General features: G+C 43.7%; 1 protein-coding gene across 1 annotated transcript; it reads left to right on the forward strand.

Moving 5' to 3' along the window:
- Positions 1 to 13,948: 13,948 nt before the first annotated feature.
- LOC148148624 (putative G protein-coupled receptor 139) lies at positions 13,949 to 46,360 on the forward strand. Its single transcript, XM_087992346.1, has 4 exons — positions 13,949 to 14,132; positions 38,740 to 38,804; positions 39,214 to 39,403; positions 45,462 to 46,360. Exons 1-4 carry the CDS (start codon positions 13,949 to 13,951, stop codon positions 46,358 to 46,360), a joined length of 1,338 nt encoding a protein of 445 aa, XP_087848472.1.
- The last annotated feature ends 25,729 nt before the right edge of the window (positions 46,361 to 72,089 follow it).

Below are 72,089 nucleotides of genomic sequence, written 5' to 3' on the forward strand. Positions count from 1 at the left end.
GCCATTTTAATTTTTAAACAGAGTTTCAGCTTCCCTAACATCTGCTTGCAGTGACCCTGTGATTCTCTGGTGATGTCCTTTGTTTATCATGTGGAGGAGCCGGGTTTGGACTGGCGTGGACATTGTTCAGCCATTTCTCTGGTCATTATACATGACAGAAAATACCCAGAACCTGTTTCTGTGACTATTTTGCCTCTCAGCCTCATCTGGACTCTCGGTGAATGAATGACTTTTATTCCAAACAAAACATTACTGAGGAATAAATCACCTCCTTCCACAGGAAATTTCTTAGCTAACTGCTTTACCACTGGTCCAGTTAACAAGTCACACTCCAACTGGACTTTAAACAGAGAAAGTGGGGTATACTCTCCATCCATCCTACTTACCAACAGACTGGCTTTAGTAACCTCTCTGTGGTGAAAAGTAAATGCTTCTCCATCAGGAAAGTTTGTGTCACTCCTGCTTGGTTTCGTATAGTTATGCTGCCTTTGAAGAAAATTGAGTTATTTTCTTAGAGAAAAAAAGACATTAATTCCTCTCGTTTACTGTATGCAATCCTTCTGCATTCACAGGAGTGTGTCCATCAGATTGTCCTTTGTCATTAATGTTACAATCTGATCCGTGGTATTTATTTTATTCAATTCCTTTTCAGCCTCATTCTTATGAATTCCAATGTCCCCCATGGGTTTCCTTCTCAGTTTCCTACATTCTGAGCAATAGTGCCTCGTTTTGGAACAACGGGAACACCTTGGCTCCCAATTTTCACCTTCACCCTCAATAATTTGGCTTCTGATCTGTGGAGGGGATCTTGGGGCATTTCCAGCTCTCTGTTCCTTACCTTGGCCATTGCCTTCATTTTCCTGTGCTATTTTTTAGCTGTTTTGAAGTTGTGAGTGTGACTGAGGAAAGGTTTAATTTTAGTGGGCGGCTCAGTGGTTAGCACTGCTGCCTCACAGCGCCAGAGACCCGGGTTCAATTCCCGCCTCAGGCGCCTGACTGTGTGGAGTTTGTACCTTCTCCCCGTGTCTGTGTGGGTTTCCTCCGGGTGCTCCGGTTTCCACCCACAGTCCAAAAGATGTGCAGGTCAGGTGAATTGGCCATGTTAAATTGCCCGTAGTGTTAGGTAAGGGGTAAATGTAGGGGTATGGGTGGGTTATGCTTCGGCGGGTCGGTGTGGACTTGTTGGGCCGAAGGGCCTGTTTCCACACTGTAAGTAATCTAATCCAATCTAATTTATATATTAGCTCCGAATCATTGGCCCTTACTGCTCCCGGGTGATCAGTTACAAGCCTTTGGTCCTCAACGTGGGATGGTTGTGAGTCCTTAAGTTGTTCAAACGCTCGGATGCATCTGTCAAATTTGCTTTGCTCCATTCTTTTGCATTCAATATAGGTTTGTCCAGGCTGCATCCAGTAGATTTCCTGTTAAAGTAGGACTGGCAGCTCAATATTCCGGGGTACAGATGTTACCAGAAGGATGGAAGGGGAGGCAAGAGTGGAGTGGGAGTTGTGTATTTGACTGGGGAGAATATCACGGCTGTACTCAGGAGGAGGACAGTCTTGGTAGATCCTAAACAAAGATAAACATTTCTGTGCTCGACTTCAAATTGTTCAAATTATTCAGATTCTCTGCCTGAAGTCTCTCGTTTGATGGTATCATTTTAACCTGATAGACATATTCTCTCACATTGCCTCTCTCTGCAGGTCTAATTCACCTTTACTCATTCCACTCTTTCCAACACCATTTCCCTTTCCTTATCTTTCCCTGCTCTTTTCTTTATTCTGTTCTGTTGCTCATCTCTGTATTTTTCTGCGCTGTCCTTTCCATGTTCTGCCATCGCTAGTTATCCCATTGTCTTCTCTCACTGAAGCTGCTCTGACTGTTACTGAGTATCACCTGATTTGATATTTCACTCCCTGGAGGACCCAGCCTTTCTTGTATTTCCTCTCAACCCAAGTGCTGTGCCAGTATTTCAATTATCGCTGCATTCCTCACTCTGCCAGGCAATGCCACCTCGAGGTCACCCACCAAGTCAAGCAACATGGTCTTTGTAATTTCCCTGAAAACTGTGAGGGACAACTCTGCCACCTGCAGGAAATTCTTTGCCTTTAAAAGTGCCAGCTCTGTAATTTAATACAGAACCTGATGGTTCCCATCACCGACACATAAACCATTCCCAAACCCTCATTGATTCGATTTCAAATCAATCTCACACGAGTGCCTAAATATTGTTGTAGCTCACTAAGATAACACACTGTTGACAAAGCCCCATTATTCCTGCACATATTGTCCAAATTATGCATTTTAATTGGTGTCCTAAATTCCCTAAAATCACATTCCTTTCAGACCCTGATTGTTAGAAACTTGGTTTCAGCCACTGAACATGAATTACAGCTTGTTTCAGGTAACACTGGAGTCTCAGGTAAACAAAGAGGAACAGTCAGCATATAACTTTACTACAGTGTAGCTCACACTCCAGTAAGACGACAAGATGGAGGTGGAGTGGGACGCTCCAACCGGAGCTGCTCCCTCCTTCGGTTTATTTCACTTTTTCTTGTCTTTTTCTTTTCCCCCTTTTCCGTGCTTTCCCATGACGTAGAGCGGGCAGTAGGCACGATGGGAGCAGGAACATCCAGTGGGTGAGATACCTGAGGGGAGTGGGGATGGCCTCTGGGTGAAATGCCTGAGGGGAGTGGGGACAGGCAGGGGGTGAGATGCCCGACGGGAGTGGGGATGGCCAATGGGTGAGATGCCCGAGGGGAGTGGGGACGGCCAATGGGAAGATGCCCGAGGGGAGTGGGGATGAACAGGAGATGAAATGCCTGAGGAGAGTGGGGACGGCCAGGGGGTGAGATGCCCGAGGGGAGTGGGGACGGCCTGTGAGTAAGATGCCCGAGGGGAGTGGGGACGGCCTGTGAGTAAGATGCCCGAGGGGAGTGGGGACGGCCTGTGGGTAAGATGCCCAAGGGGAGCAGGATGGATGTTTGACAGGAGAATGGTGCGGATGATCAGTAGTTTGTGAGTCTGGTCAGACCCTGCACTAATCCACTGTAGCCCTTTATTTCAAGACTGCCATGTTTATCTTTTTAACTTTATTTCAGTTTTCCAACTAATACTGTGAATAGGTGTAAGTAATGTAACGTTTTTCCTTTTATCACCCTTTATTTCTCTATCTTGAATCTAAAAACTGTCCCGAGATAGTTTGTCTCGAAGATGGTGCCATTGCAAACTTTTCACTGTTCTCTTATACTTGTGAAGTTGAGTACATGTGACAATAGATAATGTTCTAATTCTAATCTCTTAAAAACTGTCCCTTACACATAGACAGATGGACAGGAAACAACATGGGTGTTATGGATGGAGGGAAAATTGGGAGAGCAGTTGAGTGTTTTCTGTTCATGGGATGTGCTGAAATGGTTCTTGTGCTGGTCAGAATGCTGCTTCTCAGTCTTCTTTCTCCAGATGCTTCCACTGGTTTGCAAAGGGCATGGGATGGCTGGTTCACTTCGAGAAGGTCTCAGACACTTGGTTAAAAGTCACATCTGACACCAACTGTTGGAGAGGAAATGAAGTGTTTTCCATCAACCTCAAAGTAATTTTTATGGCAGAGAATGGAGAGAACTCCTGAGCTCCATGTGATCTGAAAAGCTTCACAACCTCAGGCTATTTGTTTACCTGAGAAATGGACACATGCTTATTGATAGACAGAAGGCCTAAACTGTATATAATTGATGGCTAGACACTGGCCAGTCAGCTACATGTACAGCCTAAAGTTCTATCTGTATATAAGCCCTTAGCTCCAGTTCATCTGCAACTACACATTAACCACTGCTCAGTCAAGCAGTGTAAACATCACTCACAGTGAGTGTCAGATTACTTGCTTTCAAAACATGCAGCAATCCTCCTGAAATCCTCTGGTTTTTGAACTCTTCTTTTTATTTCAATTGCAATCCATAATGAAAAATACAGAAAACAGAAAGTAACAGTTTTGCCATATTCACCAGCCACAGAAGTAGATAACATTGCTAGGACCCTCTGAGATACCCGCTACCTGGTGCATCATATTGAATTGCCAGCTGTGCCCTAGGAGGATTTCTATTAGCCAGGGACTGCCCTTCAGAGTTGTAGTGTCAGAAGGATTGGCGTACCGTTGGCCAACAGAGGCAGATTACGACTTGACTTGACATGGATCTGGATGTCCTGATTGACAGTGTGTGGGAGGGATGCACTGTGCTTTTTCTTCAGGGCTAACAGTGGAGACCATGGGACCAGAACTTGCCCACTTGGCTTTAAGTTGCCAATTGGGTCAGTGCAATATCCATGGTCCTTACGAACACCAAGCAGTGAGGGAAGAAGCTTAAGAAGCTTCTGGGCTTAGCAATGGGAAGTGTCACCATGCTCTCTCTGCTACCTCACACTCACTCAAGCTCTGCTAATGCATTTCACCAACACTAATGATCATCAGCTCTTACTGGTGCATGCAGCATCTTCCCTCATACATTTTCACTCAAATCTAACTAACCTACCCCACTCAGACTGCTACTCAAACAGCCCTCTGCACTGCTTACTCTCTTACTCAGGACACCTCACCACCTTCTCCCCACCTGTACCAGCACTAACTGCTGTGCAAATCACTTTCATCAGATGTGATTGTGTTTGGACATGACTTGCCAAACAATCTGAAGTGTGCTAGTATCTACACCAACAGACAATTTCAGATAATACACTTAACTCATAACGTGGCTCAGTATCTGACATATAGGGAATTGATCCTCTGAAAACAAATGATCTGTGTTCAAACTTTACATCTTCTTTAAACAATTGACCTGAGAACATTGAAAATCAAGTGTTCCCCATCCAAGACCTCAAAACAATTAGCACAGACTTATCAACCAATCAGCAGTCTTTCTGAATTAGGTTACATTGTTCTGAATGTTTGAAAGTTGGTTGGAAAGAAATCCCTTGAAGAGGAAGGAGAAATTAAAAAGCTCCAGTATTTTCACTGCAATAAAGTAGGCCACATGATACCAGAGTGTTGGTGGGTTAGGAAAAGCACTGGGAAGCCTGATGTTGGAAAACAGGATAAGCCAGTGAGTTTTGTTGCAGTGATAATGAAAAACACAGTGGAGGATAGAAATTTACCAGGAATTTACAAGCTGCTCAGAGGTTGGTAAAGGAGGAAGTGTCAGATCTTCTTCTACCATGTAGCCGTGAAGGTAAAGGTTACTCACATAGGGCAGGAGCAGCAGGTAAAGAGGTTACAACGTTAAGAGATACAGGATCCTCTCAGTCTGTGATGATGAAAGATGAGGAAATATGTACCACTGAAGGACTGTTGGCAGGAAAAGTACGAGTAATAGGAATTCACAGTGAGACAAGGAGCAATCAGTTATGTAAAGTGAGGTTAGTGTGTCCAGTGAAAAGTGGAGATGTTATGGTAGGATGAACAAACTCTCAGCTCCAGGAATACAATTTGTCCTTCCTAATGATATAGCTCATTCACAGGTAGGAGTGCTGCCTACTGTGGTTGAAAAGCCAGTGGAAACTCAGGCAACTGAGCTATTGCAGTTCACGTATCCTGGGATTTTACCTGACAATGTGGTAACAAGGTCACAGAGTCACCAGTTGAAACAGGAGAGATCAAAGAGTTCAGATAAGAAAGTTGAAGTGGAATTAGCAGAGACCCTGGTTGGGGCGGCACGGTGGCTCAGTGGTTAACACTGCTGCCTCACAGCACCAGGGACCTGGGTTCAATTCTACCCTCGTGTGGCTGTAAATATGGAGTTTGCATGTTCCCCCTGTGTCTGTGTATGTTCTAGTTTCCTCCCTCAATCCAGGCTAGGTGCATTGGCCTGCTAAGTTGCCCCACAGTGTTCAGGGATGTGCAGGTTATGTGCATCAGTCAGGGGTAAATGTTGAGGACTGGGTCTGAGTGGATTATCCTTCGGAGGGTCAGTGTGGACTTGCTGGGCTGGAGGGCCTGTTTCCACACTGGAGGGATTCTATGATTCTGCATCAGATGGTTGAAACAAACAAGGAACAGTTTGATCACAATGTAAATATCTTTTGCTCAGATAAATTAATGGAGTTACAGCCGAAAGATGAAAATTAAAGCAATTGTATCAAAAGGCATTCACCGATAAAGAATCCAAATGTATCATAAAAATGCTGTCTTAATGAGGAAATGGAATGCATTGTTGCATTCTTTCAATCTTCCATCATGTCATTTTTGTGTTATTGCATTTTCTTTCATTCTGTCACTCTTGCATCTTTGCAAGTTTGCATTCTCGCATTCTATCATTCTTGCGTTCTTGCATTCTGTTCTTCTATTCTCTCATTTGGATCTTGCATTCTGTTGTTCTTCCATTCTCTCCTTTGGATGTCCGTGCATGCTTGCATTATTAATTGTCATCCTTGCACTCTGCCATTCAAACATTCTTGCATTCTATCCTTGCTGCATGATTGCGTTGCAATCTTGCATCATGTCATTTTCGCATTCTGTTATTCAGGCAGATGAGAAATGGGCAGAAGTTCATTGAGTTGTATTGCCAGTGGGTGAAGAGAAAGAGGTGCATGACTCCCTCTGGCGGGCGGCGGGAGGGGGCATTTAGGAGTGAGAAAATCTCAGGCTAAAATACAAAATCATTTCTACTGGCCTGGGCTGCACAAGGATGTTGTTGTATTTTGCCAGAAATAACATACATGTTACATAATTGGAAAACTACAGTCAGTAATAAAACCTGCACCTTTAATACCTGTTCCAACATTTGGGGAAACTTTTACAAGAGTCTTAATTGATTTCGTAGGACTACTATCTAAAACAAAAAGAGGGAATCAGTATTTGTTAACAATAATTAAGAATGAGGTAGATATAGAAAATGCTGCTCTGATTAAGCAACATCCTTATGAACATAACCCTCTAAAGTTGGCACAGGTTCAAAAAGAGGTTGAATGCATGCTGCAAAATGGCATCATCAAAGTGAGTTAAGTTCATAAACAGAGGGTGGTGGTGGACGGTTGTTTTTCAGACTGGAGTCCTGTGGCCAGTGGAGTGCCACAAGGATCGGTGCTAGGTCCTCTATTTTTTGTCATTTACATAAATGATTTGGATGTGACCATAAGAGGTACAGTTAGTAAGTTTGCAGACGACACCAAAATTGAAGGTGTAATGGACAGCGAAGAGGGTTACCTCAGATTACAACAGGATCTAGACCAGATAGGCCAATGGGCTGAGAAGTGGCAGATGGAGTTTAATTCAGATAAATGTGAGGTACTGCATTTTGGGAAAGCAAATCTGAGCAGGACTTATACACTTAATGATAAGGTCCTAAGGAGTGTTGCTGAACAAAGACACCTTGGAGTGCAGGTTCATAACTCCTTGAAAGTGGAGTCGCAGGTAGATAGGATAGTGAAGAAGGTGTTTGGTATGCTTTCCTTTATTGGTCAGACTATTGAGTACAGGAGTTGGAAGGTCACATTGCAGCTGTACAGGACATTGGTTAGGCCACTGTTGGAATATTGCATGCAATTCTGGTCTCCTTCCTATTGGAAAGATGTAGTGAAACTTGAAAAGTTTCAGAAAAGATTTACAAGGAAGTTGCCAGGGTTGGAGGATTTCAGCTATAGGGAGAGGCTGAACAGGCTGGGGCTGTTTTCCCTCGAGCGTCGGAGGCTGAGGGGTGACCTTATAGAGGTTTACAAAATGATGAGGGGCATGGATAGGATAAATAGACAAAGTCTTTTCCCTGGGATCGGGGAGTCCAGAAGTAGAGGGCATAGGTTTAGGGTGAGAGGGGAAAGATATAAAAGAGACCTAAGGGGCAACTTTTTCACGCAGAGGGTGGTACGTGTATGGAATGAGCTGCCAGAGGATGTGGTGGACGCTGGTGCAATTGCAACATTTAAGAGGCATTTGGATGGGTATATGAATAGGAAGGGTTTGGAGAGATATGGGCTGGGTGCTGGCAGGTGGGACTAGTTTGGTTTGGGATATTGGGATATTGTTTTGGACAGATTGGACCGAAGGGTCTGTTTCCATGCTGTACATCTCTATGACTCTATAACTGGAGCTCACCCAGGTTAATGGTACCAAAGCCGATGGTACCCAATGGTCAGGTGTGGACTATTGCCAAGTCAATGTAGTTACAAAGACTGAAGAATTTCCGATTCCATGTTTGGAAGACTCTGTTGAAAAGATGGGGCAGCTTACTAATTTGGACTTACTCAGAGGATACTGGCAGTTAACTTTATCAGAAAGAGCGAAGGCAATTTTAGCTTTCATAACGCTTTTGGACTGTATCAGTTTACAGTCATGCCATTTGGTGTGAAAAATGCACCAGCCACATTTCCGATTCTAACTGATAAGGTCATTGCTGGATTATCCAATTGTGTCATATATTTCGATGGCCTGGTGATTTTTAGTCATAGATGGAAGGAACATTTCCAACATTTATCAGACTTGTTCAATTGACTGCGGAAGGCAGACCTGGTGATAGATTTGGTGAAAAGTGAATTTGCCAAAGCCCAAGTAACCTTCCAATACCATTTTATTAGACAGTGACACATGGCCCCATGGAATACAAAAAAAAGGTTAATTAGGGAGTTTCCCACACCTGAATAAATAGAGTAGTATTCCGGTTCCTGGGATTGAGTGGTTTTTATTGAAATTTCATACCAAATTTTAGCAGTGTGGCAGTTCCACTCAATGAATTGCTAAAGAAAAGCAAGACGTTTCAGTGAACAGTGGACTGTCAGAGGTATTTGACAGCTTCGAAAGCCGAGTGAACGACTGTCCTGGTATTTTTCACATTCCTGAAGAAGGGCTTATGCCCGAAACGTCGATTCTCCTGTCCCTGGATGCTGCCTCACCTGCTGCGCTTTTCCAGCAACACATTTCCAGCTCTGATCTCCAGCATCTGCAGACCTCACTTTCTCCTCATTTTTCACAGCTAACCATGCAAAGTCACTCAAGATGGCTATCAGTGAAAGTGGTGCAGTGATCAGTGCTGTGCTCTTGCAACAAGACGACAAGTCGATCGAAAAACATATCGGGCATTGCTCTCGAAGCTCCACAGCTTCCTGATGAAGGAGCAGTGTTCTGAAAGCTAGTACTTACAAATAAATCTGTTGGACTATAATCTGGTTTTCTGTGATATTGAACTTTGTTCAGGCAATTGAACATTCCTCAGAAGAAATATTCGATATTTGTGAAGGAGATTGAGCTTGGTGCTGGAGTTACAACATTTCAATATTTGTGTTACAATAACGTGTCTGATATAATCATATACGCTGATCATAACCCACTGAACTTTGTGGAGAAATATATGGACAAAGGTGTGAGACTGTTTAGATGGAGATTGTTGGCACAGCCATTCAATTTCAAAATGGTGCAGGTGTCAGGACTAGCAAACATGATTACCGCCGCATTGCTGAGAGGTGAATGAGAAATGGAGGTGTTCAGTGGCAGGAGGAAAACAGACTCAAACAGACTGTAGTCATGCAGTTTGTGTGGTTACTGTCTGTGTAATGTATACAAGTATAAACGGTTTAGCATTAAGGATGCTTTAAAGTAAAGCCACCTTTGGATATGGATGGTTCATTTTTCTTTCAGGAGGGGGGGGGGGAATGCTGTAATGAGGCTGCTTCTTTAACAAGACTATGTTGTTCTTAGTTTCTTTTTGAGAGGTTTGGAAAAGCACAGGTTTCCAAAAGTCTCGGCTCAGTTGGGTTTGAGGGCCAGTTTGATGATACCTAACAGATACTGTCTCAGGCAAAAGGCTTTCGGGTTTTAAAAAAACACTTGTAGAGTGAAAGGGATGTAGCGAGTTCTCCCAGCTCAGCAGACCCCTGGTTTGGTTGGGTCAGTAAGCAGTAACGTTGTGAAGCTGCTGGACCCAAGAGAAGCAGCTCCATGCTGACCTTCTCTCTCTGATTTCTCTCCTGGAAAATCCTGTGTTGGATTTTATCTTTTGTGCCCAGGGGTGTTTAAGGGATTTGTTATAAGTATTTGCAACAGCATCATTATGTTGGGATGATGTAGTGGCTTTTTGGTTAGGTTATAAGTCAGTATTCTATTTTTGTTTGTGTTTTATTTGGCAATCTTGTAAATAAAGTCTGTTTTCTTTAAATCTAAGTGGTTGGGTCAGCTGCATCCCTCCTGGAATATCCACGTTACACTTGCTTAAAGCAACTGGTAAAAGACAGGGTCTGGATTACTTACTTGAACTGTTTTGCGCGGGTCTGGCCTGGGCCATAACACCTGAGCTGAAGGAAATGTCTAACAATGCACGGAGAAGGTCAGTGACAGACTGTGCTCTGCAAGTGTAAGTACCACTATCTTCTCTCTGCTACCTCACACTCACAGGTCAGGGTCAGCACTCCCTCTAACTGTACCATTGCACATGCCTCTCACCAAGACTCATGGACGACAACTCTCACTGTTGTATGTATCATGGCCACTCATCGACTCTTACCCACCGCATCCTCCCAGACTATACATTATTCCCACCCTCTGTGCTTCCTACTCACTCACTGGGGACACCTCACCATCTCTCCTGCTCATGCATCACCATGAACTGCTCGTACCTTCACTTCCATCAGACCCAATCCTCCCTTTGCCCCATTGGCAGGAATGAGATCTCTCATGGTCAGGTGGCCAGTGCTGGGTGGTGGGGATGGGGATCCTCTCCCCATTTGAGGAAAATGTGTTCGCGTTTAATGGAGAGGAGGGGAACTGCTCAGCTGGGGAAGTGCAACTGTGCAAGAGAGTTATATTGTGCTGCTCTCCTGACCCATTCACTCATTATTTTCTGAACAGGCATTGAGTCCTTTTACACAACTCATTCCCAGTCTCCTCTTACATGGACAATAATGGGATCCAGAGATTCACTGAGAACCACCCAGATCCCTGTGGATCTCAGAGCTGTTCACCCACTCTCCATTTAGATCATGAGGTTGTTTTTTATTCTTTCTTCCAAAATGGACAATTTCCTAATGTCCCACATTGTATCCATTTGCCAGATCTTTGTCACTTAGCCCCTGATATCATTTTGTAGGCTCCTTATGTCCTCTTCACAACTCACTTTCCTGTCTATCTTTGTGTCATCAGTAAATTTACATCCATACCTGCGATCCCTCCATCCAAATCATTTCTGTAAACTAGAAAGAGTTGAGAGCCCAGCACTGACCCCTGTGACATACCGCTGTCACATCCTGTCAGGCTGAAAAAGACCCACTTATTCCTACTGTCTGCTTCCTATTTCACCAGCCAATCTTCTATCCAGGTCATTATGTTTCCCCCAATACCATGAGCTTTTCTTTTGTGCAATAACATTTGATGTGGCACCTTATCAAATACCCTCAGGATTCACTGCCCTTCTGCAGCCTTTGTGTCCCAATTTCTCCGTCTGCCGCTCCTCCCTGTACATTCAGATGTGGGTCCTGATTGCTGACACCACGGGCTCCTCTCCTGCCTGAGCAGCTGCCTGGTCTCTGCCGGTCCCTCCGAGTGCCAGCGGCCTGGGGCATTTCTTCCTCAGCCAGCTGCGGAGCTGTGGCAGTGAGGTGCTCACCAGCTTCTGCTCCCACACTCTCTAAGGCTAACCTTCCCACCGAGGTCTCAGGGTCAGAGCCTGTGGGGTTTGTAAAAGGCAGCCTTGGTGACCATTCCTCTGAGCCCTCAGGGGGCGAGGTGGTGGCTTCTACAGGAGCTGGGCCTGTCTCTGCAGGCCCCACAGACAGGCTGGCTTTACCTGCAAGACATAGAGAGAGTGATAGTGTCATGGCCACTGGTTGGAAATGGTGTGCTCTGATTGAAACCAACAATGCACTTCACGGGAGAGTGGGAGAAAAGCACAGCACAAGCTTGAGGAACAAACCCTCACTTTCCTCTTTACTGCCTTAAGGACTCAATACTGATTTCCACAACTCAGACCTTGACTTTATGATGGGTCTGGGTAGGTTACTCTTCGGAGGGTCGGTGTGGACTTGTTGGGCCGATGGGCCTGTTTCCACACTGTAGGGAATCTAATCTATCTAATCATGTCTCTTCTAAATTTTTCTTTAATTCCTGCAATCTCTTACATTTTCTTACATTCTCAGCTGCATTAGGCACACAGCTTTCTTGTTTGTGTCTTATTTGTGTTGCTCTGAGTAGAGTGGAACCACCCACTTATTTTCACACCTTAATTTCGATGCATTTTTATCCTTTTCTTTTCCTCATTCAACACCATTAATAATGGTCTTGTCTTTTACATGGGGTCTCAGCAATATCTCCCCCATCTTCTCCCTCTCTCAAAACAGTAAAATAACCCATTTCCATGCCCTTTTCAGCTCTGAGTTGAAGCATTATCTCTGTTTCCCTCTACAAGGATGCTGCTTGATCTGCTGAGTCTCTGCAGCATTCTGTGTTTCTTTCAGTTTTGCAGCATGAGCAATATTTTGTTTTAACTGAACTTCTGATGTCTGATCCTATCCTCCTCACAGTTCACTGTCTTTCTGTCTAACCTTGAAATCTTCTCCTTCCTATGTAACATATTTGTCTATGTCATTTATGTATGTATTACAAAGATCAGTGTTCCTCACACTAGCCATGAGGGAAGAAGAATAATGTATCTTCCTGCAGTCTGTCTACCTTCTCATCAACCTGTCTCAGGGATGTTATTACTCATCTCTGGAACAGTCGGGATTTGAACCCAGGATCTCTTGCCTGGGATAAGATCACTGCACCAGAAGAGCCCTCTCCCTGCAGCTAATCATTACGTGCACAGCATTTCTCTCTGAGGTATGTCCCTCAGTGAATGGCATTCCTCCTTCAATCGCATGTTTACATTTTCATAAATAAGTCAATTAAATAGCATCTCTCCTTTTGAAAGTCTACATATATAACATGAAATATGTGAAACTCAGCTAATTCCAGTTACTTTATCCAAGAACTCCATCAAGTCTTTAATACCTGTCATTTGTTAAATTCTTCTTCAAAGAACAAAGCCACAATTTATCTTGGATCATCAGGCTGCACTATTTGCAAACTTCCATGCCTCTTGGCCCACTCCCATTTTTTCATTGTTCCTTCACTCAGCAACCCTCACACATTGTTGCGGCTGTACAGGACATTGGTTAGGCCACTGTTGGAATATTGCGTGCAATTCTGGTCTCCTTCCTATCGGAAAGATGTTGTGAAACTTGAAAGGGTTCAGAAAAGATTTTCAAGGATGTTGCCAGGGTTGGAGGATCTGAGCTACAGGGAGAGGCTGAACACGCTGGGGCTGTTTTCCCTGGAGCGCCAGAGGCTGAGGGGTGACCTTATAGAGGTTTACAAAATTATGAGGGGCATGGATAGGATAAATAGACAAAGTCATTTCCCTGGAGTCGGGGAGTCCAGAACTAGAGGGCATAGGTTTAGGGTGAGAGGGGAAAGGTATAAAAGAGACCTAAGGGGCAACCTTTTCACGCAGAGGGTGATACGTGTATGGAATGAGCTGCCAGAGGATGTGGTGGAGGCTGGTACAATTGCAACATTTAAGAGGTATCTGGATGGGTGTATGAATAAGAAGGGTTTGGAGGGATATGGGCAGGGTGCTGGCAGGTGGGACTAGAGTGGGTTGGGATATCTGGTCAGCATGGACGAGTTGGACTGAAGGGTCTGTTTCCATGCTGTACATCTCTATGTCTCTATGTCTCTAAAGAACAAAGCCACAATTTATCTTGGATCATCAGGCTGCACTATTTGCAAACTTCTGTGCCTCTTGGCCCGCTCCCATTTTATCATTGTTCCTTTACTCAGCAACCTTCACACAAAGGCACTGGATTGAAAGGAGTTCAATGAACCTGTTTGTTCAGTGACTGTAATTAATGTCAATCTCTGTGGGCCCTAACTGAGTCTCTGGATGGATTCCTCCTTCTATTAATAAATGAGTGTCAGCTGCAACATTCCTTGAAACAGGGAGAGATGACAGAGCAGAATCTGAGGAGAGCAGACTGCAATGTTCCCACAATGGGCCGGAGTCTCTCTGGGACAATTGACTATTTTTCTGCAAATTATCACCAGATGTATTTGGAACGTCGGATCCGATACATAATTCTGATTATTCAACACATTCACTATCCGACTCTCGCTGCTGTTGGTATTCCAGGTAAGTGTCTCTGTCTGGCTGGTAATTCTGTGAATCATGATGTAACTTTATGACTATTCTTCTCATTTCCTATTCCCCAACTTTCATCTTTTAGAATGGGTTTCCTACACTGACATGCACACACTCACTCTGCCTTTCCTGCAAGCACGTCTTTCAGTTTATGGAGAGAATCTGTATTGCAGAATTATATTTTATTTTGCTCAAAAAATGCATAACCTCCAGTCAACCCATGTAAGATGCTGTAAATATCACTTTAGAATTACAACCAGTCAGACAGACTTTAACCTCACACCTTTAATGCATTGTCTGAGCTGAGATGACACCTTTTGTTCGTGAATATGAATTTATCTTGAGAATGTGACTTAAAAGGAGTTCTGGGATTTACCTAATAATGAAGTGAAGTTAGGAAACCCATTCTAAAAAAATGAAAGACTTAATCTGAGATTGATTAAGATATTCTAGCCACATGACACTGAAATCTTTTGCGAAAATTTCTGCATCTTATAGTCCTGCTCCATAACCACCTGATGAAGGAGCAGCGCTTCGAAAGCTAGTACGTCCAAGGAAACCTGTTGGATTATAACCTGGTGTTGTGTGATTTTTAACTTTGGAAACATTTCCAGGTTGATATCCTGTTGTCCCTGCTCTGCCCAACTGCCCAGTCCATTGATATCCTCCTGCAGGTTACAGATATCCTCCTCACTTTTTACCAGCCTTCCGAGTTTCATGCCACCTGTGAACTTCTTTATCATATTCCCCTGAATTTAAGTCTAAATCATTCATCTACAAAACAGACAGCAAGCTCCCAGCACCGTGCTCTGTGAAACCCCACTGATATCAGACTTTGTGTTAGAGAAACATTCCTTAACCCTTCCCCTCTCCCTCCTGCCTCTCAGCCAGTTTTACATCCAGCATGTCACTTTACCTGCGATCCCATTGGCTCTTACTGTCTTGACCAATCTGCATGAGGACCTTTACCAAAAGCCTTGCTGAAGTCCATGGAGACCACATCAAATGTACTGCCCTCATCAACACGCCAGGTTACCACCTCAAAAGGTTATCAAACACAAACTTCCTGTAACAAATCCTGTGTCTGAGTAATTATTCTCTCTTCAGGTGCAGATATAGTCTCCCTGCCCTGTCCTTTTGGTCTCCTTTGTTGATGTATTTCTCTTGCAGCTGTGAGACTGAAAGGGAACCGAGATTGTCGAGCTTGCTGTTCTGAAACCACGTTGGGAATTGGGGGCAGATGCCTTAAGCCAGTGTCTGCAGCCTGACAAGGCCACATGGGGAAATCCTTTTCCAATGCAGGGAGGCTCAGCAGGGAGACACCTCGACAGTTATGGCAATCTCTGCAGTTGCTCTTGTTCATGTACAGGGTCACAATCCTTGCATCACACACTCCCTGTGGAAATGTCCCCTCCTCCAGAAGAAACAGAGAGGTTAGTGCAGAAGCTGCAGGAATGGGGGTTTCTGTGCTTGATGAGTCCAGTCAAATGTGTCTGTGAGTGAGCGTCAATAGCTTTGCTAAAGCCCTCCACTGTGGATTTGATTCCCAGCTCTGAGGTAACAGGGAGGCTTTTTAATGGTGTCTAGAGCTTCCTCAGTGACAATGCTCTCCCTGTGTTATAGCTCAAGGCGAGGATCTCCCCATCTCTCCAACTATTTGTTACAGTGGGTGATGATCTCTCCTGCCTTTGTTTCAGTCAAGCTGTTTCTTTTCCTCATGCATCTTTCACCTTTCCCATCCCTTCATCCGTACATTTCCCTGTGATGGAGTAGCTGTGGATATTCCTGCAGGGTGAGGAATGTTATTATTGGATCGTTGCTCAGCATTCTCTTGGACTGTACTTCAAATGGTTCTTTCTGAATTCTCACTCAGATCTCTCTTGTAATCGATGAGAGTGGAAATCTTGCCTTCAATGACAGGCTCTATCACAGTAATGTTAGCCTCAAACCTGTCTGTGATGTTCCAGTGTTGCTTCTTGTCTGTTCAGGGTGTGGTTTTATAGATGATGGTGTCTCACAGAATGTGCCACTTCACTTCTGCTCTCTGAAAGGGAATGCTGCAAAGTGCCTTTTAGTCAAGTTGTGGAAAAGTTGCTTTTAAATTGAGAAAGTAGTGTGTCTGATGTTAACATGAGGGCAGTGTTTCTGCTTTGAATGAAAAAGACCTTCAAGAGCTGTATAGTTAATTTGATCCATATCAGAGAGATGTGTGTCTCAAAGCACAAAATATTTCTGTTTTTCAGCTCCTCCTGAGTGTTACCGTTTGGTTTTCAGGGCTGCCCTTCCATTCTCGCTAACTCCTTTATTAATTGATGCAGTCACCGTGTGGCATTACCTTCTGTGTTTGTCTTCATGGATATTTTCATTCATAAACAGAACTCAGGAAACTTATTAATATTATCAATAACCACAGTGTTAACCCACAATAAAGCCACAATATTTCGGGAAAACATTCATTTCCTGGATGGATGCTGTAGTCAAATTGACACTAAACAACAGGCATAAGTTTGCAAAATGTTTTTCCCCAAAATAAATGACACATAATTCACGGGAAACAAAAAGCTACAACAATAAACATGCTTCCTGCAGACTGAAGGAGTGACCGTTCATGTGTTTCCACACATAGTCACAAAGTTGGAATAGGTTTTAAACCAATTTGTTGCTACCTACTTTTACTGAGATGTGAGAACATAAATATTTATTTGTTTATTTATTATTCAATCAAATAAAAATATCAGATGTCAATTTCTGATTTAAATATAACAATTGGCTCCATCTACATGACAATATAATCTACTGAAATTCTCCCAAAGAGAAGGCCACATACGCTCAGGGACTAAAGCTAGAAATACAAAGTCTATTTGCAAGCAATTCATCAGCTCAGTGATTTTGTCTTACCCTCATTCCTAGTTAGTGGTGGTTTCTTTTGTTAACAGATCTGAATCCAATCTCTGTTGTTTGCAAAGTCCCCCGTCTCCCACTTCACTTGCAACCTCTCTCTCTCGACCACCCTCTTGAAGTTTTTATTCTCTTCCTCTCTCTCTCTTTCCAATCTTACTCTCTCTATCTCTCTGTCTCTCTCTCTCTCTCTCTCCCTCCCACTGTCTTGCAGTGTCAATCTCTTGCTTCCACCCCCCTCCTTCCTGTCTAACCTGTTCTCATGTGACTCTCCATGTTCCCAATCCCACTGGGTTCCCATTGTCCCCTCAGACCCATTGTGGCCTCCCCATAACATCCCAATCCCCTCATGGCCTCATTGTCTCCTCCCAGGTTCCTTGCAGTTTCCTTCTTGCCTCTACACCACCCCTTGACCTGTCTGCAATGACTGGCTTGGCTCCTCCCTCTGGCTCTCCCTACCAGACCTTTCCTCCATCCACCTGTTACTAGCCCACAGGCCACCTTCCCTCACAGAGAACCTTCCTGTTCACACTTACCTTGGTGCATGCTTCCCCCGCCTCCAATAGAGTGATAGAGTCAAAGAGATGTACAGCATGGAAACAGACCATTCGGTCCAACCCATCCATGCCGACCAGATATCCCAACCCAATCTAGTCCCACCTGACAGCACCCGGCCCATATCCCTTAAAACCCTTCCTATTCAGAGACCCATCCAAATGCCTCTTAAATGTTGCAATTGTACCAGCCTCCACCACGTCCTCTGGCAGCTCATTCCATACACGTACCACCCTCCGCGTGAAAACGTTGCCCCTTAGGTCTATTTTATATCTTTCCCCTCTCACCCTAAACCTATGCCCTCTACTTCTGGACTCCCTGACCCCAGGGAAAAGACTTTGTCTATTTATCCTATCCATGCCCCTCATAATTTTGTAAACCTCTATAAGGTCACCCCTCAGCCTACGATGCTCCAGGGAAAACAGCCCCAGCCTGTTCAGCCTCTCCCTGTAGCTCAAATCCTCCAACCCTGGCAACATCTTTGTAAATCTTCTCTGAATTCTTTCAAGTTTCACAACATCTTTCCGATAGGAAGGAGACTAGGATTGCACGCAATATTCCAACAGTGGCCTAACCAATGTCTTGTACAGCCACAACATGACCTTCCAACTCCTGTACTCAATACTCTGACCAATAAAGGAAAGCATACCAAATGCCTTCTTCACTATCCTATCTACCTGCGACTCCACTTTCAAGGAGCTATGAACCTGCACTCCAAGGTCTCTTTGTTCAGCAACACTCCCTAGGACCTTACCATTAAGTGTATATATCCAGCAAGATTTGCTTTCCCAAAATGCAGCACCTCACATTTATCTGAACTAAACTCCATCTGCCACTTCTCAGCCCATTGGCCCATCTGGTCCAGATCCTGTTGTAATCTGAGGTAACCCTCTTGTTTCACTCTTGCATTCATCATTGATAGGCACATCAGTAAACCTATCAGCAGCACGCATGGCCATACATAGCCTGTGATTGATGGAGCAGCTGCTCTCCATTCTCACCCACTTCTGGTTACTCTCGGAACATGATAAACAGCACAACTGCTATCTCATCCAGCATTCTTTTGACCAGTGTTGGATGCATTTCATCTGAACCAGGGACATGTCAGCCATTGATTCTAAGAATTTCCTGAGCAACATTTCATCATGTAATTGTGTCTAATTCATCCCTTCCTTTCAACTTGTTATTCATACTCATTTCTAGAATGTTATTTGAAAGACAGGCACAAAATATATGTTCGATGAATCCACTGTTTCTTTATGTCCCATTATGATGTCATTACTGGATACAATAACACATTTGAAAATCTCAATACGCACTATAACTTATTAACTGTATCTATAATAAGGTGTAACTTTACGCTTGGCTTAACATAACGTGTTCTTGTTTATTTTCCTTTCTCATAGTTAACACAGTGACAATAGTGATTCTGTCACAGAGAAAGTGTGATCTTTCTAAATGTGTCACTCGCTACTTGGTGGCCATGGCAGCAGTGGATGTATTGCTCATAGTCATAGATCTGATGTTGAGACACATTCCAATAATTTATAGAAATGAGTTTACATTTCTGAAGACCATCCCTGTGTGTAACATCCACGCCGTCCTGGTATTTGCAGCTATGGACTGCTCTGTCTGGTTCACTGTCGCTTTCACCTTTGATCGATTTGTGGCCATTTGTTGTCAAAAGATGAAAGACAACTATTGCACTGAGAAAACAGCAGCCGTGGTTCTGGGAACAATAACTGTACTCAGCTGTTTAAAGAACATTTCCTGGTATTTTATGTTAACACCTCGGTATAAGCTGAGGAACCAGCCTTGGTTTTGTTTGGCAAAAGAATATGTTATGTTATCGCGAGTCTGGGGATCGATTGAGCTTATTCACTACATTCTGACCCCAGCACTCCCATTTGTTCTGGTTCTGCTGCTCAATGCTCTCACTGGGAGGTACATTTTCGTGGCCAGCAGAGCCCGCAGGAGACTCCAGTCTGACAGCAGGGGGCAGCATTCCAAGGACCGACACTTGGAGAGCCGAAGGAAATCCATCATTTTAATGTTTGTTATCTCAGGGAATTTCATCCTGTTATGGTCAATATTTCTGATGTATTCTACATGGAGACGATTGTATCGGTTGGGGTATAAGGCTGTATATTTACATTACTTTTTACGAGATATAGGATTCATTCTTCAGCTCCTGAGTTACTGCACAAACACATGTATATATTCCGTGACCCAGACTAAGTTCAGAGAACAGCTGAAGAACATGGTAAAACAGCCTTTTGCTCAATTAGTAATAGTTATGAAACGATGAGATGGATTGATGCATTCTGAGATCACAATTGAACAATCCAGGCCACTTGGGCCAGTGATAAAGACACAGTGAGGTCAGTCTGCTCTCCCTGATGTCTGTGAGACACAGAGTAGGTTCAGTTAACACTCCCCATGATCCCTGAAACAGACACAGTACAATCGATCAGTCCTGGATCAGTGAGACAAACATAATGCTTTCCCTGGTTAAGTGACAAAAGTTGGCCCCTATAGACATTGTGCATCACTCCTTATGTTGAATAAGAGTCATATAAAATGGAAACAGACCCTTCAGTCTAACTCATCCATGCCAACCATCTTCCCAAGCTAAACTATTCCCACCTGCCCGCACTTGGCTCATATCCCTCCAAACCTTTCATATTCATGTACATATCGGAATGTCTTTTAAACCTTGTAACTGTACCTCCACCCACCACAGTCTCTGGCAGTTCATTCCAAACATCAACCACTCTCTGTGTAAAAATGTTTCCCCTCATGTACTTTTGAAATCTTTCTCCTCACACCTTAAAAGTATGCCCCTGAATTTTGATCTCCCCCCAAGAAAAGACCATTGTCATTCACCTTGTCTAGGTCCCTCATGATTTTATAAACCTCAATAACGTCACGCATCAACCTCCTGTGCTCCAGTGAAGAAAGGTCTCTGTCTCTCCAGTCTACTTTGATATCTCAAACACTCCATTCCCGGCAACACCCTGGTAAATCATTACTGAACCCTCTCCAGTTTAACAATATCCTTCCTGCAACAAGGCAACAGGAACTGCACACAGCCCTCCAGAAGGGACCTCACCAACATCCTGTACACAATCAGTATAACGTCCCACACTCAGCAGCAGATATCCCTGTGCAAAGATCCTAAACTGCACTTAAAATAATCCAGCAAATATCTCTATAATTGTCAACACGGATGAAACTTTACGTGATTACAGTGCATAACAAAAAGCAAAATTATGATATAAAATGGCGACAGCAAATGTTACTGAAATCATTGCAGCAAATATTGTTTAACATGCTCACAACAAAGAACATTTAAACTGCTCACTCTGTGTAATATTTAAAAGACAGGGATGACAGTCACTGATGTGACCCCATTTGAACTCGCCCCTTCCTTCTCAGAGGCAATTCGGCATCAGCAGCAAATACCGTCTTTACTGATGATGCCCACATCGTGTGAATGAATGTCTGTGTAAACATTCTTGAAGAATTGACACAGATAAAAACTGATATAAAGCATCATAGTGATATTCAGTTCCATGTTTTAAACTTCATGTACCACAAATAATACCTGATAAAATAAGAGCAAGTACTTGGTGAAATATTATTCGATAGTCATTTGGTATGACAGAACTTGAGCATTGCTGGAAAAGATATTTTGTCAGAGCTTATTGTTTTGCACACATCAGGATAATATGCAAGAATACAGTTGAACAGGAACATTTATACTCTACAAGGGAAGAGTGCTGATTGCTTGGCAAGTAGACTCTAATGGAGACATTGCTGTCAAAATGCACCAATCACTGATGATTGATAGTTGACCCCCCCGGGATTTGTTTAAATTTTAAACCAAGTAGTTTGACTCTGATTAATTACAGCATTGCTGTATAAATAAAGAGACTGGGAATGGCTGTGTGCTTTTTGCTGAATTCGAACAGAGTTAATGAATGTTTCTACTCTTTTCATCTGCAAAGGACAGGTTTCTGTGTATTAAACTTTGTATCTTCCAGTATGCACAAGTATCCTACACTGTGAGCCCAACTGACAATCCTAACTTACATATAAACATATGAAATTGGAGCAAATATAGACTATTTGGCTCCTCAACTGTGTGCGTGTGTGTACGATTGCGCGGAGCTATCTCTGTGTGTGTGTGCAATGTTAAGTCTCACTAATATCCCAACAAACTTCTAAATTATGTATCATTGATGTATCTGTTTTATGGGATGGTGTTCAGTAAAAAAAAAGATAAGCACTGCAGATGCTGGAAATCAGAAACAAAAGCAGAAATTGCTGGAAAAGACTCAGTAGGTCTGGCTGCATCTGTGGGGTGAAAACAGAATCATCGTTTGGGTGAATGACCCTTCTTAAAAACTAAGTGTTTATGACAAAAGGTTATGCTGAAGGTGAGGTGGGGAGGGAGCTGAGATAGACCCCACGGAGGGGGAGAGAGAGAGAGAGAGTGAGACACACACAGACAGAAAAAGCAATCAAAGATCTGTGTAAAGGTTTGTCTGGGAGAATGAATAGCTGCTAATGGGGATCATGACAGGCTGACAATGGATTGCATGTGGTCGTGTCCTGTTGGGATTCGATGCCAAAGAGGAGTCTCAAGTTCTGTGTTCATCATCACAATCTATTTTTAATCGAGCTCTTTTATCGCATGTGTATGATCAGCCAAAGACTGCTCCAAACCTTGCTTTCCTGTGGGCCAGTCATCCATTTTCCCAGCTCAGTTTGGAGGCAATGTCAATGATACTCCGGCTTCCCCAGTGAGATACAACATTTTCATACTTTTCGTGTTGCAATAATTACAAGCAACGTTGATGTCAGTGTTCCTTCTCCCTTAATCTATACTTCCAATCCTGTGAAACACCTGATCAATGATGGACATCTCAATGGACAGCCCTAGGTTCACAAGATCTCAAGATATTTACCAGACATCGTTATCATCAGGCGTTGGGTTCTCACAACATACCCCATTGATCTACATTCCAAAGTTAACGGTTATAGTCTTTCTCAGACATGTCCCAGACTTGCATATCTCAAAGAGTGCCTCAAGTTCTGTTATTCATTGTAGTCATTGACATCCCTATCAAGTTCTGTTCCTCATCTTGTATTTCCCCTCAGCTTCACCACCAGAGATACAAATAAATGTTAATTCCTACTAATTGCTGTAAGATTCATAATCTTAGTTCTAGTATACATTTAGTTAGATGTGAAGTTGTATGTTCTCACCTGTTGTTAGAATTCCTTCGCTAATACGTGTTGAGCAGTTTCTTTCTCTCCATGTTATCATTGCCTATCACTTAAGCACCTTTTAAGTTCTGTTATATAGTTAACTAACCTGATTACTTGACAAACAAAAGGATATTATTTCTGATTAATTGTTCTAAAAGTTGTACTATCATTTCCAATAAAGTTATTTGGTTAGACGTAGTGCTGGAATTCATTCGCCATTGGGTTGTGAGCAGTTTCTGACCCATTTGATCTTGGATGGTCCGATAAACATGGCCCCTCTCTCTTACAGCTGCACTATAGCTCATTCTAGTCACATCCTGTCATCTGGGAAGGAATTTACTGACCCTACTCTAAATATTTCAACTCTAACTCTTTTACCTAAGAAGGCAACATTTATGTCATTAATGAGATGACAAACTCAATCACACTCCATCAATGTGGGGTTATGTTTTTTTTATGCTTGTTAAAATCTTAAAGCTGTCTCTTACAGATATCTGCAGTTGTTATGTTTCCAGAACTCCCTGCATGTTAATTTGTAAGATTCTTTGTTTAGCACAGACCCTGTTACCTTGGGTTATCTCTGTGCTATGCTATGACCTCACTTTAATGCTGGACCAGGCAAGCTAACTATGGTATTGCAGCCATATTTATACCGACGGACAGACATTTTGTGCCATCTCTGACAATGGGATGCCTGAACAAAAATACAGCCCATGTGATGACAGAGCCCAATGTGTTGGGTGTTTGGATAAGGACATTGGAGAAAATGCTCAAGTCCGAAAGTTGTTGAACTCAATACAGAGTCCAGAAAGCTGCAGGGTCCCCAAGCAGAAATGTGTTCTCCCAGTTCACATTGAGCTTCAGTGGAGCACCGCAGAAAGCCCAGGATACACATGTTGGCCAGGGAAATGCGGTGGTGTGTACAAGTGGCAGAAAGCGCAGGACCATTTCTATGGACAGCATGTAGGTGTTCTGTGAAGTTGTGAACCAGCCCACGCTTCATCTCCCCAGTGTAGAGGAGACCACATTGTGAGCAGCGAATACAATAGGCTAGATTGAGTGAAGTGCTGCTTCACCTTGAAGGTAGGTATGGGGCTTTGGAGAGTGAGGACGGAGGGAGTAAATGGACTAGTGTTGCAGGGGAAGGTGTCATGTGGGTGTGGGGAAGTTTTGGGAAAGGAGGAGGGTTGGGCCACTTTGTCCCAGAGTGAATTGTCCCTGTGGAAGGCTGAGAAGGGAGAGAAAGGGAAAACGTTTCTGACGGTGGTATCTGCTAGAGGGGGTGGAAATGGCAGCTAATGATCCTCTGGCTGTGGATGCTGGATGGGTGGTAGGTGAGTACAAGGGGGTCTCTATCAGTTTTGTGGGAGGTTGTGTCATATCCTCTAAGAATTCAATAAGGATTGTGAGGCAAGACCTGCCCCTTACAAAGCCATGCTGACTATCTCTAATCAAGCTATGCTTTTCCAAATAATCATAAGTCCTATCTCTCAGAATCCTCTCCAATAATTTGGCTACTACCGACATAAGACTGACTGGTCTGTAATTCCCAGGATTATCCCTAGTCTCTTTCTTCAACAAGGAAACAACATTTGCCACTTTCCAATCATCTGGTACTACCCCAGTGGTCAGTGAGGATGCAAAGATCATCACCAAATGCACAGCAATCTCTTCCCTCACTTCCAGTAGTAACCTTGGGTATATCCCATCTGGCCCAAGGGACTTATCTATTTCATAGAACATAGAACAATACAGCACAGAACAGGCCCTTCGGCCCACGATGTTGTGCCGAACTTCTAACCTAGATTAAGTACCCATCCATGTACCTATCCAAATGCCGCTTAAAGGTCGCCAATGATTCCGACTCTACCACTCCCACGGGCAGCGCATTCCATGCCCCCACCACTCTCTGGGTAAAGAACCCACCCCTGACATCTCCCCTATACCTTCCACCCTTCACCTTAAATTTATGTCCCCTTGTAACACTCTGTTGTACCCGGGGAAAAAGTTTCTGACTGTCTACTCTATCTATTCCTCTGATCATCTTATAAACCTCTATCAAGTCACCCCTCATCCTTCGTCGTTCCAACGAGAAAAGGCCGAGAACTCTCAACCTATCCTCGTACGACTTCCTCTCCATTCCAGGCAACATCCTGGTAAATCTTCTCTGCACCCTCTCCAAAGCTTCCACATCTTTCCTAAAGTGAGGCGACCAGAACTGCACACAGTACTCCAACTGTGGCCTAACCAAAGTCCTGTACAGCTGCAACATCACTTCACGACTCTTGAATTCAATCCCTCTGCTAATGAACGATAATACTCCATAGGCCTTCTTACAAACTCTATCCACCTGAGTGGCAACCTTCAAAGATCTATGCACATAGACCCCAAGATCCCTCTGTTCCTCCACCTGACTAAGAACCCTACCATTAACCCTGTATTCCGCATTCTTATTTGTTCTTCCAAAATGGACAACCTCACACTTGGCAGGGTTGAACTCCATCTGCCACTCCTCAGCCCAGCTCTGCATCATATCTAAGTCCCTCTGCAGCCGACAACAGCCCTCCTCACTGTCCACAACTCCACCTATCTTCATTTCAAAATTTCCGGTACATCCTCCTTCTTAACATCAACCTGTTTGAGCATATCAGCCTGTTTCACACTGTCCTCACAAACAACAAGGTCCCTCTTGCTAGCGAATACTGAAGCAACGTATTCATTAAGGACCGCCCCTACCTCCTCCGACTCCAGGCACAAGTTCCCTGCACTATCCTTGATTGGCCCTGCGCTCACTCTGACCATTCTCTTGCTCCTCACATAAGTGTAGAATTCCTTGGGATTTTCCTTAATTGTACCCAACAAGGCTTTTTCATGCCCCCCTCTCGCTCTCCTAAGTCCATTCTTCAGGTCCTTCCTGGCTACCTTGTAACCTTCTAGAGCCCTGTCTGACCCTTGCTTCCTTTACCTTCAGTAAGCTTCCTTATTCCTCTTGATAGATGCTACACATTGCTTGCCATCCAAGGTTCCTTCACCCTACCATCCCTTCCTTGCCTCAACTGGACAAACCTATCCAGCACTTACAGCAAGTGCTCCCTAAACGACCTCCATATTTCTGTCATGCATTTCCTGAGAATATCTGCTCCCAATTTCTGTTCCACAGTCCCTGCCTAATAGCATTGTAATTTCCCCCTCCCCTAATTAATTGCTTTCCCAAACTATCTGCTCCTATCCCGTTCCATGTCTATAGTAAAGGTCAGGGAGTTGTGATCACTATCACCCAAATGGTCTCCTACCGAGAGATCTGACACCTGGCATGGTTCGTTGCTAAGCACCAAATCCAACATGGCCTCCCCTCTAGTTAGTTTATCTACTTACTGCATCTGGAACCCTTCCTGAACATACCTGACAAAAACTGCTCCAACAAAATTATTTGGACTAAGTACGTTCCATCAATATTAGGGAAGTTATTGTCACCCATGACAACAACCCTGTTACTTCTGCATCTTTCCTGAATTTGCCTCCCAATCTGCTCCTCCGTGTCTCTGTTGCTTTTGAGGAGCCTGTAGAAAACCCCCAATAAAATGACTGCTCCTTTCTTGTTTCTGACTTTTCCATTCATCCAAACTCAATAGACCAACTCTCCTCGATGGCCTCCCTTTCTGTAGCTGTGATACTATCCCTGATTAGTAATGCTACTCCATCACCCACTTTACCTCGTTCCAATTCCTTTTGAAATATCTAAATCCCCGGAACATCCAACAACCGTTCCTGCCTGTGATATCCAAGTCTCCGTAATGACCACAACATCACAGCTCCAAGTACTGATCCATGCTCTAAGTTCATCCAGACACTTCTTGTTTTAAAATAGACACACTTCAACCCATCACACCGACTGCAACTTTACCGACCAACTGCCTATGCCTCCTCGCAGACTCTCTGCACGCTGTGTCTGCCTGTTCACCAGCGAGCCCATCCTCTGATCTGTAGCTCTGGTGCCCATCTCACTGCCAAACTAGTTTAAACCCTCCTGAAGAGCTTTAGCAAACCTCCCACCCAAGATGTTGATGTTTCTCCAGTTCAGATGCACACCATCCTCCGACATTCCCCAGAACGTATCCCAATGATCCACATTTCTAAAGCCCTTCCTCCTACACCAGCTCTGCAGCCACATGTTCAGCTGCACTTGCCGTCTGTTCCCAACCTCTCGAGACTTTGGCTCCGACAGTAATCCTGGGATTATTAGTCTGCTGCTCCTGCCTTCCAACATAATTCCCTGTATTCACTTTTAAGGTCCTCATCCCTTTCCCTACTGATATCATCGGTACCCATGTGAACTACGACTTCTAGCTGCTCTCCCGCCCCTCCACCCACCTTTAAGAATCCTGCAGACTCGATCAGAGACATCCCTGACCCGAGCACCCAGGAGGCAACATACCATCCGGGAGTCTCACTCGTTACCACAGAAATTCCTGTCTATTCCTCAAACCATTGAATCCCCAATCACTATAGCTCTGCCATTCTCCCGCCTTCCCTTCTGAGCCACAGAGCCAGGCTCAGTGCCAGAGACCTGGGCGCTGCGGCTTTCCCCTGGTGGGTCACTCCCCCCGCAACAGTATCCAAAGTGGTCTACTTATCATTGAGGGGAATGGCCACAGGGGATTCCTGTGACAGAGAGGGAGGAGCTGGAAGAATGGAAAAGGGTCTTCACAGGAAGCAGGGTAAAAGGATGTATAATCCAGGTAACTGGGAGTTGGTGGGTCTGTAGGGGATAGCGACAGATTCACAAAAAGAATATCCCAGAGAGATACAGAGATGAGATGAGCAGCTGTTTTTCCAACCTGCTGTTCCTCACCTGTAAACAAAGACCATCTCCACTGTACTCTAAATAGTGTTCAAACAAGACACTAGCTCTCTCTACTCAGAAAACAACCATTGTCTCCAGCATTTCACTGAAACCATGTGATTTCAACAAAATGCCTTTAAAACTAACATTCCAAAGTGGATGTTACCAGGTTTAGGGGATTTGAGCTATAGGGAGAGGCTGAATAGGCTGGGGCTGTTTTCCCTGGAGCATTGGAGGCTGACAAGTGACCGCATGGAGGTTTATAAAATCATGAGGGGCATGGATAGGATCAGCAGACAAAGTCTTTTTCCTGGGGTAGGGGAGTCCAGAACTAGAGGGCACAGGTTTAGGATGAAAGGTTAAAGATATAAAAGGGACCTAAGGGGCAACCTTTTCATGCAGAGGGTGGTGCGTGTATGGAATGAGCTGCCAGAGGGAGTAGTGGGAGCTGGCACAATTACAGCATTTACAAGGCATCTGGATAGGTAGATGAATACAAAGGGTTTAGAAGGAAATGGGCCAAGTGCTGGCTAATGGGACTAGATTAGGTTAGGGTAACTGCTCGGCATGGACGGGTTGGACCGAACAGTCTGTTTCCTGCTGCACTTGTCTGTGACTCTATGTTGGTATAGATGGATGTCATGCGTGGCGAGTAAGGAACAGTATTAAACTTTGTGGAACTATCAATAAACATCCTGAATTATGACCTTATGATGGAGGGATTGTCCATGATGAAGCAGCGGAGCCTGGGACACTTCCCTGAGGAACTCCTGCAGAGATGTCCTGGAGCTGAGGTGGCTGACTTCCAACAACCACACCCATCCTCCAATGTGCCAGGAATGACCACGACCAATGAGAGTTTCATCCCATTTCTCATTATTTTAGGTTTCCTTAAGGTCAGACTTGGTCACTTACAGCTTTGATGTCAAGGGCAGTCACTCTCACCTCAGGAGGTCAGCTCTTTTGTCCTTGTTTGGATATTAGTTGTTATGAGGTCTGGTGCTGAGCAACCCTACAGAGCTGAACACCAGTGAACAAGGTATTGCTGAGGGAGTGCAGCTCGGTCACTTTCCACCATGTCACTATTAATTGAGATTAGACTGATGGGGTGTTAATTATTTGGATTTGCATTGTTGTATTTTTTGTAAGATTTATCTGCTTAAATTCCTATATTTTCAGGAGTTTGCTGGTATTGTAACTGTACTGGAACAGTTCAAATCAGGACACAGCTAGTGTTGGAGCCATGTCCCACTTTCAAAGTATTTACAGGGCCATTGCTTTATACAGTGTCTCAGCTATTTCTTGACAGCATGTGGAGTGAATATATTTTATAAAGACTGGCCTTCAAAAGTGTGATAATAAGGCAGTTCAGAGTCGTTACGTTCCTGTTATAGTGAAAGGTAAGGCTGGTAGGTTTAGAGAACGATAGATGAATGAGGACATTGATGTTTGAGTCAAGGATAAAGAATTGTGTCTTATGTATAGACAACTGGGTTGAAATGAAACTCTTGAACAATATAAAGAATATTGAAGCATTCTTAAGAGAGAGTTCAAAGATGATACCCTTGGCAAATAAATGTAAAATAATTGAAAAAGCTTTAACAAGTCCATTAAGACCAAGAGAGCAGTGGTGGCTCAGTGGTTAGCACTGCTGCCTCACAGTGCCAGGGACCTGGGTTTGATTCCAGTCTCTGGTAATTGTCAGGGTGGAGTTGGAACATTCTCCCTGTGTTTGTGGGGGTTTCCTCCCACGGTCCAAAGATGTGTGGGTCAGGTGGATTTACCATGCTAAATAGCCCATAGTGTTCAGGGATATGTACGTTAAGTGCATTAGTCAGGGGTAAATATCAGATAATAGGGTCGGGCAATCAGTCTAGGTGGGTTACTCTTCAGAAGCTCAGTGTGGACCTGTTGGGCCGAAGGGCCTGTTTCCACACTATTGGGAGTCTATGAACTGGAGAGAGTACTACTCCTTTATGATTAAAGAGGTCGTCTTTGGTTTGAACCTTAGGAGATGGGAGAGGAATTGAATGAATATTTCAGATCAGTTTTTACTGTGCAGAAAGAAATGGATGCGAGAGAACTCAGGGAAATGAATGTTTTGAAACAGTTCACATTACATCAGAGGAGGTGCTAGAGATTTTAGAAAATATAAAGGTAGTAAATCTCCAGGACCTGATCGACATGTATCCCAGGACATTGTGGGAATTTAGGGAGGAAATTGTGAGGCATATTGTAGAAGTATTTGTATCATCTATCGCTGCAGGTGAGGTGCCAGATGACTGGAGAGTAGCTCAGGTTGTGCCTTTGTTTAACAAGAATGTAAGGAGAAACCTGGGAACTATCAGCCTGTGAATCTGCCTTCGGTGGTGGGTAAGCTGTTGGAGGTGATTCTGAAAGCTGAATTCATATACATTTGGAGAGTCAAGGAATGATTGGAGATAGTCAGCATGGTTTTGTGGAAGGGAAAGTGTGTCTCACAAACTGGGTTGAATTTTTGAGGAAGTAATTAAAAAGATTGGTGAAGGCAGAGCAGGAGATATTGTTTACTTGGACTGAAGTAAAGCCTTCGACAAGGTTCCACATGGTAGACTGATTGGAGATGGTTCACATGGGATTTAGGGTGGGCTTGCCAATTGGACACAAACTTGGAAAACACGTGTTTTTTCAGGAACTCAGGAGCTGGAGAACGAATCCTCATAAAAAGTGGTGTAAAAACATAGCTTATACCCCAACCGATACATGCGTCTCCACAAAGAATACACCAGAAACATTGACCATAACAGGATGAAATTCCCTGAGATAACAAACATTAAAATTATGGATTTCCTTCGGGTCTCCAAATGTCGGTCCTTGGAATGCTGCCCTCTGCTCTCAGACTGGAGTTTCCTGCGGGCTCTGCTGGCCACTAAAATGTACCTCCCAGTGAAAGCATTGAGCAGCAGAATCAGAACAAATGGGAGTGCTGGGGTCAGAATGTAGTGAATAAGCTCAATTGATCCCCAGACTGGAGACAATATAACATATTCATTTGCCAAACAAAACGAGGGCAGATACAGCTTATACCTCAGCTTATACAAGGTGTTAACATAAAATACCAGGAAATGATCATTAAACAGCTGAGCACAGTTATTGTTCCCAGACCCATGGCTGCTGTTTTCTCAGTGCAATTGTAGCCTTTCATCTTTTGACAACAAATGGGCACAAATCGATCAAAGGTGAAAGCAACATTGAACCAGACAGAGCAGTCCATAGCTGCAAAAACCAGGATGGCATGGATGTTACACACGGGGGTGGTCTTCAGAAATTTAAATTCAGTTTTATAAAAAAATTAGAATGTGTCTCAATATCAGGTCAATGATCATGAGCAGTAAGTCCACTTTTGCCATCTTGAGTGATCCATTTAGAAAGATCACACTTTCTCTGAGACAGAATCAGTATTGTCACAATGTTAACTATTAGAAAGGAAAATAAACATGAACACGTTATTTTAGACTGAGAGTAAAGTTATACCTTATTACAGTTACAGTTAATAAGTTACAATGTTTATAGAGATTTTCAGATGTGTTATTGTATCCAGTAATGATTTAATAATGGGAAATGAAGAAATAGTGGATGCATTGAACAGATATTTTGTGCCTGTCTCTCAAATTGCTTTCCAGAAATAAGGATTTGAAAGAACATAGAACATAGAACTATACGGCACAATACAGGCCCTTCGGCCCAAGATGTTATGCTGAGCATTTATCTAAGGTCAACCTAACAGACACACCTCTCAATTTACTGCCATCCATGTGCTTGCCCAACAGTTGCTTAACATCTCTGACTCTTCTACCAAAACTGGCAGTGCATTCCACACACACACTACTCTCTGCATAAAGAGCCTACCTTTGATATCTCCTCTATACCTTCCTCAAATTACATTATAATTATAACCCCTCATGACAATCACTCTGTCCTGCGGAAAAGTCTCTGGCTATCTACTCTATCTATGCCTCTCACTACCTTGTACACCTCTATCAAGTCACCTCTCTTACTTATTCTCTCCACTGTGAAAAGGCCTAACTCACTAAACTTTTCTTCATAAGACATGACCTCCAATTCAGGCAACATTCTGATAATTTTCTCTGCACCCTCTCAAAAGCATCTACATTCTTCCTGAAATGTGGCAACTCGAACTGGGCACAACATTCTAAATGTGTGGTCTAACCAGGGCTTGAAAGAGCTGCAGCAAAACCTCACGGCTCTTAAACTCAATTCCCCTGTTAATGAAAGGCTGTATACCATACACCTTCCTGACAATCCTATCAACTTTGAGGGATCTATGTATGTGGATCCCAAGCTCCTGCTGTTCTTCCACACTGCCAAGAATCCTGTCTTTAACCCTGTATACAGCATCCAAATTCGACCTTCCAAAATGAATGACTTTGCATTTATCCAGGTTGAACTCCATCTGCCACTTCCCTGCCCAGCTCTGCATCCTGTTAATGTCTTGTTGTCGGCTGCAACAGCCCTCAAAAGCTATCTCGAACATCATTGATATTTGTGTCTTTGGCAAACTTAACCTTTCACTTTTTCATCCAAGTCATCTATAAAATCTACAAAGAGCAGAGGCCCCAGAACAGATCCCTGTGGGACACCAGTGGTCACTGACCCTCCATGCGGAATACTTTCCATCCACTACCACTCGCTGTCTCCTTTCAGCCAGCCAATTCTGTATCCAGACAGTAAAATTTCCCTATATCCCTTACCTCCTAACCTTCTGAATGAGGCAATCATAGGGAATCTTATCAAAGGGCCTACTGAAATCCACATATGGCACATCCACTGCTCAAACTTTGTCAACTTGTCTCGTCACATCCTCAAAGAACTCAATAATGGGTGTAAGGCATCACCTGTCTCTCACAAAGCCTTGCTGACTATCTTTAATCAGACCATGTTTTTCCAAATAGTCATAAATCCTATCGCTCAGAATCCTTTTCAGTACCTTGCTTACCACAGACGTAAGGCTGACTGGTCTGTAATTCCCAGGGATTTCCCTATTCCCTCTCTTGAACAGAGGAACAACATTCTCCACTCTCCAGTCATCCAATACCAGTCCCATGTGGATTGAAGATGCAAAGATCATCACCAGAGGCGCAGCAATCTCTTTCCTTGCTTCCTGTAGTAACTTTGGATATATCTGGTCTGGCCCTGGGAACCTATCTGTCTTGATGCTTCCCAGAATTCCCAGCACATCCATTTTTGTAATATCAATCTGTTCAAGCCTATTGACCTGGTCCACAGTGTTCTCACTATCAAAAAGGTCCCTCCCTCTCTCGATCCTACTGAAACAAAAAGCTCATTTAGGGCCTCGCCGACCTCTGCAGACACCAGGCACAGGTTCCCTCCACTATCCCTGATCGGCCATACCCTCTTCCTGATCATTCACTTATATCTCACATTCATTTACAATGCCTTTGGGTTTTCCAAATCCTTCCCTCCAAGGCCTTTTCGTGCCCCCCTCCTTGCTCTCCTCAGTACATTTTTGAGTTCTTTCCGCGCTACCCTGTAATCCTCTAAAGCTGTGCCAGAACCTTGCTTCCTCAACCTTAAGTAAACATCCTTCTTCCTCTTGATGAGAATCTCCTCTTCTCTTGTCACCCAAGGCTCCTTCACCTTACACAATAGTGTGGAAACAAACAGGAAGGAAGAGACCGGTGTATCATTAATAAATTGCTTTTGACACATCACAGTGAAAGAGAAGAGTAAAAATTAAAGTAAGGCTAACCATCCCAAGGAAACTATAATTTAATCAGGTACAGGGAATCGATAACATTATCAGAAGCAAGATTACATTAACAGAGAATTTAGTGGCACAGTAGTCTTCCTAGTGAATATAGATAACACAAAAGAGGCATTGACAATTCAATAGTATATTGTTGTATAGAATTCAAGTCTGATCACAGTACAATTAAAGCAAAGTATTGTGAATGTTGGAGGTCTGAAATAAAAAAAACAGAATGGAAGGAATGAAGTAAAAACAATTATAATCATTAGGAATGGTTGCTCAGGAAATATCAGATATATCACAGATTTTGACAAAGTGCTTCCAATGGTTTTCGAAGGAATGCTGGATGAGATAGCAAATGCACTGGTTTTAATTTCTAAACGTCCTGAGAAGTTGGTGAGAATGTAGAGTAACTTCTCCTCCAATCACAGGTTTGTTCTCTCCATGCTTGCTGCTGATAGGTTTATGATGAGCCTATCAGTGACAAATGCAAGAGAGAAACAACTTGTGATTGGTGACTGGGGTTTGGGGACGGTGGCAGTCTGCAGCTTGGTAATTGCTGCCAGTGAGGGGTCTCTCTGGGGGAAGGTGGGCTGAGGACGAGGAGCAGGTGGATTGAGGCCAGGTCTGGGACGGAGAGCCAGAAGGAGGAGCCAAGTCAGTCATTACAGGAGTGTAGTAGGAGACCACAACAAGACAGGTGAGACAGGAAGGAGGGGAATGGAAGAGAGAGACTGACATTGCAAGAGCTTGGTGGGGGCAGGGGAGGGGGATAGAGCGAGATGGAGAAAGAGAGATAAAAGCTACAAGAGGCAGATAGAGAAAGAGGGAACTTGCAAGTGAAGTGGGAGTCAGAGGGACATTGTAGACAACAAAGACTAGTTTCAAAGCTGTTAACAAAAGAAACCTCGGCGAATTAAAAATGAGGAAAACATGAAGTCACCGGGATAATGTAGTAAATGGACGTGGTATTTCTAGCATCAGGCCATCTATGCTCAGAAGCTACTCTACTTGGGGGATTTCAATGGATTCTATTGTAATGGACATTGTGGAAATTGTTACATTTAAATCTGAAATTGACGTCTCAGATTTTTGTTTGATTTAATAATGAAAAAAACAAGCAAATATTTATTTTCTGACATCTCGGTAAAAATACACATAACCACAACATTGTGAAACAAATTACAAATTTATAAAAAATATGTGGAAACAGATGAAAGGTAATTTCTCCAGTCGACAGGGAGTACGCTGATTGCAATAACTTTTTGTGAGAAATGAAGTACGCGTCAGTTATCTTGGGGATAAAAACATTTTGCAATTTATGACTGTTGTCTTTTGCCAAATGAAGTGCAGCATTTATCCAGGAAATTAATCTTTTCCCTGTACATTATTGTTTTATTGTGGTTTGATAGTTTCTGATAATATTGATTATTTCTTTGAACTTCCCTTGTGAATGCAAGTATCCACTGCATCAAGACAGACACAGCAGGTAAAGTGTTGACTGCATCAATTCATAAATGAGTTGGTGAGAATGAAAAGGCAGCCCTATACACCAAATGGTAACACTCAAGAGCAGGTATCAAACGTAACTGTGCTGAAAGAGCCACATCACTGATATGTACCAACATATTGATATAAGCCTTGAAGTAATTTTTCATTCAAAGCAAAAATGTTACATTCATGTTAACATCAGACGTACTGCTTTGTCAATTAAAAAGCAACTTTTTCACAACGTGACTAAAAGCCACTCAGAGAGCAGAAGTGAAATGGCACATTCTGTGAGACGTCATCATCTATAATATCACACGCTGAATAGACAAGAAGCAACAGTGAAACATCACAGGCTGGTTTGAGGCAAACATTACTGTGACAGAGCCTGTCATTGAAGCCGAGTTCCACTCTCATCGATTACAAGAGAGATCTGAGTGACAAGTCTATGAATGCAGTAAGAAGTATTTGAAGTCAAGTCCAAGAGAATGCTGAGCAACGATCCAATAATAACATTTCTAACCCTGCAGGAATATCCACAGCTACTCCATCACAGGGAAATGTATGGATGAAGGGGTGGGGAAGGTGAAAGATGCATGAGGAAAAGAAACAGCTCGACTGAAACAAAGGCAGGAGAGATCATCACCCTCTGTAACAAATAGTTGGAGAGATGGGGAGATCCTCGCCTTGAGCTATAACACAGGGAGAACATTGTCACTGTGGAAGCTCTAGACACCATTAAAAAGCCTCCCTGTTACCTCAGAGCTGGGAATCAAACCCACAGTGGAGGGCTTTAGCAAAGCTATTGGCACACACTCATGGGCAAAGCTCCAGTCACTTTTGACTGTCCTCACCAAGCACAGAAACCCCCACTCCTGCTGCTTCTGCACTAACCTCTCTGTTTCTTCTGGAGGAGGGGACATTTCCACAGGGAGTGTGTAATGCAAGGATTGTGATCCTGTACATGAACAAGAGCAACTGCAGAGATTGCCATAACTGTCGAGGTGTCTCCCTGCTAAGCCTCCCTGCATTGGAAAAGGATTTCCCCATGTGGCCTTGTCAGGCTGCAGACACTGGCTTAAGGCATCTGCCCCCAATTCCCAACGTGGTTTCAGAACAGCAAGCTCGACAATCTCGGTTCCCTTTCAGTCTCGCAGCTGCAAGAGAAATACACCAACAAAGGGGACCAAAAGGACAGGGCAGGGAGACTATACCTGCACCTGAAGAGAGAATAATTACTCAGATACAGGGTTTGTTACAGGAAGTTTGTGTTTGATAACTTTGCTGAAATTTTTGAGGTGGTAACCTGGTGTGTTGATGAGGGCAGTGTATTTGATGTGGTCTACGTGGACTTCAGCAAGGCTTTTGGGAAAGTCCCTCATGCAGATTGGTCAAGACAGTAAGAGCCAATGGGATCCCAGGTAAAGTGACATGCTGGATGTAAAACTGGCTGAGAGGCAGGATGTTGTCTGGGCAGGAGGGGCTGAGCAATGAGGAAGGATTGGGAAGGCTAGGGCTGTAAAGTCAATAATCAGTGTGACATGAATATATTCGGATTTGGAATACACAATCGAATAGAGTGACACATTTTCGACTCAATAGTATGGAACTGGAAAAGTATGTGAGGCAGAAAAGTGAAAGGATTTGCAGCCAGACAGACACCCTCAGACAGAGCTGTTGTAAAAGGTGTCCACATAGACGTGGAAAACTATTTACAATAACATGTCAACCGTGCCACAAGTACATATTCTTTCTCACTCTACAACCAGTTCTAGGTACCTTCCGAGGGTATGCGGCTGGGCTGGGGGAAGCCTGCCCTACATTGGAGCCCACTGCTCTCGAAGGGTCTGGTTGGGTGACCCTGGGGATGGGTGTGTCGCCAGGACCCTCAAATGCTGATGATCTGGTGTTGCATTGCCATTGGTGCTGAGCTCCTTAGGTTAGAGTGATGGAGTGTCGATCTGGTGCACATATCCAGCAGACCCTGTGCCTGCTGAACCTAGCTCTCTGTGGCAGACACTAACCTGTCCATGGAGGCAGCCACTCACACGCTGGAGGCTGCTAAAGGCATCGGTGCAGCCCTGCAACTGTTGTGGCTATTTGCTGAGTGTCTCTGCCAAGCCTGTCTGCTGTTCCTGTGTTTGCTCAGGCATGTCAATGTGGTCCCTGATAGCTGACCCCCGTGTTGTGGCATGTTACGGTGCAATGCACATTGGGGGCACTGGAGAATGATGACAGCAATGAACAACACTTCATTCTTGGTCACTGAGACCTGGAAGTTTCAGCATCTCTGTCGGAGCAGTCCCAGTCTTCTCCAGAGAGGGGCAAGACTCCCTTCTTTGAAGGGTTGGGGAGACAAATGTCAGGGACCCCACTCGAACATCCTGGCCCCTGTTTAACCTGCTTTCTGTCTGTGTGAGTGAAAAGGGGGAAATGGAGTGAGTTGAAAGGGGGTGGTACAGCTATTGGTGCTGCTGCACTGGGACAAATGTGGTAAGGTGCCTGAGTGAGTGGTCAGGCAGCACATAGCCCATGCCTGAGGGTTATGAGGGTGGGGGGTGTGATTTGGGATGGTGGGAGTAAGTGAGGGGAGCTGCTGTATTAGAGGAAGCGGCAGCACTCAAGCCTTGATGGAGAGCTCGGTGCAGTCCCAGAGATACAGTGATTGGAAGGTTGCAGAAAGAAGATGTTATCACTTACCCTGATGGAGTGGAGAAGGTCATCGCCCTGCTCACAGTGTTGCTGGGCATTCCCTGAGACAGATGAGACCTCTGTCCAGGCTGACAGAGTCTGGGATCATGGTCTCCTCTGGCAGTCCAGGGGTGACGAGGACATCAATCCTCTGTTCCACCCCAACTGCCAGATCCCTGTCTACTCCCAGCCCCTCGGCAGCACATTCAGGATCAGGCTCCGTACTTCACAAGGCCGCTGGCTCACACTCTCATGAAATGGTGTCCAGCTGGACATTAAAAACGGTGCCAGATGTGTGTGAGCTGGAAGCAGTGTGCTTGCCATGTAATTCCCTGAGAATGACACTCACTATCCTGACCAACATTCCAAGTCAGCTCTCGGCCCAGGGAAAGAAGAGTTTAAAATCGGGACCGATTCTTTTGGCTCTTTCTTTTATTTCTTCTCTTTTGTTTCTTCTCTTTTGTTTATATCTGGCTTTATATTCTGTATTTTAAGATGGCACCTGAGAATGGTGACTTTGTAAACCTTTCTCTGTACTCCTGCACTTGAGGACACGTGACAATAAAACTGAATTCTGACTCAGATTTAAGTCATTGATATTGGAGCTTAAGTCAAAGTAAGGATAACTTTCATTATACAAATAGATACCTGCACTGTGGAAACAGGCCCTTCAGCCCAGCCAGTCCACACTGACCCTCTGAAGAGTACCCCAACCAGACCCATTTTTCTCCATCCTAACACTATGGGCAATTTAGCATGGCAAATTCACCTGACGCATCATGAAACCCACACAGTCATAGGAAGAAGATGCAAACTCCACACAAACAGCCACCCTAGGTTGGAATTGAACCTGGTACCCTGGTGCTGTGAGGCAGCAATGCTAACCACTGAGCCACCGTGAGTCATAATGATCTGAGATGCAATTTCCTGAAAACATTTTAAAAACAGATCCAAAAGAAGTTTACAAGGGAATTGGAAAGTACTTGAACAGCAAACATGTGTCCAGCTGTGGGGAAGAAAAGGGAGAGAGCAGTGACCTGTAAAGAATGAGTCTGTAATGTTTCTATCATTCTAAGATTCAGTGAATAAGGGAGAGATTGAAGAGGAAGAGGACCTAGCAAAAAGAAAAGAGACAGGAAAAGTAAGACGTGGAAGAGGGAGACACAAAGTGAAAGAAATAAACTTTTAGAACGGAATTGGATAAAAAAAACTAGAAGGTGATACAAAGGCTGCTCAGGTTGGTACTTTTTCACTGAAGAGTAGGAGGTTTGGAAAATCACGTGGGGCAGAGATAGAGTGAATGGCAGGTTTCCTTGGAAATGGGTGGGCCATTTTTAAGGGGACATATTTTAAAGATGTCTCGAGAAAGATTTAAAGAAAATAAAAAATTATTTTTTTCTGGTACTTTATTCTGATTGAAAGGAGTTCAATGAACCTGTTTGTTCAGTGACTGTAATTAATGTCAATCTCTGTGGGCCCTAATTGAGTCTCTGGATGGATTCCTCCTTCTATTAATAAATGAGTCTCAGCTACAACATTCCTTGAAACAGGGAGAGATGACAGATCAGAATCTGAGGAGAGCAGACTGCAATGTTACCACAATGGGCAGGAGTCTCTCTGGGACAATTGGCTACTTTTCTGCAAAATATCAACAGATGCATTTGGAAAGCCGGATTCAATATGTACTTCTGATTATTCAACACATTTACTATCCGACTCTCGCTGCTGTTGGTATTCCAGGTAAGTGTCTCTGTCTGGCTGGTAATTCTGTGAATCATGGTTTAACTTTATTATTGTTCTTGTCATTTCCCATTCTCCTACTTGCTGCTCCTCCTGTAACTAAGTCTCTATCTCCCCCGGTAGATGCATAAACCACTAGACTCCTGTTGTTCTCACTTTAATCTTGAGAAGACCAATACCATTGTCTTTGGTTCCCATCACAAATTCAGTTTCCTGTCATTCTCCTTCATCCATCTCTCTGGCTTCAGGCTGAACCAAAATGTTTGGAACCTCAGGGTTCCCTTTAACCCTAACCTGAGGTTTGACCCCACATCCTCTCCATTGCATTACCATCCCCTCTGTAATATCGCCGTCTCCTGCCTGCTTCATCCGGGATGCTGCACACTACACCGTCTCTGGGTTTGATTAATCCAGACTCGAGTATTCCATTCAGCCTCACAGTATCAAACCTCAATAAACCAGAACCCACCCAAACCTCTGCTGCCCTGCCTGGACCCCCATCATGTTCGGTTTACCATTTGCCTTTGTGCGTTTGACCAACAAGAGTTCTTGCTCCAACATCTTCTCGCTTTTGTGTTCAAATTCTTTCAAGGTCTGACCTGTCCAATTATTCCCATTCCCGGTGCTCTCCTCATCATCCAGTAAATAGTGTGGTCGACTCATACAGAATGGAAACAGACCCTTCGGTCCAACCAGTCCATGCTGACCATAATCCCAAACGAAACTAGTCCTACCTGCCTGTGCTTGGCCCATATCCCTCCAACCCTTTCCTATTCATGTACTTATCAAAATGTCTTTTAAACATTGTAACTATACCCACATCCACCACTTCCTCTGGAAGCTCATCTCCCTCACGAACCACTCTCATTGCAAAAAAAGATTGCCCCTCATGTTTTTTTTTATCTTTCTCTATTCACCTTTAAAATATGCCCCCTTAAAAAAATGCCCCACCCAAGGCAGGGCAAGTGATGGAAGTGTTAGTAGGGGAGGATTTTGGAACCAATGAACACAATTCCATAAGTTTTAGAATAGCTATGGAAAGTATAGATCTGGGCCATAAGTTAAGTTCTAAATTGGGGCAAGGACAATTTTGATAGCATTAAATCAGAACTTTCAAAAGTGTTTGGAGAAGGCTGTTTGCAGTTCAAATGAAGTCTGGTAAAGTGGGAAACTTTCCAAACTGAGTTAATGAAGAGTTCATGGCCAATATGAAAGAGTGACGGATAAAGATGGCAAGAGTAGAGAGGCCTGAATGACTCAAATTATTGAGGCCCTGGTCAGGAAAAATAATGGGACATATGATATGCCCAGGCAGTTGGGATGTAGTGAATTCCTTGAGGAGTATAGTTGGTATTGGAATACACTTAAGAGAGAAATCAGGAGGGCTCAAAAGGAACACAAGATGGTTTTGGCATATAAGGTAAAGGAGAAGCCAAAGACTTACGAAAAGTTCATGAAGGACAAAAGAGTAACGAGGGACAGAATAGGACCACTTAAAGATCAACAAGTTCATCGAGGTGAGGAGCTACAAGAGATGGGTGAGATCCTTTCATGAATGTTTCTTGGCAGTATTTTCCATTGAGAATGCAGAGATGTCAGGGAACCTGGGGAAATAAATAGTGATGCCTTGAACAGAGTCCACATTCCAGAAGAGGAGATGCTGGAAATCAAAAGACACATTAAGGTAGATAAATCCAGGGCACCTGATGAAGTGTATCGCAGGACCTTGCGGGAGCCACGGAGGAGATACCTGTATCATCGATAAATACAGGTGAAGGGACCAAGATTTGAATAGTGGCTAATGTTGTGAGTATTTAAGAAAAACTGAAGAGAAATGCTTGCGAAATACAAACCAGTGAGCATGACATCTTACGTGGGTAGGTTGTTTGAGGAATTCTGAGAGATAGGATCGAAAGGCATTTAGAGAGGCAAAGACTCATTTGGGACAGTCAGCATGGCTTTGTGTGAGGGACATGGGAAATCATGTCTTACAGATTTGATTAAGCTTTTCGAAGGGGTGACTAAGAAAGTAGATCAGGGCACTGTGGTAGATTTGATGTACATGGATTTTAGAAACGCCTTTGACAAGGTACTGCATGATAAGTTGGTGAGTAAGATTCAATCTCACAGAATCCAGGGAAAGCTAGCCAAGTGGAGACATAGTTTGGCTTGAAGGTAGAGCACAATGGGTGGTGTTAGAGGGTTGTTCTTCAAACTGGGGACCTGTGAACAGCGGTGTGCCACATGGAGTGGTGCTGGGTACGCTGTTATTCAGCATTTCTTGAAATAAGTTGGATAAGAATTTATGAGATGTGATTATAAGTTTATGTATGCCATAAGATTGGTGATATAGTGGACAGTGAAGAAGATTACCTGGGAATACAGTGAGATCTTCATCAATTGGGCCAGTGGGCTGAGGAATGGCAGATGGAGTTTAATTTAGATAAATGCGAGGTGTTGCAATTTGCTGGGTCAAACCAGGGCAGGACTTACCCAGTCATTGGTCAGACCATAGGGAGTGTTATACAACAAAGAGATCTAGGGGTACATGATCATTGCTCCTTGAAACTGGAGCCACAGCTAGGCAGGGTGGTCGAGAAGGCTTTCAGAATGCTTGCTTTCATTGGGGAGAGCAGTGAGTATCAGAGTTGGGATGTCTTGGTGCAGCTGTACAAGGTGTTGGTGAGGCCACAGTTGAACTTACTATGTGCAGCTCTGGTCACCCTCCGATCAAAGGGATAAGATTAAACTGGAAATGGTCCAGATAAGATATATTGGGATGCTACCAGGACTGGAAGGTTTGAGTTTTGATAAGAGGCTGGAGAGGCTGGAACTTTTCACTCTGGAGAGTAGAAGACTGAGGGGTGACCTTAGACCATAGAACATCGAACATTTCAATGCAATACAGCCTTTTGACCCTCAAAATTGTGTGAAACCAATCTGAAGTCCATCTGACCTACCCTATTCCATTTTCATCCATATGTCTATGCAATTACCAATTAAATACCCTTAAATTTGGAGAGCCTACTACTGTTGCAGGGAGGCCATTCCATATTCCTACTACTCTCTGAGTAAGGAAACTACCTCTGACATCTGTCCTATATCTATCATCCCTCAATTTGAAGCTATGTCCCCTCGTGCTAGCAAACACCATCCAAGGAAAACTGTTTTCACTGTCCACCCCATCTAACCCTCTGACTACCTTATATGCCTCAATTAAGTCAGCTCTCTACTTTCTTCTCTCTAATGAAAACAACCACAAGTCCATCAGCCTTTCCTCGTAAGACCTTCCCTCCCTACCAGGCAAAATCCTAGTAAGTCACCTCAAAACCTTTCCAGACTTTCCACATCCTTCCTATAATGCGGCGAACAGAACTGTACACAATACCCAAGTTCGGCCACACCAGAGTTTTGTACAGTTGCAGCATGACCTCATAGCTGCGAATCTCAATCCCTCTGCTAATAAAGGCTAACAGACCGTATGTCTTCTTAACAACGTTATCAACCTGAGAGATAACTTTCAGGAATCTACATACATGGACAAAGAGATCTCCCTGTTTGTCTCCACTACCAAGCATCTTAATATTAGCCCAGTACTCTGCACTCCTGTAACTCCTTCCAAAGTGAATCACCTCACACTTTTCCACATTGAACTCCATTTGCCACCTCTCAGCCCAGAGACTCCAGCCGAGTCACCTTGCCTTTTCAAGGGGCCTCCCATTGCATGGACTTGCAGATACCCCACCCCCACCCGAGGCTGCACATCCAAACACTTACCCTGCTGGCCTCATGTTCAGTTGCAGCCATCTTCATTTCTGAGTCACAGCAGGATGGAAGGCAAGAGCAGGCTTCCCTCAGACACTGAGTTCCAGCCTCCTCCTCTGCACACAGGGGAACACTAAGGAAAAATTGACCCTTCTTCTTAGCACCACCCTCACCCTGTTAACCTCTCAGACTTCATCCCTCCCTGAGTCCCCGCCCAACCCACCTGCATCTACGTACCCTCCAGCCCTGACTCCAGTCCAGTCAGGTCGATATGCCAGGGCTGGGAATGCACTGGCCCCCTCCTTGTATCCAGGGTGTTGCTGACTCTCACTGAACCCCTCCCCCTAACATAGTGAGTTGTCTCCCTTCAGTATCATCATTCCCCAGCTTCCCAACTCCGATTCCCACTATTATGTTTCCCAGCCGTCATTCCACAGGAGTGGCCTCTTTGGCAGTGCCCTACAAGTGGCTCGGAGATGTGCCAGGATGGTGTGTGGTGAGACTGGCACATGTCGGATTCCAATGTCTGTGACCGTGGGCTGTGTGCGGTCACCACCCAGAAACCGGACCTTGAGCTGTTGGTGCTGGGGTTCCAAGCTGGAGGGCTGGAGGAACAAGCAGTGAGCTGGAGTCACCAGGTTCCCAGTCAGACTTCCACATTGGGAATTCTCAGTGTCTAGTTTCAGTACAGTGGGTGGTAGAATGGGAATCTGCATATTAATGAGGTGAGATTTAGTATTAATGAGGGTGATAACGAGCAATGTCAATGAAGGCCTCTCACTGTAGCCCACCTTGTTCTTACCCCTGTATTGCTCGCTAGGTTTCTCTTGTACTCTAATTGTTAACTCCTTGTTAATCTTTTAGTCATTCTTTGCTGACTTTTATTTTCTGTTCCTGGCCCACCAGCGAAATTTTCACAACTATCTGCTTTTTATTGAAGTTTGATGCCAGTTTTAACATGGATGGAGGCTGCTCCATTTGACATTTTTCCTTTCTCATTTTGCGTGCCCTTCATCTGTATATTCTGAATTCTGTCCTTAAATTCGTGCCACCATTGACTTACCCCTTTCCCCTGATCTATTTTGTTTGCTTTACTTGCATGCTCGCATATCTACCCTCACTTACATTTACAACACTGGTCTTAGGCCCACTCTTCTGCCCTTCACACTGTTTCACAATAACCTTTAACTGTTTCTCCCTCACATATTTCTCCAGTTCCATATTTATAATCTACTATTGAATCGATAGGTGTCACTCTATTAGACTGTGGATTCTAAATCCTAATCACTCATCATGGAAAATAAATATGTTCATGTCACCCTCTGCTTCTCTTGCCAATCATATTAAATCTGTGTGCCCTGATTATTGACTTTATAGGTCTTTAGGAGTGTAGGCAATGGAGGAGACCATTCAGCCCATCGAGCCTGCTCTGCCATTTAATTTGATAGTGGCTGATTGGTCACTTCAATGCCTTTGACCCAGACTATCCTCATAACTCTTTATGTGATTGATACTGACAGTTTTCTTGTGGCCTCCCCATCACATCCTTGTCTTCTCCCAGTCTACTTACAACTTCCCTCTTGCCCCTACAACACTCCTGGACCTGTCTGCAATGGTTGACTTCGCTCCTCCCTCTGGCTCTCCCTCCTAGACCTGACCTCCATCCACCTGCTCCTAGCCCTCATCCACCTACCCCCAGAGAGACCCTCACTGGCAGCAATTACCGAGGTGCATGCTGACCCACCTCCAAACCCCAATTACTGATCACAAGTTGTTTCTCTCTTGCATTTGTCACTGATAGGTTTGCTGATGAGCCTATCAACAGCAAGCATGGAGAGAACTAGCCTGTGATTGGAGGAGACGTTGTTTTCCATTCTCACCAGCTTCTCGGGACTATTGGATAATTAAAACCAGTGCACCTGCTATCACATCCAGCATTTCTGTGAAAAACATTGGATGCACTTTGCCAGAACCTGGGACATATCAGTCTTTGGTTCTAATAATTTTTTGAGCAACATTTCATCACAATTGTAATTGTGCCTAATTCATCCCTTCCTTTCAACTTGTTATTCGTACTTTTTTTCTGGCATGTTGTTTGTATTCTGGAGACAGACACAAAATATCTGTTCAATAAATCCACTGTTTCTTAATGTTTCATTATTAAATCATTTCTGGATATAACACTTTTGAATATCTCAATAATGACCTTAACTTCTTGACTGTAAATGTAATAAGGTGTAACTTTACTTTCAGCCTCACATAACATGTTCTTGTTTATCTTCCTTTCTCATAGTTAACATAGTGACAATTGTGATTCTGTCGCAGAGAAAGTGTGATCTTTCTAAATGTATCACTCGCTACCTGGTGGCCATGGCAGCAGTGGACTTACTGCTCATGATCATTGATCTGATATTGAGACACATTCCAATTATTTATAAAACTGAATTTACATTTCTGCAGACCGTCCCTGTGTGTAACATCCACGCCGTCCTGGTTTTTGCAGCTATGGACTGCTCTGTCTGGTTCACTGTCGCTTTCACCTTTGATCGATGTGTGGCCATTTGTTGTCAAAAGATGAAAGGCAAATATTGCACTGAGAAAACAGCAGCCGTGGTTCTGGGAACAATAACTGTGCTCAGCTGTTTAAAGAACATTTCCTGGTATTATATGTTACAACCTTGGTATAGTCTGAGGAATCAGCCTTGGTTTTGTTTGGCAAAAAAATATGTTACATTATCGCGAGTCTGGGGATCGATTGAGCTTATTCACTATATTTTGACCCCAGCACTTCCATTTGTTCTGATTCTGCTGCTCAATGCTTTCATTGGGAGGTACATTTTCGTGGCCAGCAGAGCCCGCAGGAGACTCCAGTCTGACAGCATGGGACAGCATTCCAAGGAACAACATTTGGAGAGTCGAAGGAAATCCATCATTTTAATGTTTGTTATCTCAGGGAATTTCATCCTGTTATGGTCAATGTTTCTGGTGTATTCTATGTGGAGACGCGTGTATCGATTGGGGTACAAGGCTGTATATTTACATTACTTTTCACGAGATATAGGATTCATTCTCCAGCTTCTCAGTTGCTGTACAAACACGTGTATATATGCCATAACCCAGACTAAGTTCAGAGAACAGCTGAAGAACGTGGTAAAATACCCTTTTGTTCGATTTGTGAAGTTTACGCAATGATGAGATGGATTGATGCATTCTGGGATCACAATTGAACAATCCAGGTTCCTTGGGTCAGTGATAAAGACACAGTGAGGTCAGTCTGCTCTCCCTGACATCTGTGAGACACACAGAGTAGGTTCAGTGAACACTCCCCATGATCCTTTAAACAGACACAGTGCAATCAATCAGTCCTTCCTGGATCAGTGAGACAAACACAATGTTTCACTTTGTTAAGGTGCACAAATTAGCCCTAATCAACACTGTGCATCACTCATCATGTTGAGGAACACTCTGCAGCAGCTGTCCCTGTGCATAGTTCCTGGGGATCACTTAAAAAAAAAGCTTCCATCAGATATCTCTTAAATCATCACCATGGATGTAACTTGCACTGATTGCAGTGCATAAACAAAGCAAAAGTATTATATAAAATGGCTACAGCAAATGTCACTTAAATCATTGCAGCAAATATTGTTTAACATGCTCACAACAAGGAACATTTAAACTGCTCACTCTGTGTAATGCTTAAAAGACAGGGAATGACAGTCACTGATGTGACCCCATGTGAACTTGCTCCTTCCTTCTCAGAGGCAATTCGGCATCAGCAGCAAATACTGTCTTTCTCAATGATGCCCACATCATGTGAATGAATGTCTGTGTAAAAATCCTTGAAGTATTCACACTGATAAAAATGCTGATATAAAGCATCTTCGTGGTATTCAGTTTACATGTTTTAAACTTCATGTAGTACAAATAATACTTGATATAAACAAAGTCAGAAGTCACACAACATGCAGATACAGTCCAACAGGTTTATTTGAAATCACACAAGCTTTAGGAGTGTTGCTCCTTCATTAGGTGCAGGGGGAGAGCAGGGCAAAGACACAGAGGTTATCGGCCGAGAGATCAAGGGCAGAGAGAGCAAAAGATCATACGCCTGGTGTAAGTGGATTATCAGGTAATACGTCTCTGCACGTGACCAATAGTGTTAGACAGTGTGTAAAGTGTTTATAAAGTCAATGTCAGTGCTGTGCTGTCATGGCAACCAGGCAGAGCGATAGGATTATGAAAAAGGTGATACCTCAGATTAGACACTGAATTGTAGGTGTGAGTCCCTGTCCTGAATCTGTCCAGAGTTTTAATTTGGAATCCAGCTGGTTTTATTTCAAAAGCTGGAATTTACAGGATTGCATATGACTGTGAATACAAATTGTGTGTTTTTTGAAAAAAGATAAAACGTATCTGCAAATAAGCAAATGTCTTGAATGAAATGATTCACCACATAGATCTGTGAGTGTGTAATAGTGTGCATGCTTGAAAGACAGTGTGCATGTGTGAGAAGGTGTGTGTGATTCTGTGTGTGTGTGTGTGAGAGGGAGAGAGAGAGAAACAGAGAGAGAGAGAAGTTTTGTTTGTGTGAGAGTGTGTGTATGATAGAGAATGTGTGTGAGAGAGAGAGAGGTCTGTGCGATCCTGTGTGTCTGTGTTGGGTGTGTGAGAGAGATGTTCTGCGTGAGTCTATGTATGTGTGCGTTTGTGCAAGAGAGTGTGGGTGTGTGAGCAAGGGTCTGTTTGAGTCTGTGTGCGAGTGTTTGTGTGAGAGTGTGCATGAGAGTGTAATAATTAATTCAAAACTTAATAAGGTAAAGAGATCAGAGCAACTGATCAACGTAATGCTGTCACAACAGGAAAGTGAGGAAGATTTTACAGATACAGAACTGTGTGTTGGGGGTCACCTGTCGCAGGACATGAACCCAAGATCACGGTTGAGATTGGCTTCATGGGTCTGGAACTTAGTTATCAGTCTCTGCCCGGTGGTTCTGCACTGTTGTGTATCTCGAAATCTGCCTTGAAGGACACTTACCCAAAGATCAGAGGCTGAATATCCCTGAGCGCTGAAGTGTTTCCTGACTGGGAGGGAACATTCCTGTCTGGCAATTGTTGAGTGGTGTCTGTTCATCCATTGCAGTAGTGTCTGTGTGGTCTCACCGATATACCATGCCCTTGGGGCATCCTTGCCTGCAGCGTATGAGGGAGACAGCATTGGCCAGATCACATGGGTATCTGCCGTGTACATGGTGGGTGATGTTCCCACGTCTGATAGTAGTGTCTATGTCGATGATCTGACATGTCCTGCACAGGTTGCCATGGCAGGGTTGTGTGGTGTTGTAGTCGATGTTGTCCTGAAGGCTGGGTAGTTTGCTGCAAACAATGGTCTGTTTTAGGTTTGGCAGTTGTTTACAGGTAAGAGGTGTAGGGGTAATCTTGTCGAGATGCTGATCATCATTGATGACATGTTGAGAGCTGTGAAGAACATGGCGGATTTTCTCCACACTATGGACGTACTGGACAATGAAGTGTACTCTATCGGTCTTACCCTGTGTCTGTCTTCTGAGGAGGTCACTGTGGTTTCTCACTGCGCCATGTCGGATCGATGAGATGAGTATCATATCTTGTTCTTATGAGAGCATCCCTCCAAACCTTCAGAGGTCCATCACATTTCTCCTCTTCTGAACCAATCCTGTGTATGCGCAGAGACCGAATGTTGAGGATGGATTATTTCGCATGTTTAGCATTGTGAGGTTTTCTGTGGGGTTGCAATACAGTGAGATATGTGTCTCCAAGAATGAGACTGATTCTGAAGGGTAGTTCATGGTAAGTCTGAGAGCGGGATGAATCTTGTTGACATCACTCAATAGTTGTTTCAGTGATTCCTCACCATGACTCCCTCCCAGTCAAGGAACACTTCAGTGGTCAAGAGCATGCAGCCTCCAATCTTTGGGTAAGTGTCCTCCAGGTGGAGATACACAACAATGCAGAATCACCAGGCAGAGACTGATAGACAAGTTCTGTACCCATGAAGATGGCGTCAACTGTGTTCCTGTCACACTACAGGTGATCCCAGCACATGGTTGTGTATGTAAAATCTTCCTTACTTTCCTGTTTTAACAGCATTACATTGAGAAGTACTTATGTTCGTTCTACCTGAGTTCGTTTGCACTGTTTTGAATTACTTATTGCTCTCTCTCTCTCTCTCTCACACACACACAAACACACACACATAGACTCACACAGATCCTCTCACAGACACAAACTTTGTATCATACAAACTCTGTCTCACATGCACTCTCACACACACATTCTCCCACACTCACCCATACTCTCTCTGAAGCACACACAAACACCACAGTCCAACACTGGCACCTCGACATTACAGATACAAATAAGAGATAGGACTTGGAAAAAACACTATTTGATAGTCATTTGGCTTCACAGAACTTGAGTAGTGCTGGAAAAAAAGATGCCTTGTTTGAGATTTTTGTCTTCCCTACATTTGGATAACTTTGCAAGAATACAGTTCAACAGCAACATTTATACTGGATAAGGGAACAGTGGTTGGTAAGTAAACTCTAATTGGTACAAACATTGCCATTGGGAATGGACCAATCACTGACGATTGATAGTTAATCCCCAGCCTTTGGTTAAATATAGACGAGTGTGTAACTGTGTGTGTGTGTGTGCGCGCACATGCAATTATTCCTATCTGTAAATATACAAGTATCTGGGTGTTTCTTATGAGAACTGAAAGAACAGACAATCTTGGACATTCCACCAAAACTCTAACATTAGCATCGAAGTTATGCAGCTTTTAGGGATGGTGTTCAAAGAAACCAAAGAACTGTCAATGCTGTAAATCAGGATCAATAACTGAAATTTCTGGAAAAGCTCAGTGGTTTTGGTTACATCTGTGGAGACAAAGCAGAGTTAATGTTTTAGGTCAAGTGACCCTTCTTCAGATCTGTCTGTAGATGGGCAAGAGTTGGTATTTATACTGAAAATGGGGTGGAGAAGGGAGGAGGATTAAACTATAGTCAGAGGTAGAGCCCAGAGAGAGAGAAAAAATCAATAGAGCAACAAAGGAGAGGGTAAAGGTCAGCCTGGGAGAATGAATAGCTGCTCATGGTGACCATTACAGGCTGACGATGGGTTGGGTGTAGTAGCAGCCTGTTGGGGAGAGATGTTGAAGAGGAGTCTTGAGTTTGGTATTCAGTGGTACAATGCAATAATACAGAACCTCGATGCTTTCCATCGCCGACACATATACCATTCCCAAACCCTCATTGATTCTTTATCAAATCGATCTCACACGAGTGCCCAAACATTGCTGTAGCTCACGAAGGTAATACACTGTAAATCAAGCCCCACTATTTCTGCACATATTGTTCAAACTATGCATTTTAAAAGATATTCAAAATTCCCAAAATCACATTCCTTTCAGACCCAGATTGTCAGAAACTTGGTTTCTGCCACTGAACATGAATTACAGCTTGTTTCAGGTAATACTGGAGTCTCAGGTAAACAAAGAGGAACAGTCAGCATATAACTCTACTACAGTGTAGCTCACACTCCAGTAAGACGACAAGATGGAGGTGGAGTGGGACGCTCCAACCAGAGCTGCTCCACTCCTTCAGTTTATTTCACTTTTTCTTGTCTTTTTCTTTTCCCCTTTTCCCCCTTTTCCGTGCTTTCCCATGACGTAGAGCGGGCTGTAGGCACGAAGGGAGCAGGGACACACAGAGCGTGAGATACCCGAGGGGAGTGGGGACGGTCAGTGGGTGAGATGCCCGAGGGGAGTGGGGACGGCCTGTGGGTGAGATGCCCGAGTGGAATGGGGACGGGCAGTGGGTGAGATGCCCGAGGGGAGTGGGGATGGACAGATGGTGAGATGCCCGAGGGGAGTGTGCATGACCAGTAGGTGAGATGCCCGAGGGGAGTGGGGATGGGCAGTGGATGAGATGTCCAAGGGGAGTGGGGACGGGCAGTGGGTAAGATACCTGAGGGGATTGAGGATGGGCAGTGGGTGAGATGCCCGGGGGGAGTGGGAACGGACAGTGGATGAGATGTCCGAGGGGAGTGGGGACGGGCAGTGGATGAGATGCCCGAGGGGAGTGAGCATGGGCAGTGAGTGAGATGCCCCAGGAGAGTGGGGACGGGCAGTGGGTAAGATACCTGAGGGGAGTGAGGATGGGCAGTTGGTGAGATGCCCGAGGGAAGTGTGGATGGGCAGTGGGTGAGATGCCTGAGGGGAGTGGGGATGACCAGTGGGTAAGATGCCCGAGGGGAGTGGGGACGGGAAGTGGGTGAGATACCTGCGGGAAGTGAGGATGGGCAGTGGATGAGATGCCAAGGGGAGTGGGGACGGTCAGTGGGTGAGATGCCTGAGGGGAGTGGGGATGGTCAGTGGGTGAGATGCTCGAGGGGCGTGGGGACGGGCAGGGTGAGATGCCCAAGGGGAGTGGGGATGACCAGGGGGTGAGATGCCCGAGGGGAGTGGGGTTGGGCAGTGGATGAGATGCCCGAGGGGAGTGGAGATGGGCAGTGGGTGAGATGCCAAGGGGAGTGGGGATGGTCAGTGGGTGAGATGCCAAGGGGAGTGGGGATGACCAGGGGGTGAGATGCCCGAGGGGAGTGGGGACGGGCAGTGGGTGAGATGCCTGAGGGGAGTGGGGATGACCAGGGGGTGAGATGCCCGAGGGGAGTGGGGATGGGCAGTGGGTGAGATGCCCGAGGGGAGTGGGGATGGGCAGTGGGTGAGATGCCCGAGGGGAGTGGGGATGACCAGGTGGTGAGATGCCCGAGGGGAGTGGAGATTGACAGTGGGTGAGATGCCAAGGGAAGTGGGGATGACCAGGGAGTGAGATGCCCGAGGGGAGTGGAGATTGGCAGTGGGTGAGATGCCAAGGGAAGTGGGGATGACCAGGGAGTGAGATGCCTGGGGGGAGTGGGGACGGGCTGTGGGTGAGATGCCTGAGGGGAGTGGAGATGGGCACTGGGTGAGATGCCCGAGTGGAGTGGGGACAACCTGGGGGTGAGATGCCCAAGGGGAGTGGGGACGGACAGTGGGTGAGCACTAACTGCTGTGCAAGCCATTTTCATCAGATGTGATTGTGTTTGGACATGACTTGCTAAACAATCCGAAGTGTGCTAGTATCTACACCAACAGCCAATTTCAGATAATACACCGAGCTCATAACGTGGCTCAATATCTGACATATAGGGAATTGATCCTCTGAAAACAAATGATCTATGTTCAAACTTTACATCTTCTTTAAACAATTTACTTGAGAACATTGAAAATCAAGTGTTCCCCATTGTGTTCCCCATCCAAGACCTCAAAACAATTAGCACAGACTTATCAACCCATCAGCAGTCTTTCTTCCCATTGGGTTACATTGTTCTGAATGTTTGAAAGTTGGTTTTCTTGCATTTCTCCTGATGATTGCAAGACCAAAAGCTTTGGCAACATATTGCCGTTTTTAACAATGTTTATGTGTGGAATCTCTTTGTTCCTGTGTAACCTTCTAAATGGTGCATCTCATTCTATATTCAATCCCTTCATTATCCTGACCAAGACTTTACATCATTTCCCTGTTTTTCTGTCTTACATTTTATTTCTTATTTCATCAAAGTCTGCCTATGTCGCCTCTACACTGGGGAGACAGGACACCTACTTGCAGAATGGTTCAGAGAACATCTCTTGGACACACGCACTAAACAACCCCACCACCCTGTGGCTGAACACTTTAACTCCCCCTCCCACTCCACCAAGGACATGCAAATCCTGGGCCTCCTCCACCGCCAAACACTAGCCACTTGACACCTGGAGGGAGTCCGTCTCGTCTTCCTTGAGACCCTCCAACCTCACGGGATCAATGTGGATTTCACCAGTTTCCTCATCTCCTCTCCCCCCACCTTATTCCAGATCCACTCTGCAACTCAGCACTGCCCTCTTGAACTGCCCTTCCTGTCCATCTTCCTTCCCACCTGTCTACTCCACACCTTCACCTTCAACCCTACCTTAATCTATCTATCGCATTCCCAGCTATCCCTATTGCATTCCCTATCCCAATCCCCCTCCCATTTATCTCTCAGCACCCTTGTGCCACCCCCTCATTCCTGATGAACAGCTTATGCTCGAAACATTGACTCTCCTGCCCCTCGGATGCTGCCTGACCCACTGTGCTTTTCTAGCAACCATACTCTTCGACAATGTTCCCCAAAGTCTGAGCTTATCTTCCTCACTGAGTTTCATGTCCTCTGTAATGCTCAAATTAGTTCCTTGAGATTGATTTTAATTTTTTTTTATTTGTATCGATGTATATCAAGAGAACAGTGCTCCGAATGCTGACAATGGGCTGAAGTTTCCCAATTGTTGACAAAGTGTATTTTTATCTCAGTGATAATTGTGGTGCTTCGTCCACCATGGCCCAGTGTTTTTCTGCACTATCATCTGCATGATAATAGAATAGAATGCCTATAGTGCAGAAAGAGGCCATTTGGCCATCAAATCTGCAATAAATCTCGAAAGAGCATCCCACCTAGACCTCACACACCACCCCCCATCACTCAACCCCCCCCCCCATCCTAAACAAGAACCCTACATTTCACACAGCTAGCCCACCCAGCCTGCACATCCTTGAACACTACAGCACAATTTAGCATGGCCAATCCAACTAACCAGCACATTTTGGACTGTGGAAGGAAAGTGGAGTACCTGACAGAAACCCACTCAGACACGTGCAGCCTGTCTATACTCCACAATAACACAGTCACCCAGGGCTCGAAATAAACCCAGTCCCCAGGCACTCTGAGCCAGAGTGTTTGTGTTTCATTTGGTAAATCTTGCTAATACATTCCATTTTGTTTAAAACGGTGTGGTTTGACCAGCTGCATCCCCCCTGGAATATCCGTGTGACACCTGCTTTAAACAACTGACAAAGTGAGAGCCTGGGTTACTTTCTTGAAATGTTTTGAGGGGGTCTGGCCTGGTCCAGAACAGAATGGGTCTCTTTGTGGGATTTGTTCTATAGTTCCAAATTGGGATTAGGATTGTTGGACTCGAAGGCAGTGATAGGTGTTTGTGTCTTTTGTTCCGGGTGTTGTATTCAGTTGGGTTAAACAGGACTTGGGATAGCAATGGCCCTTTCAGTCACCAATAATTTCCTGGGGATAGAAGAAGTGACCTTCAGGGTTTTACAAAAGGTGATTAAGGCCAAGCTGCTGGAATTAGCAGACAAGCTGGGGTTGGAGCTGCCCCCTTCCGTGAGGAAAGGACAGATAGTTACAGCAATACCTCAGCATTTCAATTTGCTGGAAACACTGTCAGAATCTTTAGAGATGGCTAAAATTCAATTGAAAATGAAGCAGCTTGAGTTAGAGGCAAAACACAAGGAAAGGGCAACAGAAATGAAACAGTTTAAATTAGGATTGAAAGTAGAGGAAAGAGAAAAAGAACAAATTGCTTTTACAGAACAAAAAGAAAGAGAGAGAGAGGAAAGAGAGAAAGAGAGGGAGTTTGAACTTCAGAAATTGGCACTGAGGCAGGAGTTCAAACCTTCCCTTTCTGAAGCAGTGCACACTCATGTGGAAGAGCAGAGAGCTAAAATGGCAAGATGAGCAACTGAAATGGCTGATGATAATGAGTTGGCTCATAAATCAAAGTTTAGCTCCAAAATCAATTTTAATCTGTGAGGGATAGAAATTGGGGAAAAGAGAAATCCTCACGTGGAAAGGGAAAGGTAGATCTCGATGAAGATCTGAAAGATAACTTACACACTGGGTTAAAAAGGGGATCCCTTGAAGAGCAAAGAGAAGTTAAAAAGCTCCAGTATTTTCACTCGGCTGCATGATATCGCAGTGTGGGTGAGTTAGGAAAAATAGTGGGAAGCCAGATGTAAGAAAACAGGATAAGCCAGTGAGTTTTGTTGGAGTGATAACGAAAAGCACAGTGGAGGATAGAAAGCTGTACCAGAATGTACAAACAGGTCGGAGGTCGGTTAACGAGGAAGTGCCAGATCTTCTTAAACCACACACCTGTGAAGGTAAAGGTTACTCACATAGGGCAGGAGCAGCAGGTAAAGAGGTTACAATACTAAGAGATGGAGGATCCTGTCAGTCTGTGATGATGAAACATAAGGAAATATGTACCTTTGAAGGACTATTAATAGGAAAGTTACTAGTAACAGGAATCCACAGTGAGACAAGAAGCACTCCGTTATGTAAAGTGAGGTTAGAGTATCCCGTGAAGAGTAGAGATGTTGTGGTGGGAGTACTGAACAAACTCTCAGCTCCAGGAATATAATTTGTCCTTCCTAATGATATAGCTGTGTCACAGGTAGGAGTGCTGCCTACTGTGGTTGAAAAGCCAGTGGAAACTCAGGCAATGGAGCTATTGCAGAACAAATCCTGGGGTTTTTCCTGACTGTATGGTAACAAGGTCACTGAGTCATCGGTTGAAAAAGGAGAGATCAGAGAGTACAGATAAGAAAGTTGAAGTGGAATTAGCAGAACTCCTGTTTGGGTGGCAGAGTGGCTGAGTTGTCAGCACTGCTGCCTCATTGCACCAGGGACCTGTGTTTGATCCCAGCCTCGGGTGGCTGTCTATGTGGAGTTTGCACATTCTCCCTGCGTCTGTGTGAGTTTCCTCCCACAAACGAAAGATGTGCAGGTTAGGTGAATTGGCCATGCTAAATTGCCCACAGTGTATAGGAATGTGTAGGTTAGGTGCATTAGTCAGGGGTAAATGTGGAGGAATAGGTCTGGGTGGGTAACTCCCTGGATGGTCAGTGTTCATTGCTGGGCTGTAGGGCATGTTTCCACACTGGAGGGATTCTATGATTATTGATCAGATGGTTGACACAAACCAGGAACAGTCCAATCACAAAGTAGACATCTTTTGCTCAGATAACTTAATTGAGTTACGGCCAAAAAATGAAAATTAAAGCAATTGTTATCAAAAGGCATTCACCGAAAAATAATCCAAATGTATTCCTGAATGTTACTGTCATAAAAATGCTGTCTTAATGAGGAAATGGAATGCATTGTTGCATTTTGCAATCTTCCATCATGTCATTTTTGTGTTCTTGCATTTTCTTTCATTCTGTCATTCTTGCATTTTTGCAATTTTGCATCCTGGCATTCTATTAATCTTGGAATAACAGTAATGGGGCAAAACTTCATCGCGTTATATTGCCAGTGGGTTACAGAATGGAGGTGCTGTGAGTGGTGCATGAGCTCCCTCTGGGGGGGGGGATTTAGGAGTGAGAAAATCTCAGGCTAAAATACAAAATCATTTATGCTGGCCTGGACCGCACAAAGATGTGGTTGAACTTTGCCAGTCATACATGTCAGGTAATCAGAAAACCACAGACAGTCATAAAACCTGCATCTTTAATACCTGTTCCTGCATTTGAGTAAACCTTTACAAAAGTCTGAATTGATTTCATAGGATCCCTATCTATAACAAAAAGTGGGAATTAATATTTGTTAACAATAACAGATGTGTCCTCGAGATTTTCAGAGATCATTCCATTATGCAATATCACAGCTGAAAGGATTGGAGAGGAGCTATTCCAATATTTCATTAAATATGGACTATCCAAAGAGATACAATCAGATCAAGGGTTAAACTTTACATCAAAATGATTCACGGAAATTATGGACAGCAGAGAAATAAAACAATTCAAATCAACTGAATGCCATTTAGAATCGCAGGAACTGTTGGAAAGGTGGCATCAGACATTAAAGGCCGTGTTGAAGGCTGAGAGTCAAGACTATCCAGATGATTGGGATAAGGGAATTTCGTTTGTACTTTTTGCGATCAGAGATGCACCAAATGAATTGACCAAATTCAGTCCATTTGAATTTGTTTTCGAGTATGAAATGAGAGGACCACTAAAATTGATCAAGGAGAAATTGGTAAATCAGAATTCATATTAGGACTATATGTAAACTTTTCAGGATTGATTAAGTAGCGCTGAGGAGTTGGCTAGATAGCATTTAAGAGTATCACATCATACAATCAAACAGAAGGCAGATAAGAAATCAAAAACTGACATTTTTACTATCAGCGCTAAGTTGTTAGTGTTACTCCCAATGAAAGGTGAAACTTTAAAAACAAGTTTCAATGGCCTTTATCAGGTTGAAAGCAAATTGCGTGAGATGGACTATTTGATAAGGACTCCAGACAGAAATCTGACTGAGTGTGTCCTGTGAATATGCTCAAAAGGTATTTTGACAGAGGGAAGGAAAGCCAGAGAAGCTGAGTTACCTTCCAGAGGAAAATCGGAATGACCTAAAAGAGCTATTACCATCGTATGGGGAGATATGTGGAAATAAGCTGGGAAGTACACACCAAATTATGCATGACGTAGATATAGGAGATGCTGTTCTGATTAAGCAACATCCTTACAGGCATAATCCTCTAACGTCAGCACAGGTTCATAAAGAGATTGAACACATGCTCCAAGTCGACATAATCAAAGTGAGTTACAGTGACTGGAGCTCACCCAGAGTAATGGTGCCAAAGCCAGATGGTGCCCAACGATCAGGTGTGGACTATTGCAAAGACAACACAGTTACAAAGACTGAAGACTATCCAATTCCACACTTGGAAGACTCTGTTGAAAAGGTGGGACAAGCAACTTACCAATTTGGACTTGCTCAGAGGATATTGGCAGGTAACTATCAGAAGGAGTGAAGACAATTTTAGCTTTCATAACGCTGAGTGGGCTGTATCAGTTTACAGTCATGCCATTTGGTGTGAAAAATGCACCAGCCACATTTCCGATTCTAACTGATAAGGTCATTGCTGGATTATCCAATTGTGTCATATATATAGATGATCTGGTGATTTTTAGTCATAGATGGAAGAAACATTTCCTACATTTATCAGACTTGTTCAATTGACTGCGGAAGGCAGACCTGGTGATAGATTTGGTGAAAAGTGAATTTGCCAAAGCCCAAGTAACTTTCCAATACCATTTTATTCAACAGTGACACATGGCCCCATGGAATACAAAAACAAGGTTAATTAGGGAGTTTCCCACACCTGAACAAATAGAGCAGTATTCCGGTTCCTGGGATTGAGTGGTTTTTATTAAAATTTCATACCAAATTTTAGCAGTGTGACAGCTCCACTCAATGCATTGCTAGAGAAAGGCAAGACTTTTCAGTGAACAGCGGACTGTCAGAGGTATTTGGCAGCTTGAAATGCCGAGTGAACCTTTAACCCAGTATTAGCCATATCTAATCACACAAAACCACTCAAAGCGGCTATCAATGAAAGTGATGTAGGAGTTGGTGCTGTGCTCTTGCAAGAAGATGATGAGAAGACATATCGGGTATTTCTCCTGCAGCTCCACAGCTTCCTGATGAAGGAGCAGTGTTCTGAAAGCTAGTACTCCCAAATAAATCTACTGGACTCTAACCTGGTTTTCTGTGATTTTTAACTTTGTTCAGGGAATTGAACATTCCTCAGAAGAAATATTTGACAGTTGAGAAGGAGACTTTGAGCTTAGTGTTGGCATTACAACATTTTGAATTTAATGTTACCAGTAACGTATCTGAGACAATCATATACACTGATCATAACACATTGAATTCTGTGGAGAAATGTAAGGCCAAAGATGTGAGACTGTTTAGATGGAGATTGTTGGCACAGCCATTCAATTTCAAAATGGTGCAGGTGTCAGGACTAGCAAACATGATTACCGACGCATTGCTGAGAGGTGAATGAGAAATGGAGGTGTTCGGTGGCAGGAGTAAAACAGACTCAAACAAAATGTAGTCATGCAGTTTGTGTGGTTACTGTCTGTGTACTGTATATGTGTGTTGTAGAGTACAGATGGCTTAACATTAAGAATGCTTCAAAGTGAAGCCATCTTGGATATGGATGGCTTTTATTTAAGGGGGGGGGGGTGCTGTGATGATGTTGCTCCTTTAACAAGGCTATGTTGTCCTTGGATTTTTTTTAGAAGGATGGAAAAACACAGGCTTCAAAAAGTATGGGCTTGAATGGGTTTTAGGGCCAGTTTGATTATAGCTAACAGATATTGTCTCAGGCAAAAGGCTTTCAAGTTTAAAAGAAAATAGGACAGTGAAAGGGGAGTGGCGAGTTCTCCCACCTCAACTGTGCTTCCTACTCACTCACTGGAGACTCCTCACCATCTCTCCTGCTCATGCATCACCATGAACTGCTCGTGCCGTCACTTCCATCAGACCCAATCCTCCCTTTGTCCCGTTGGCAGGAACGAGATCTCTCATGGCCAGGTGACCAGTGCTGGGCGGTGGGGATGGGGGCCCTCTCCCCATTTGAGAAAAATGAGCTGGAGTTGGCTGGAGAGGAGGGGAACTGCTCAGCTGGGGAAGTGCAACTGTGCAAGAGAGTTACATGGTGTTGCTCTACTGACCCATTCATTCATTCTTATCTGAACAGGCATTGAGTCCTTTTATGCAACTCATTCCCACACAGACACTAATGGATTTCAGGTATTCACTAAGAAACCACCCAGATCCCTGTGCATCTCAGAGCTGTTCACCATCTCACTATTTAGATCATGAGGTTGTTTTTTATTCTTCCTTCCAAAATGGGCAATTTCCCAACATCCCACATTGTATCCATTTGGCAGATCTTTGCCACTCAACCTCTAATATCATTTTGTAGGTTCCTCATATCCTCTTCGCAACTCACATTCCTTTCTATCTTTGTGTTATCAGTAAATTTAGCTCCATACCTTCGATCCTCCATCCAAATCATTTCTGTAAACTGGAAAGAGTTGAGAGCCCAGCACTGACCCCTGTGACATACCGCTGTCACATCCTGTCAGACTGAAAATGACCCACTTATTCCTACTCTCTGCTTCCTGTTCACCAGCCAATCTTCTGTCCAGGTCACCATATTACCCCCAACACCATGGGCTTTTCTTTTCTGCCATAACTTTGATGTTGCACCTTATCAACTACCCTCAGGATTCACTGCCCTTCTGCAGCCTCTGGGTAATGGGGCCCATTGTGTCCCATTTCTCCGTCTGCCGCTCCTCCCTGTACATTCAGATGTGGGTCCTGATTGCTGACACCATGGGCTCCTCTCCTGCCTGAGCAGCTGCCTGGGCTCTGCCAGTCTCTCCAAGTGCCAGAGGCCTGGGGCATTTCTTCCTCAGCCAGCTGCGGAGCTGTGGCAGTGAGGTGCTCACCAGCTTGTGCTCCCACACTCGCTAAGGCTAACCTTCCCACCGAGATCTCAGGGTCAGAGCCTGTGGGGTTTACAAAAGGCAGCCTTGGTGACCCTTTCTCTGAGCCCTCAGGGGGCGAGCTGGTGGCTTCTACAGGAGCTGGGCCTGTCTCTGCAGTCCCCACAGAGAGGCTGGCTTTACCTGCAAGACAGAGAGAGAGTGACAGTGTCATGGCCACTGGTTGGAAATGGTGTGCTCTGATTGAAACCAACAATGCAGTTAACGGGAGAGTGGGAGAAAAGCACAGCACAAGCTTGAGGAACAAACCCTCATTTTCCTCTTTACCGTCTTAAGGACTCAATACTGATTTCCACAATTCGGTCTTTAACTTTATGATGTTTCTTCTGAATTTCTCTTTTATTCTTACATTTTCTTATATTCTCAGCCCCATTAGGCACCCAGCTTTCTTGTTTGTGTCTTATTTGTGTTGCTGAGTAGAGTGGAACCAGGCACTTATTTTCACACCTTAATTTCGATACATTTTACACCTCTTCTTTTCCTCTTTGAACACCATTAATAATGCTCTTGTCTTTTACATGGGGTCTCAGCCCTACTTCCCCTCTGTCTCTGTCAAAACATCCAATGAACTCATGTTTCCATTCCTTTTGGCTCTGAGTTGAAGCGTTAACTCTATTTCTCTCTTCATGGAAGCTGCTTGATCTGCTCAGTCTCTGCAGCATTCTGGGTTTGTCTCAGTTTTGCAGCATCAGCAATATTTTGCTTTAAATTATCATATGATGTCTGATCCTCTCCTCCTCACTGTTCACTATCTTTCTGTCTCTCTAGTGTTCGACAAACCTTGAAATTTTGTCCTTCCTATGTCATTTATATATGAATTACAAAGATCAGTGGTCCTAACACTAACCATGAGGGAAGAAGAATAATGTATCTTCCTGCAGTCTATCTACCTTCTCATCAACCTGTCTCAGGGATATCATCACACATTTCTGGAACAGTTGGGATTTGAACCCAGAATCTCTTGCCTGGGATACAATCACTGCAACACAAGAGCCCTCTCCCTGCAACTTCTCATTACATGCACAGCGTTCTCCCTGAGTTATGTCCCTCAGTCAATGCCATTTCTCCTTCAATCCACATGTTTACATTTTCCTAATGAGTCAAATAAATAACACTTCACCTTTTTGAAAATCCAATGTATATAAGATGAAATATGCAAAACTAAACAACTTCCAGTTACTTTATCAAAGAGGTCCATCAAGTCAATAATAGCTGTCATTTGTTAAACTCTTCTTCAAATAACAAAGCCATAATTTATCTTGGATCATCAGGGGGCACTATTTGCAAACATCCAGTCCTCTCGACCCAGTCCCATACTTTCATTGTTCTTTTACGTAGCAACCTGACACACTCTCTCCAGACCAGGGAAAAGTTTTACTTTACTCTGGGACAAAGGCATTGGGTTGAAAGGAGTTCAATGAACCCACTGTTTGTTCAGTGAGTGTAATTAATGTCAATCTCTGTGGGCCCTAATTGAGTCTCTGGATGGATTCCTCCTTCTATTAATAAATGAGTCTCAGCTGCAACATTCCTCGAAACAGGGAGAGATGACAGATCAGAATCTGATGAGCGCAGACTACAATGTTCCCACAATGGGCAGGAATTTCTCTGGGACAATTGCCTATTTTTCTGCAAATTATCACCAAATATATTTGGAACGTCGGATCCGATACATACTTCTGCTGATTCAGCGCATTTACTATCCGACTCTCGCTGCTGTTGGTATTCCTAGTAAGTATCTCTGTCTGGTTAGTAATTCTGTGAATCATGATTAACTTTATTACTATTCTTCTCATTTCCTATTATCTGACTTTCAATGTTTAGAATGGGTTTCCTACACTGACATGCACATACTCACTCTGCCCCTCCTCCATGTTTATGGAGCGAATCTGTATTTGCAGAATTATATTTTATTTTGCTCAAAAAATGCATACCCTACAGTCAATACATGTAACAAGATATAAATCCCACTTTAAATATAGAACCAGTCCTACAGCTATATTGGGACACCGACAGACTTTAACCTCACACCATTAATGCATTGTCTGAGCTGAGATGACACCTTTTGTTAGAAAATCTGAATTTATCTTGAGAATGTGACTTAAAAGGAGTTCTGGGATTTACCTATTAATGAACTGAAATGAGGAAACCCATTCTAAAAAATGAAAGACTTAATCTAAGTTTGTTTAATATATTCCAGCTGCGTGACACTGTAACCTTTTGCTAAAATTTCGGTGTCTTATGGTCCTGCTCCATAACCACCTGATGAAGAAGCAGCACTTTGAAAGCTAGTGCTTCCAAATAAACAGGCTGTTGTCCCTGCTCTGCCCAGCTGACCAGGCCAATGATCTCCTCCTGTGGGTTACAGATATCCTACTCACATTTTACCACCCTGCCGAGTTTCATGTCATCTGTGAACATCTTTACCATACTCCCCTGAATTTAAGTCGAAATCATTCATCTACACAACAAGCAGCAAGCTCCCAGCACCGAGCTCTGTGAAACCCCACTGGAAACAGACTTCCTGTCACAGAAACATCTCTTAACCGTTCCACTCTCCTTCTTGCCTCTCAGCCAGTTTTACATCCAGCAGGTCACTTTACCTGGGATCCCATTGGCTCTTACTGTCTTGACCAATCTGCATGAGAGACTTTACCAAAAGCCTTGCTGAAGTCCATGTAGACCACATTAAATGCACTGCCCTCATCAAAACGCCAGGTTACAACTTCAAAGAAATTCAGCAAAGTTATCAAACTCAAACTTCCTGTAACGAATCCTGTGTCTGAGTAATTATTCTCTCTTCAAGTGCAGATATAGTCTCCCTGCACTGTCCTTTCGGTCTCCTTTGTTGGTGTATTTCTCTTGCAGCTGTGAGACTGAAAGGGAACCGAGATTGTCGAGCTTGCTGTTCTGAAACCACGTTGGGAATTGGGGGCAGCCTGACAAGGCCACATGGGGAAATCCTTTTCCAATGCAGGGAGGCTTAGCAGGGAGACACCTCCACAGTTATGGCAATCTCTGCAGTTGCTCTTGTTCATGTACAGGGTCACAATCCTTGCATCACACACTCCCTGTGGAAATGTCCCCTCCTCCAGAAGAAACAGTGAGGTTAGTGCAGAAGCTGCAGGAGTGGGGTTTTCTGTGCTTGGTGAGGACTGGGAAAAGTGACTGGAGCTTTGTCCATGAGTGTGTGTCGATAGCTTTGTTAAAGCTCTCCACTGAGGGTTTGATTCCCAGCTCTGCCGTAGCTTTTTAATGGTGTCTAGAGCTTCCTCAGTGACAATGTTCTCCCTGCGTTATAGCTCAAGGCGAGGATCTCCCCATCTCTCCAACTATTTGTTACAGTGGGTGATGATCTCTCCTGCCTTTGTTTCAGTCGAACTGTTTCTTTTCCTCATGCATCTTTCACCTTTTCCATCCCTTCATCCATACATTTCCCTGTGATGGAGTAGCTGTGGATATTCCTGCAGGGTTAGGAATGTTATTATTGGATCGTTGATTAGCATTCTGTTGGAGTTTAATTCAAATGGCTCTTCCTGCATTCAGAGCTTTCTCACTCAAATCTCTCTTGTAATCGATGAGAGTGGAACTCTTGCTTCAATGACAGGCTCTATCACAGTAATGTTAGCCTCAAACCAGTTTGCAATGTTTCACTCTTGCTTCTTAAGTGTTCAGAGTGTGATATCATAGATGATGATGCCTCACAGAATGTGCCATTTCACTTCTGCTCTCTGAGTGGGAATGACACAAAGTTCCTTTTCATCAAATTGTGGAAAAGATGCTTTTTATTTAAGAAAGCAATACGACTAATGTTAACATGAGGGCAGTGTTTCAGCTTTGAATGAAAAAGAACTTCAAGGGTTCTATCCTTACTTTGGGGTACAAATCAGAGAGATGTGTGTCTTAAAGCATAAAGTATTTATTTTTGACAGCTCCTCGAGTGTTACCTTTTGGTTTTCAGGGCTACCTTTACATTCTCACTAATTCATTTATTAATTGATTCATTCAACATGTCACATTTCCTGCTGTGTATGTCTTGCTGTGTTGGATATTTTCATTCATAAGTAGAATTCGAGGAACTTATCAATATTATCAATAACTGTTAACCCACAATAAAGCCACAATGTTTAGGGAAAACATTAATTTCCTGGATGGATGCTGCAATTAAATTGGCACTAAACAACAGGCATAAGTTTGCAAAATATGGTTTCCCCAAAATAAGTGACACATAATTCACGAGACACAAAAAGCTATAACAATAAACATACTTCCTACAGACTGGAGAAGTGACTGTTTAGGTGTTTCCACACATATTCATAAAGTTGGAATGGTTTTAAACCAGTTTGTTGCTGCCTACTTTTACTGAGATGTCAGAAAAGAAATGTTTATTTGTTTATTTATTATTTAATAAAATAAAATTATCAGATGTCAATTTCAGATTTAAATATAACACTTGGCTCAATCTACATGACAATAGCATCTACTGAAATGATCCCCAAAGGCAAGGCCACATCTGCTCAGAGACTCACGCTAGAAATACCATGTCCATTTGCAAGTAATTCATCAGCTCAGTGCTTTCATCTTTTCCTCATTCCTGGTTAGCTGAGGTTTCTTTTGTTAACAGATCTGAATCCAATCTCTGTTGTTTGCAAAGTCCCTCTGTCTCCCACTTCACTTGCAAACTCTCTCTCGTGACCACCCTCTTGCAGTTTTTAATCTCTTCCTCTCTCTCTTGCTCTCCCTCTCTCCCTCCCACTGTCTTGCAGTGTCTATCTCTTCCTTCCACCCCCCTCCTTCCTGTCTCACCTGTTCTGTTGTGGCCTCTCCATGTTCCCAATCCCACTGGTTTCCCAATGTCCCCTCAGCCCTGTTGTGGCCTCCCCATAATTTCCCAATCTCCTCATGACCTCGTTGTCTCCTCCTAGTCTCTTTGCAGCTTCCCTCTTGCCTCTACAACATTCCTGGACCTGTCTGCAATGGCTGGCTTGGCTCTACCCTCTGGCTCTCCCTCCCAGACCTGGCCTCCATCCACCTGCTTCTCGCCCTCAGCCCACCTTCCACCAGAGAGACACTCACTGGTCGCATTCTTTCCCTGCCCCCATTCCCAGTTTGTTTCTCTCTTGTATTCGTCATTGATAAACACATCAGTAAACCAATAGCAGCAAGCATGGACATACGTATCCTGTGACTGAAGGAGCAGCTGCTCTCCATTCTCACCAGCTCCTGGTTACCTTTGGGAAATTAAAATCAGCACAGTTGCTATCTTATACAACATTCCTTTGACAAGTGTTGGATGCATTTCATCTGAACCTGGGACATGTCAGCCATTGATTCTAAGAATTTTCTGAGCAACATTTCATCATGATTGTAATTGTGTCTAATTCATCCCTTCCTTTCAACTTGTTATTCATACTTATTTCTAGAATGTTATTTGAAAGACAGGCATAAGATATATGTTCAATGAATCCACTCTTTCTTTATGTCCCATTATTATATCTTTACTGTATACAATAAAACATCTGAAATCTCAATAAGTTTTGTAACTTATCAATTGTATCTGTAATAAGGTATAACTGTTCTCAGCCTAACTTAATACATTCTTGTTTATTTTCCTTTCTCATAGTTAACATAGTCACAATAGTGATTCTATCACAGAGAAAGTGTGATCTTTCTAAATGTATCACTCGCTACCTGGTGGCCATGGTAGCAGTGGACTTACTGCTCATAATCATTGATCTGATACTGAGACACATTCCAATTATTTATAAAACTGAATTTAAATTTCTGAAGACCATCCCTGTGTGTAACATCCACACCATCCTGGTTTTTGCAGCTATGGACTGCTCTGTCTGGTTCACTGTCGCTTTCACCTTTGATCGATGTGTGGCCATTTGTTGTCAAAAGATGAAAGGCAAATATTGCATTGAGAAAACAGCAGCCGTGGTTCTGGGAACAATAACTGTGCTCAGCTGTTTAAAGAACATTTCCTGGTATTTTATGTTAACACCTTGGTATAAGCTGAGGAACCAGCCCTGGTTTTGTTTGGCTAAAAGGTATGTTATGTTATCTCTAGTCTGGGGATCGATTGAGGTTATTCACTACATTCTGACCCCAGCACTCCCATTTGTTCTGATTCTGCTGCTCAATGCTTTCACTGGGAGGTACATTTTAGTGGCCAGCAGAGCCCGCAGGAGACTCCAGCCTGACAGCAGGGGGCAGCATTCCAAGGACCGACACTTGGAGAGCCGAAGGAAATCCATCATTTTAATATTTGTTATCTCAGGGAATTTCATCCTGTTATGGTCAATGTTTCTGGTGTATTCTATGTGGAGACGCATGTATCGGTTGGGGTTTAAGTCTGTATTTTTACATTACTTTTCACGAGATGTAGGATTCATTCTCCAGCTCCTGAGTTGCTGCACAAACACGTGCATATATGCTGTGACCCAGACTAAGTTCAGAGAACAGCTGAAGAACATGGTAAAACAGCCTTTTGCTCGATTAGTGTTATTTATGAAATGATGAGATGGATTGATGCATTCTGGGATCACAATTGAACAATCCAGATTCCTTGGGTCAGTGATAAAGACACAGTGAGGTCAGTCTGCTCTCCCTGATGTCTGTGAGACACACAGAGTAGGTTCAGTCAACACTCCCCATGATCCCTGAAACAGACACAGTACAATCGATCGGCCCTTCCTGGATCAGTGAGACAAACACAATGCTTTCCCTGGGTAAGGTACACCAATCAGCCCTTATCAACACTGTACATCACTTCTTATGTTGAGTCAGAGTCATACATTATGGAAACAGACTCTTCAGTCTAACTCATCCACGCCAACCATCTTACCAAACTAAAGTATTTCCACCTGCCTGCACTTGGCTCATATCCCTCCAAACCTTTCATATTCATGTAAATATCTGAATGTCTTTTAAACCTTGTAACTGTACCTCCACCCACCACTGTCTCTGGCAGTTCATTCAACACATGAACCATCCTCTGCCTAAAAAAGTTACCCCTCATGTCCTTTTGAAATCTTTCTCCTCACACCTTAAAAGTATGCCCTGAATTTTGAACTCCCCCTACCTGGGAAAAGACCATTGTCATTCACCTTGTCTACGTCCCTCATGATTTTATAAACCTCAATAAAGTCACACATCAATGCTCCAGTGAAAAAAGGGCTAGTCTCTCCAGTCTACTTTGATATCGCAAACCATCCATGCCTAGCAACACCCTGGTAAATCATTACTGAACCCTCTCCAGTTTAACAATATCCTTCCTGCAACAAGGCAACAGGAACTGCACACAGTCCTCCAGAGGGGACCTCACCAACATCCTGTACACAATCAATATAACGTCCCACACTCAACAGCAGATATCCCTGTGCAAAGATCCTGAACTGCACTTCAAAAGATATCCATCAAATATCTTTTAAATTGTCAACACGGATGTAATTTTGAGTGATTACAGTGCATAAAAAAATGCAAAATTATGATATAAAATGGCGACAGCAAATGCTACTGAAATAATTGCAGCAAATATTGTTTAACGTGCTCACAACAAAGAACATTTAAACTGCTCACTCTGTGTAATATTTAAAAGACAGGGATGACAGTCACTGATGTGACCCCATTTGAACTCGCTCCTTCCTTCTCAGAGGCAATTCGGCATCAGCAGCAAATACCGCCTTTACTGATGATGCCCACGTCGTGTGAATGAATGTCTGTGTGAACATTCTTGAAGAGTTGACACTGGTAAAACTGATAGAAACCATCTGAGTGATAGTCAGTTTACATAATTTAAACTTAATGTCCCACAAATAATACCTGATACAAATAAGAGAAAGTACTTGGTAAAAATATTATTTGATACTTATTTGGTATTACAGAACTTGAGCATTGCTGGTAAAGACATTTTGACAGAGCTTTTTCTTTTACACACATTAAGGTAATTTGTAAGAATACAGTTGAACAGGAACATTTATACTGTACAAGGGAAGAGTGCTGTTTGGTTGGCAAGTAAACTTTAATTTGTACAGCCATTGCTGTGGGAAATGGACCAATCACTGACGATTGATAGTTGACCCCCAGAGTTTGTTGAAATTTAAACCAAATAGATTGACTCTAATTAATTACTGCATTGCTCTACAAATAATGAGACAGGGAATGGCTTTTTTGCTGAATTCGAACAGAGGTAATGAATGTTTCTATTCTTTTCATCTGCAAAGAACAGGTTTCTATTAAACTTTGTATCTTCCAGTATGGACAAAGTGAGCACAACTGACAATGCTAACTTACATATAAACATATGAAATTGGAGCAAACATAGACTATTTGGCTCCTCAAGTTTATCTGTGTGTGTGTGTGTCTGTGTAGCTATCTCTGCATGTGTGTGCAATGTACATCCCATGAAAGTCCCACCAAACTTCTAACTTAACATCTATGTAAATCTGTTTCATGGGATGGTGTTCAATTTAAAAAAAGTAAAGCACTGCAGATGCTGGAAATCAGAAACAAAAGCAGAAATTGCTGGGAAAACTCAACAGGTCTGGCTGCATCTGTGGTGCGAAAACAGAATTATTGTTTTGGGTCAGTGACCCTTCTTAAAAAGTGATTGTATATGACAAAAGATTCGTATTTATGCTGAAGATGGGGTAGGTGAGGGAGGCTGAGATAGAGCCCAGAGAGAGAGAGAGAAAAACAGTTGAGCATTCAAAGGTCTGTGTAAAGGTCAGCCTGGGGGAATGAATAGCCGCTAATGGGGGTCATTAGGGGCTGACAATGGGTAGCGTGTGGTAGTATCTTGTTGGGAAAAGATGCCAAAGAGGAGTCTCAAGTTCTGCATTCAGCTTCACAATCTATTTTTAATCAAGCTCTTTTATCACGTGTGTGTGATCAGCCAGAGACCGCCCCAAACCTGACTTTCATGTGGGCCAGTCACCCATTTCTACCTAGCTAAGTTTGACGGCAATGTCAATGAGACTAGCTTCCCCAGTGAGATACAAGATTTTTATACTTTTCGTGTTGCAATAACTACATGCAACGTTGATGTCAGTGTTCCTTCTCCCTTAATCTACACAATCCTGTGAAACACCTGATCAATGATAGACACCTCAATGGACAGGCCTAGGTTCCCCAAGATCTCAAGATGTTTACCAGACATCGTTATCATCAAGCCTTGGGGTCTTAAAATTTACCTCATCGATCTACATTCCAAAGTTAATGGTTATAGTCTTTCTCAGACTTGCATACCTCGAAGGATGCCTTGGGTTCTGTTATTCGTTGTAGTCATTGACATCCAAGTTCTGTTCCTCATCTTGTATTTCCCCTTGGCCTCATCATACAAAGAGATTTTAATTTCAACTAATTTCTATAAGGTTCATAGTATTAATTCTAATAGAAATATAGTTATATGTGAAGTTGTATGTTTACACCTGATGTTAGAATTCCTTAGTTGAAACTTTATTGCTGGAACAGCACAGCAGGTCAGGCAGCATCCAGGGAACAGGAGATTCGACGTTTCGGGCACAGGCCCTTCTTCAGGAATGGCCTCGTTAGAATTCCTTAGCTAATACATGTTGAGCAGATTCTTTCTCCCTACGTTATACTTGCCTCTCACTTAAGGACCTTTTAAATTCTGTTATACAATTTGCTAACCTCATTACTTGACAACTAAAAGGATATTAATGTTTACTAATTGTTCTAAAAGTTGTACTATCAGTTCCAATAACGTAATATGGTTAGACATAGTGTTGGGAATTCTTTAGTCATCAGGTTGTGAGCAGCTTCTGTCCCACGTGACCTTGGACGGTTTGGTAAACACTGTCCCCCTCTCATACAGCTGTACTGTAACTCATTCGAGTCACATCCTGTCATCTAGAATGGAATTTATTGACCCTCCTCTAAATATTTCTACTCAAACTCTTTTATCTAAGAAGGCAACATTCATTTCATTAATAAGACAATAAACTCAATCATACTCCATCATTACGAGATCATATTTTTCTTTTTTATGCTTGTTAAAATCTTCAGGCTGTCTGTTCCCAGGCATCTCTTATCAGATTATCTCTTACAGATATGTGCAATTGCTATGTTCACAGAACTCCCTGTATGTTAATTTGTAAGATTATTTGTTCAAAACAAACCCTGTTACCTTCAGTTACCTCCTTCTCAAAACTACCTTTGTGCTACCCTATGACATCACTTTCATGCTGGATTCAGGAAGCTAATTATGTTATTGTAGCCATATTTATGCAAACGGACAGACATTTTGTGCCACCTCTGACCATGGGATCCCCCAATAATAACAGCCCATGTGATGACAATGCCCAATGTGTTGGGTATATGGATAAGGACATTGGAGAAGGTGCTCAAGCCTGAAAATGATTGAAAACTGCATAGTCACCAAGTAAAAATGTGTTCACCCAGCTTGCAACGTGGTCTCCTCCCAGTGTAGAGGAGACCAAATTGTGAGCGGTGAATACAATAGACTAGATTGAGTGAAGTGCTGCTCCACCTGGAAGGTGGGACTGGGGCCTTGGGGAGTGAGGACGGAGGGATTAAACATGCAGGTGTTACACCTTCTGCAGTTGCAGAGTTAATTGTCAAAGGGGTATGGGGAGGTTTTGGGAATGGAGGAGGGTCGAACCAAGATGTCCCACATGGAATGATCCCTGCAGAAAAGCTGGGAGAATATTTGTCTGGTGGTGGTATCCCACTGCAATTGGAGGAAATGGCAGCTAATGACCCTCTGGATGTGAATGCTGGTGATCGGTGAGGTCAAAATGGTCCCTATCAGTGCTGTGGGAGGGAAGAGAGGGGGTGAGGGCAGAGGTGAGGGAGATGGGTCGGATTCATGGCTGAGATCCCTGTCAACCACGGAGCCGGGGAATCCTCTGTTCAGGAAAAAGGTGGACATTTCAGAGGTTCCCTTGTCGAAGTTGGCTTAATTGGAACAGATACATCGATCATAAAACAGGACAGAACAGTACAGGCCCTGTGGCCCACAATGGTGTGCTGAACTTTTGTCCTACTCTAAGATCAAACTAACCCACAAACCCTTTATTTTATTGTCAGCCATGTGCCTAAGAATTGTTTAAATGTCCGTAGTGTATCTAATTCTACTTCCACTACTGGCAGTGCACTCCCCACACCCACCACACTCTGTGTAAAGAACCTATCTCTGACATCTCCCCTAAACCTTCCTCCAATCATCTTAAAATTATACGCCCGCACGATAGACATTTCCACCTGGGGAACAAAGTCTCTGGTTGTCCACTCTATCTTTGCCTCTCATCACCTGATACAACTCTATCAAATAACCCCTCATCCTCCTTCGCTCCAGTGAGAAATAGCCTAGCTTCATCAACCTTTCTTTATAAGACATGCTCTCCAGTACAGGCAGCATCCTGGTAAATCTCCTCTGCACCCTCTGTAAAGCTTCCACATCTTTCCTATAATGAGGTGACCAGAATAGAACACAATATTCCAAGTGTGGTCTAACCAGGGCTCTAGAGAACTGCCGCACAACATTGCAGCTCTTAAACTCAATCCCCTGCTAATGAAAGTCAACATACCATTTGTTTTCTTAACAAACCTATCAACCCGGGTGGCAATATTGAGGGATCTATGGAGGTTGACCCCAAGATCCCTCTGTTCCT

This window comes from Chiloscyllium plagiosum, unplaced genomic scaffold (genome assembly GCF_037043375.1).
Source record: "Chiloscyllium plagiosum isolate Xiang-an unplaced genomic scaffold, Cpla_swu_hap1 HiC_scaffold_12, whole genome shotgun sequence".
In the NCBI taxonomy this organism is placed as follows: domain Eukaryota; kingdom Metazoa; phylum Chordata; class Chondrichthyes; order Orectolobiformes; family Hemiscylliidae; genus Chiloscyllium; species Chiloscyllium plagiosum.

What these genes read in the sequence shown, in the direction of transcription:
- LOC148148624 (XM_087992346.1), top strand. Translation starts at nt 13,949, where the DNA reads ATGACAGAGCAGAATCTGAGGAGAGCAGACTGCAATGTTCCCACAATG. An exon ending in AAAGAAAAGAGACAGGAAAA is followed by an intron (nt 38,805 to 39,213) that starts GTAAGACGTGGA and finishes TCCTTGAAACAG; the next exon opens with GGAGAGATGACAGATCAGAA. An exon ending in CGCTGCTGTTGGTATTCCAG is followed by an intron (nt 39,404 to 45,461) that starts GTAAGTGTCTCT and finishes CCTTTCTCATAG; the next exon opens with TTAACATAGTGACAATTGTG.